Source organism: Lycium barbarum, chromosome 10 (assembly GCF_019175385.1).
Source record: "Lycium barbarum isolate Lr01 chromosome 10, ASM1917538v2, whole genome shotgun sequence".
Taxonomy (NCBI): Eukaryota; Viridiplantae; Streptophyta; class Magnoliopsida; order Solanales; family Solanaceae; genus Lycium; species Lycium barbarum.
Genome location: NC_083346.1, coordinates 83662122 through 83734210, shown reverse-complemented (window position 1 = coordinate 83734210; position 72089 = coordinate 83662122). Strand labels below are relative to the sequence as shown.

The 72089-nt window shown below is 40.8% G+C and overlaps 1 protein-coding gene across 6 annotated transcripts; it reads left to right on the top strand.

Moving 5' to 3' along the window:
• The first annotated feature begins 18123 nt into the window (after positions 1–18123).
• On the top strand, positions 18124–40145 carry LOC132613995 (pentatricopeptide repeat-containing protein At4g22760). Of its 6 annotated transcripts, none has more exons than XM_060328326.1 (3): positions 18124–20744; positions 28511–28621; positions 39893–40145. In XM_060328326.1, the coding sequence occupies exon 1, from the start codon at positions 18830–18832 to the stop codon at positions 20558–20560; it is 1731 nt and encodes a 576-aa protein (XP_060184309.1). In that variant the 5' UTR covers positions 18124–18829; the 3' UTR covers positions 20561–20744; positions 28511–28621; positions 39893–40145. The 6 variants fall into 6 exon arrangements, with proteins under 6 accessions (XP_060184309.1, XP_060184310.1, XP_060184311.1 ...); XM_060328327.1 differs by lacking the exon at positions 39893–40145 and adding an exon at positions 28951–30825; XM_060328328.1 differs by lacking the exons at positions 28511–28621; positions 39893–40145 and adding an exon at positions 27417–27445.
• The last annotated feature ends 31944 nt before the right edge of the window (positions 40146–72089 follow it).

The window sequence follows — 72089 nt, the reverse complement described above, 5'->3', positions numbered from 1 at the left end:
TGAGGAATCATATGCATAAAATCATCATCATAAATCCAAAAGATAAGTAAAATAGTCATATTTGAAATCGGAACAATAATTACAACATTTTCTTCCCAAAGTTACCGAAATTACCTAAAGGGCGTCGCGGGACCCACGGACGAGTATAGGCCCGAACTGAGCCCGCCTATGAAAAACATACTCATTTTATATCATACAAACTCCTACGAAAATTTCAAAGCAATCCGAGCTTTTCTGAGGAAATTATGAGCGTTTGAAGTTTTGGAATCGCTAAAGAATGAACTTTAAAACAAAAATCAGCTTTCATATAATCTTTACAAATTATGGATTCCAAGAACATAAGGATCAATGTTTTGCCATGACAAGGCAAGGATGCCAAAGAACAAATGCGATTCATAAACATGCTCGGATTGTGAGAATAGAGTTTCCTCGAGGCTTATATCATAGCCTATTTTTGGGCATTAAACTCAAGCTAAATCCAACCTATGATTCGGGCTGCCCACGATCTATAAACAAGCCATAAAATGCCAAACATTAGCTAAAGACTTTTTGGGCATTAAATTCCAATTTCGCCCTTAATTCTACAGAAATATGGGCAGCATTTCCCCTGTAAATAGGCTACCCCGAGAATTTAACTCGGCCGTATCAATCAACAACAACAACAGCAACCAACCTAACAACATTAATAATCAATCCGAAAGGTAATACAACAATAATAGCTCTCTTTTCCATCATTCATCAACTTTCATAAATTCAATTCGACGACTTACCTTCAAGCCAAAATCGACGCTTATACGCTCACATACTAACCCGAACCCATACCAAAAACATTTCAAGACATTCTAAGCAATTCATACAACATTTCCAACAACCCAAATTTTTTTCTCCAAGCTGGCCGAACACAGCCCCAACCGAGACAGCCCTTTAATTTATTGTTTTTTTTTTTTCATTTCCAAATCATGGTTTGTATCCTCAATTTACATTCTAACAATGCTATCTCATCAATATACCAATTACAATAAATATACAATAACCTCCAAAAACAGTCCGCACATTAACAACATCATTTTGAGTCAACAAACATTCATTTCCAACATAAGATTCATAGCGACGACGATTAAAACATTAAGCGACGTTCATTCGTTCATCGTCATATAATGTGACCCATTTCAATCAACACTACACATACACATATATGGATGATTTCCAATTGTTCTTCACCTTACAATGATCATAATCAACTAACTAAACATTAATTCATAATTTTAATCACAACACAACAACACCCGTCACACGCCCAACCCTCATACATATGGCATCCACTTCACCATTCTTTATTTCATGATTTTCAACCATAATAAGATACTACAACATGAATAGAACCTTCATAACACAAATACAAGATCAAATCTTACCTTTTTCTCTTCAACTTCCAATAGGCTAGGGTTTCCAAAAGATGAAAAACAATGGGTTGATCGCTCCAACGATGCTTCCACGCTACTTAGGGACCTCAATATAATAGGTTTTCATCATCAAAATAATTTTAGAAGGACAAGAAATGGAGGTGGATTTTTTTTTTTTTTTTGGGTTGTGGCCGTGAGCTCCTTAATGGAGGGAGCTTCACTTCTTTTTTTTTTTTTTTTTTTTAAGTGTAGATGAAGAGAAAAATGAAGTGGTCATCTTTATTTAAGTTAGCAAGACTTGGTCAAGGTCCCTTGGCCCACATAATGAGTTGTTCCACTTAGAAGATGACACAAAGTTGTGTGGGCACCACATGGAATTTGTGGATGACTTTCCACTTCAAATTTTATCACTTTTGGTCCCAAATTTTCCTAATTGTTCCATACCAATAAATTCATGCACAACTTATATCTCAAAATAAATTCGAAGGTCAAGAATCCCGACTTTGTATCCCAAAATAATTTTGTCCTTAGCTTATCATAAATAAATCCGGATTATTCCACTGTACAAAAATACGGGTTCTAACACGTATCAGTATAAACTAATATATGTTGGATATGGATAAGTTATGGATATGTTGATTTGGGCAAGTAGGTGTGTATGGGTGTCCATCTCGGGCACTAGTCACGGCCCACAGGGTTGGGTCGTGACACTTACAAAGTGTTTCCAAACGTTACTCAAACTCACCCTAGTTCTAGAGCTGTGATGCACCTTCTTTCTCTTCACCGGTCTAATCCGCCTCATCCTTCGCAATCCCTTAGAGTTTCCAACCACTCCGCATACTCCAACTTCCCTTAGGCTACTCTAGCTTCTTATCTATCTCTTATGTCTAGATTTATAGGACTTTTAGTACACTTCCCAGGGGGTCACTCATCCTAACATTTCTCTCACCCCAGCACGCTTAACCTTGAAACTTTGATGAAATCCGGTGCGTTAATGCTGGTATAACCGCACACACCTTACTGCATGCCTTTCATCATATAATCTAGAGCAAATTGAAGTCTTGACAGGTTCCAAAATATTCTCGTAACACATCTCCCTCCGAATTAGAAAGGATCTTTTACTCTTCCGCCTACACAGTTTCTATTTTGGCCTTTTCAATCCTCAATCTTCACTTTTTACCTATGTGTATAACTATCTTTCATCTTAGATTTTCAGATTCCCAATGGTGGCGAAAACACCTTGGTCGCCGCTGTTACGTGCTAGTCAACAGCAATTACACATACATAGAAGATTCCAACAAAGGCTCGTATACCTGTAGCCGATCAGTCTCTAGTCTGATCTGGTGAACTATAAGGTGAAGTGTGCTCCTCGTCATCGTCTACCCACAACCTGCTCGTCTGGCCTTCATCATCTCTCTCATCTGAGTCCGAGGGATATAGATAACCGGGCAACTCCTGGTTCACCGACGGCCAGGATAGAGGGCTAGAATAATCCGTAACACTCACGGGGGAAGCTGGTCTGACGTAGTGCTCCACCATAGGAGCAGCTGGTATGACACCGAGGATCTCCTCCTCCGGTGTCCCAGACGAATACTCAGACGGATGTGTATCATAGCTGTCCTCTGGGGGGTCCTCCTCCCTAGGAGTCAAAAACTCTGGAGGAATCATCACTGGGTCCTCCGAGGGATTAGTCTCAATTGAATAACTAAGGCTCCTCCTGCTGGGTCCTGGAGCCTGGGGTCCTGGATCTGATCTGGGGGCCTTCTTAGCACCCCCACTATCCGAGGCTGATCTGATCTCGTCATCTTTCGTCAGTCTGTACTTACCTACAGGAAAAAAGTTCAGAAGCAATCTTTCCTAGACTCTGTGAGTGCCTCTTAGGGCGGATGTCATGCATGCTTAGCTTTCTTTGAAAAACATTTCTTGTTTATATATACAGAAAATATGCCGAGGAACATCCGCCCGATCCATTTAACCACATATGTCCCGCGTCTGGGCATCCCGCGTCCGGGATGATAAGTTACACCAACTGATCAGGTGGCCATGCGTCTATAGCGCCACTCCCTTTTTCCCATATTCCCCATATGCATATACATATATCATATAAGCAGCATGCATGAGAGCCCAAAGAAAACTATGCCTATATCGGAGTGACGTAAGGTCGGTAACCTCCGATTATATTATGGAATAATCATGGTCGCTTTGTCTCACCTTGAAGGAACAATTATTATAAGGTGAGACTATAAATGAAGAATAACATCAAGAGAAACCATAGAATAGGATCATAAATCTCATAAGGCGTCAATTCATATACTTTGGAATCTTTAAAAATAGTCATCATCCATGAATAAAATTGAGAAATCAAGAAATAGCTCAACATTCTCATATCGTCATTGAAATCGTAAACTTGGAACCTTTTAACACGGAATCATCATCATCATAATCGTCATCGGAAAATATTCTCATGTCACGACCCAGCCCCGTGAGCCATGACTAGTGCCCGAGCTGGACACTCGTGTACGTACCTGTTAGATATAGTCAAACTGAATCTAAGAACAATATGGAAACTCGCAAAAGAATTCCAAAGGTTCATAACGTCATCATATATATATATATATATATATATATATATATCCAGATAACCTGTCTCCTGAGGAGTCACAACTAATCAAAACATAATATGGTATGCAAGCCGACAAGGCTGCCACTATGTGTCAATGTGATACACAAGCCGACAAGGTTGCCACTACATATCAATACCATACGCAAGCCGACAAGGCTGCCACAACAGACGAACATATCCATAGCACATCGTACAGACACAGCTGAACAAAACTTATACACAACCCACACATATGTCTACAGACCTCTAAGAGTATCGATAGTGAAATATGACGGGACAGGGCCCCGCCATACCCCTGGGTAAACATATATATACATCAAAAGGATCTGTACCAAAAGTCTAGGCTCCGAAACAATGGAGCTCTCCAAGACAGCTGAGTAGAAGTCCTAAGCTGGAGGATCGCCAAATTGAGTATTTGTACCTGTGCGCATGAAACGCAGCCCCCCGAAGAAAGGAGGTCAGTACGAGATATGTACTGAGCATATAAAGCATGAAATACAATAAAGAGGATCATGACTGAAATGGGGATCACAAGAGACTAGTATGACATTCAAAATACCAATACACTTGCCTTATGAAATGTAAATCATGCATATCAATATCATATATCATACCCGGCCCATTATGGGACTCGGTGAATAAAGTCATCACATGCCATCCTTGGCGCCATAATCACATCATCATATCATCATATCATCACATCATCATATCATATATATATATATATATATATATATATATATATATATATATATATATATACCGTACCTGGCCCTCTAATGAGGGACTCGCTGAACAATGCAGTAAAATTGTGCCCGAAAACATACCCGGCCCGGGACTCAGTGAAAGAAATATTTAGGCATGCACGAGCAGAGTAGTGAGCAACCATATGCAAACTAGATTATATTTGAGACTCAATATAATATTCAAACGAACTATCATTTGGAAATCAAGACAATAGTCATATCAAGTACCCTTCGAATGTCACTATGGAACATATCAAATAGAACTTCAGAAATCATAGATACGTATCAAGACATAATAAAGTAAGCTCTGGAAATCAAGGACATTAGCCATCCTAGTGGTTCTAAGAATAGGAGTTTCTTTGGAGTCATATATACGTCATCCGTTTGTTTCATAAAGATCATGCCAAAAAAAGGAAGGGATAACTTTACATACCTTTGGCTCTTAATCCGTGACTCGATATGTATACGTTGCCCAAAATATCTCAACCTATATTAAGACGTCAAGACTATGGTTAAGCTACGAAAAGGCACAAAATGTACTTCAACGTTAGTAGCTTATTTCAAGACAATTGGGCAGCATTTCCCTTATATCGTTCAACCATACAACAACTAACATAGCAACAACCAAAGCACGTCTAAGTTATCGCATTAAGAACTAGTCGAAACAAGATCCGAGGGTACTCCAAAACAGCCCACATAACATAATAATGCCCGATACACCTCAAACATCTAAAATATGTACCCAATAAGCCACATACGCTTCGCATACGATATTTTATACATTCCTTTCTCATCAAATTAGTGATTCGCATTAGCAACAACACAGCAATGGCCTCAACTCCTATATGCAAGAAAAGTATCTTAACATTAATAAGTCCTAAAGTAGCCTATCAATTATAACAACACAATACGAGCCTTAACTACACTTAGTCTTCCAAGTTCACAAGAACAACAACACATATACCTACTTATAACTATATTTTCATTCCTTTCCACACAACCAAATCATTCTCGAATACAATACAATTATAACCTTAAGCATCAAATTCTTTCACTTTCATCACACGATCAATGACAACCATAACGACAACAACATCAAAATTAATTCATCATTTTTAAGTTAGAACAACCCCCACACACGGCCCAAACAACAACCTAGCATCATCACACACAATTCTTTACATCCAATTCCACATTTACCAATTTATACAAAGTCCAAACTACCTCTAAAACATGTTAGAGAGAATTAAATCTTACCTTAACAAGCTTGGCTCCTTAACGTTGCTAATCACTTGGATGTTTACAACACCTTAGAAATTTAATTTTTCTCCCCTTTAATCCTCAAGCTCGGCTAAGGGCTGCCATGGCCGAACCCTCTCTCTCTCTCTAGCTAATCCTTGCCTCTCTTTCTAAATTAATTTTTGTGGAAGATGAAAAGTAATGGATGACTAAACTTACTCATCAAAATGATATTTATAGGCATCCTAATAACCCTACACGTGTCCACCATAGTGAAACATCATTTTATTATTTTTTTTTTATTAAAGAATTCGGTGGGGCCCACTTTATATGCTAATTAGGCTAATTAATCCTTAATCCCCACTTAATAATCTAATCATGGTTAATTAATCCCTAATCTCCACTAATATTTCTATACTAATTGGAATTTACAAGCAAGTCGTGCCATATTAAAAATCGGGATTAAAAGTCCTTGTCTCACATCCCAAAAATAATCTCGCCCTTAAACTTATGTCGATTGGCTTACTAATAATCCAACGTACAAAAATACGGGATATAACATCCTTCCCTCCTTTAGAACATTCGTCCTCGAATGTTAAATTGGTCCTCCAAAGGCTTATAAAAATTTCAGAGATGTTTCCCTTATCGCCATAACATGTAGTCTCATATACCAATCAATATAGTCAAGTGAGAGACTTAATGTACCTGCAGGCGTAGGGAACAAGTAAGGATACTTATTCTTCATCTCATCTTCGGCTTCCCAGGTCATCTCTTCTCTATTATTATTTTGCCATAACACTTTGACGGAAGCCACATCCTTAGTACGCAATCTTCTAACTTGCCGATCAAGTATAGCTATAGGTTTCTCCCCATAGGACAACTCTTCTGTCACCTGAACATCATCTACGGGGAATACTCTAGAAGGGTCGCCAATACATTTTCGAAGCATCGACACATGAAAGACTGGATGTACTGCTTCCAAATCAGATGGTAGATCTAACTCATAGGCAACCCTACCTATCCTACGGACAATCTGATAAGGCCCAATGTACCTCGGGCTAAGCTTTCCTTTCTTGCCGAATCTCATTACACCCTTCATGGGTGACACCTTCAAGAACACCCAATCACCAACTTGAAACTCTAAGTGTCGACGTCGATTATCTGCATATGACTTCTGTCGACTCTGGGCTGCCAATAACCTCTCCTGAATAATCTTCACCTTATCAACAGCTTGCTGAATCATGTCTGGGCCTATTAATTTAGTCTCACTAACATCAAACCAACCAATAGGTGACCAGCACTTCCTCCCATATAAGGCCTCATACGGTGCCATCTGGATACTAGAATGGTAGCTATTATTATAAGCAAACTTGATAAGTGGCAAATGATCGTCCCAGCTACCTCTGAAATCAATAACACAAGCTCGTAACATATCTCCTAGTGTCTGAATAGTACGCTCGGCCTGCCCGTCAATCTGAGGGTGAAATGCTGTGCTAAGACTCACCTGTGTCCCCAATCCCTCTTGGAATGATCTCCAGAAGTTGGCTGTAAACTGAGCTCCTCTGTCGGAGATAATAGATGTGGGAACCCCGTGAAGTCTCACTATCTCCTTGAGGTATAACCTTGCATAGTCCTCAGCTGAATAAGTAGTCCTGACTGGAAGAAAATGAGCTGATTTTATCAGCCTATCCACAATAACCCATATAGAGTCATATTTTCGAGGAGTGCGAGGTAAACCTGTAATGAGGTAATGGAGGGGGAAGATTAAAATTCTATTTGTTATGTCAATTGTGTTGTAATGGCCTTGTGGAGTAAATGGAAGAATGTTAGCCAAAAATTTGTAAGAAAAGTAGTTGTTAAGTGTTGTAGGAAGATTGGTGGATTTATGGAAAATTTATATAATTATGAAAATGAATTGTTAAGGTGAAAATTATGATTGTTGTTAATGAAATTGGGAGATGAAAATGCGTTACGAATATTTATGTTGAAGATTAGAGGTTTCAGATGAATTATGGTTCTGGGGGGATTTTTGTATATTTTGTAAATATTTTGTATAATGATATGGAATACTTCCGGATTGTGTTGGAATGATTTTGATTAGTAAATGAATATGGAAATGTTGATATTAGCTTGGAATTGTGAAGTTGGAATGGAAGTTGTTGCACTATGTGGAAAAGAAGACTATTTATGTTATAGTGTGTTTTGTGATGATTGTTGATGTTGTTGGTATTGTTGTGTTGTTGTTGTTGATATTCTGGGCCGAGATGATTCTTGGGGATGTTGAATTTATAGGGGAAATGCTGCCGAAATTTCGGTAGACAAATATGGACTTAAGTTTGAAGTCTTAAAAGCTTGTAACTCATATTTGGTAACTATGACCAATTGTAGATTTTGGAGGAGACGGGAGTTGAGTTTGGGAGAGCGTAAGACGCAAGTAAGGTATGTAAAGCTATCCCTTTCCTTCTCTTGCCATGTCCTAGGTATACTAGGTTTGGATTTGAGCCTCGGGGGTTATTCTGTTCATAGAAATCCGAGTCTGATTTTGGGTACTATTCATTCAATGTAATTGAACTATAATCCTTATGTTTGGTTGGAAAACTGTTCAAACATGCATAACTTGCACAAACGTGATCGAATCGCTTTGAAACTTTCATGGATGACTCCATAGAGTCTAACATTTGTAAATTTCGTACGCCACCTCGACTTTACCCGAGGTGGGCACACTAGTCCCGAGACTTCCTTCGTTTGTCTTACTTGATCTATTTTTGTATGATATAAAAGGGGACTTTTGCCTATGAATTTAAGGCTCCGTTTGATTTGCTCCATAAGTTATTTGAGAGCTCCTTAATGTGAATGATACTAAATTCTCAGAAAATGGCTTATGAGGTATTTTTCGAAAGTTTTGTAAATCTAAAGGCTCATATCTTTTGTATACTAATTCCGACAGACTCGATACTTACTTTGAGCTTTCTGATCTCAATATATATATATGCATATGTATTTATTTGTCGAGTCTTGGAATTTAATTGTGTATATGCATATGGTTTCCGCACTACTCTGCTCGTGCCTATTACTATGATATCGTTCGCCGGTTCCCGGGCCGGTTTTGTGATCGTGCGTATTATGACATATTCGGCAGTATGATGTGTTACGGTTCCCGAGACCTCACCATAGGGTCGGGTACCGTTTATGGAGTTATGTTGTGATATGGCTTATGATATGCTTTGATGATATGATATGTTGTGTTCGGGGTTGTACGGAGATTTGAAACCTTCTGGAGTATGCTGTGTTGTGGCACCAGCGTCGGAGTGGTAACCACGTTCCTGAGCCTTATGCATGATTTTCTGTTTGCATTATGTACATGTGTCTTCAGTACAGATTTTGATATATTGATTCGGTATTCTCTCTCTGTACCCTTCACTTCAGTTATGGTTTGGATTTCTGTACTTTGTGCTTTACATACTCAGTACATCTTTCGTACTGACCCCCTTTCTTCGGGGGCTGCGTTTCATGCCCGCAGGTACAGAGGTTCGTGATCTGTCAGTGTAGGCCACACATTCTGCTGTTACAGAGTGCTCTTTTTGATCCGGAGCCCATATATTGGTACATACCTTTTGTGATGTATATGCTTTTGTATATTTGATTATTTTGGGTACGGCGGGGCCCTGTCCCACCATATGATTCCGTTATGGTTTGTAGAGGCATGTAGTCATATATGTGGGTCATGGGTCATGTGTGTGTTCGTTTGTCTATGATATGCGTCTTAATGCGGTCCCGTTTGCTATTATGGCCCAAACGGCCTAATTTTCTGTACACGTGTATGTATCTGGCGATGTATATTCCGCCAATCTATCAGATTTGGATGCGGCCTAAATGGCATGTATGTTTGTATATGTGCATATATTCGGCGATGTGTATTCCGCCGCCTTTGTTGGTTCTGATGAGATACTTTGTACGCGCGACCGCTTAAGATAATAATTGCTTTCAGTCTGTTTAAGATGATGAATATTAAATTTTGTTTAAGCTATAATATGACGATTTGGTATGTAAGTCTGTTTGGGGTGTCCAAATAGGGCACCAATCACGGCCCACGGGGCTGGGTCGTGACACAATGTCCATGAGGTTAATGACCCTAAGTATAGTTCCATTGATTCTTTTCCGTGTGTGCACTCACCTTAAAATGTTAGTCCCTCCAAGGTGAGATGTGACGATTATGATCACTCTATAACGTAGTCGGGGGTTCGCGACCTCCTGTCACCTCGACATAGCCATGGTTACCTTCAAGCTTTAATGTATGATTAATGATGAATGTATGATGATGCTAAGTTATGATAAGGTTATGATATGCCTATGAGATATGTGATAACCAATTGTCGTACGACATAGCCATGCCTAGGTTTCAGAGCAATTGTCGTACGAGAAAGTTTTTACTATCCTATCAGATAACCAAGTTCCAGATTCAGGGATTGAGAACCAGAGGTGTAACCTCAGTAAGAGTATTATGAAGGAAGGTGAGTATAGAGAAAATGACTTGAGGAGTTGAGGAAGACAGGAGATTCCGATATTCGCACTTGTTTTGCCAAGAGGGGACCCAGACTAAAACATTACCGCCTTCAGGTACGTATCACTCTATTTCTGGTGATTACTGGTCGTGTGAGGCCATTTTTGTTATTGATTGTTGTGACCCTGTGTGGCATTGTATGGGTTTGGTTGGTTGTGTGACAGGTTGGTAGTAGTGTAGCTACAGGGGAAGCTTTGCCGAAATTTTAATAGAATTCCTGGGAGTTAACATTCGAGGACGAATGTTTCTAAGGGGGGAAGAATGATACACCTTGTGGTTTTCTACATTAAGATTCATCGTATGTTAGCTGCCTTAATTTTGGACACCGGATGTCACGACCCGATTAGGGGCCGTGACGAGTACCCGATACTTGTACCGAGCACCCCTTATCTATCATTTTGCCTTTACCTCTTAGCAAGCCGTATGAACAGTGCCATATTTATTTATTTTTTGAACATTAACATTAGCAGCGTCATTATGAACATAGACTAGTAAACTTCGTTATCACTTTATACAACAACATTAAAATGCCAACACACCATATATCTAACTGTACTTGACTGACTGGGCATATCTGTCTACGAGCCTCTAGACATAGTACACTTATACATAGAAAGGGCCGGGTACTGCCGTGCCCGAATATACATACACAAAATAGTACCGCGGAAGTGAGGCTCCGGAACAACTGGAGCGCTGTCAAGGGCGGCTGGTAGAGCTTCTAGGGATCAAATCCACCTGTCTGCTGACCTGCGCGGCATGAAACGCAGCGTCCACAAGAAGGGACGTCAGTACGAATAGTGTACCGAGTATGTAAGGCATGGAAGATAATACAAGCAGTAACATAGAGTATGATTAATAATATCATGGAGTCATAGGACATATAATGAGACAAGAAAGTAACCTGTACATAGGAGGCCCCTTTTTGGGCGGCTATCATGCATGGTTTGTCTTTTCCTTAAAAAATGATTCTCTTCCATGAACGTAGAAAATAGAACTTATATTATGTCGTATCTTACCGTATCATTTTCTATCGTGCCCTACCATATCTTATCGTGGTATATCAGGTCGTGTCTTATTATAGCGTATTGTATCATGTAATATCATATCTTATTACAGCATGTCGTATCGTGTTATATCATGTCCATGTCATAGCATAGCGTGTCATAGTGTATCACGTCATAGCATAGATTGTCGTATCATAGCATAGCTTATCATATCATAGCATAGCTTGTCATATCATAGCATAGCTTGTCATATCATAGCATGGCTTGTCATATCATAGCATATCATGTCATAGCATAGCTTGCCATAGCATATCTTATCATAGCATAGCGTATCATATCGTAGCATAGCATGTCATAGCATATCGTATCATAGCATGTCTGGTCATGACATGGTAGGTCATATCATAGCGCCGAGCAATGTCGGCTCACCCACATAGCGCCGATATACACCGGCTCACCCATATATAGAGCGTCCGGGCACCCCGCGTCCGGGATGATAAGCCAGCTGATCAGGTGGCAATGAAACATGTTTCCCTTCCCATTCCCCCATATATCCCTTCCCCCCATCCCAGGGTCATATACATATCTTATATACATATACATATCGTTATATTCATATACATAGCTTGTATACACATACATGTTTTATATACATATTCATATCTTATATACATATACCTGTTTTATATGCATATTCATATAAGCATGCAAGGGAGCCCAAAGAAATATCATGTAGCCATCGGAGTGACGTAAGGTCGGTGACCTCCGATTACACTATGGAATACTCGTGATCGCTTCGTCTCGCCTTGAAGGGACGAGTATTTTAAGGTGAGACTATCAACGGAGAATAATATTAAAGTAAACGTAGAATGAAATCGGGGCATCATAGATGTCAGTTCATAGGCTTTGAAACCCTTAGAAAATAATGTCATAGCTAAGGAATATAAATAAGATTCAAAAATTAGTTTATCACTTTCATATTCACATAGAATACTTAGCTTAGGAATCTTAGTCATAGAATCGTTCCGGTAGTACTTATCATAGGCATATCCCCTCGTCTAGCATCATTGTTATCATTATCATCATGGAAGTCTCCTCGTTAGAGTAGTTATAGTACTTATCATTTGGTAACGAAATCGGGATCAAAGGATTCCCTTGGATTCAACTTCTAGTAAGTCCAACAAGACTATAAGGAAAATTCGAGAGTAACGGGCCCACCTCGGGCCGGATGAGGTAGCGTATACTATTTGCATATGTTACATGTCATGGCGTTACTTGTAAGGGTATTAGGGTAATCGGGTCCCATTTATACAAGTTCTAGGGGTTTAGGAGGTCCTTTCAACATTTGCACACTTTCTAGTTCAATTCTACTGAAGGAAAAAAAGGAAACTTTAGGTGCGGATTCCGGGGGATAGGGTTGCCCTCGAGGCTCGTACCCAACTTATTACAGCTAAGACATGCCATAGAAGGAAGGGTGAAACCTTACATACCTCTTTTCGCTTCTTTTGCTATTCCGAATTCAAGCTGCAAATCCGCCAAAATCTGCGATTTGGTCACATTTACCCAAACTTTCATTAGGGTACTTAGAGTTAGAATCTTAAGGAAACACTTGGCTACCGAAATTTCGGCAGCATTTCCTCTGTAAATACACCATCCTCAACATTTACCTAGCAAGTTTTCAATCAACAACAACCCGGGAATTCAAACCCGGCCAAACTATTAACATAACTCAACCACACTAACAATTTCCATATTCAATCCAAGATACATTATAACAACTTAATCAATTTACTACTTCTTTCAAAACCTTCCAACTCCAATGAAAACAATAACAACCTTATAATATATATTCCAACAACACCATACTAATATCATTATCTTCCATACATGTAAGAACATAATATTCAATTTACATAATCTTCCAAGACAAGCCTCCAACTACTAATACTTCACTAAGCTCATTAGGCTTTTGTTTGCAATATAAAATCCACAACACAACAACCAACATACTAAATAAAACTTGCTCACCATGCATTCATGATTCACCAAATATACACGGCTATACATGTGATATACAACTCACCGCCACAAAACTATATTCTTGCTATTCATGAATTTCACTCACTTTTGCACACTACAACATGCAAAAATATCCATAACATGTAAAGAATAAGTTCTTACCTTCTTCCTTGATCTTTCACTTAGCTAAGTCTTGCAACTTGCTAGAATATGAATTTTTCTTGCTCCAAAGACCACTCCACCTTGCTAGGAATCCTTTAATTGGTAGAAAATAATTTTTGAAGAAATTTTTGTCAATTTTCTTGTCAATTTTTGCACTTGGCCGAAATGGCCTTGGAGATTTCTCCTTCTTTCCTTTTTCTCAAGTGTTCTTGAAGTTTCTAAATGAGATATGACTCATTAATTGATCCTTTATATTAATTATCACATGGATAATTAATAAAATCATGGGCTTGGGCCTTGTTGGCCGGCCATCCCTCACAAATTTGGGCCTTATTATTTTTTTTTTGATTTGTTTTTTGGCCAACCCGGTTGGTCCCGAGTTGGGCCTAGCCCACTGACCTTTCGACCTTAAAACGACCATATCTCCTTGTACCGACGTCACCTGGGGACCCACGACCTATGGTTGGAAAGCTAATTCAATTATCTACAACTTCTATTTCTTGGTATTTTTCCAAATTCCAAACTTATAATACTGTTTTTCCCCTAGAAATCAGATCACCCGAAAACGTTTTCTTAAAAATATTCATTTGGAGGACTTCCACTTTGATTTGGCCCAAGGGTCCTTCTTGAGTTGTGTTTAACTTCACATATGTGATTCATATGACTTTTCAGATGTCCCAAAAAAATCTCGATGTGTGGGCCCCACCTCAGCAAATAATCTGACGTTCAAAAATACGGGATATAACACCGGATTTGTTTCAAGGGTATGTGAGGTTGGACAAGTTTAACTTGTGTTTATGAGTGTTTAAATTTATGTTTGGTGAGTTACGGGAGGATTGGAGAAAAAGTGAATTAAGGAAAGTGAGTTTGTTGGAACTTTGGAGAAAAAATGGGCAAGGTTTGTACGATAATTTTGGTCTAACTTGAGAAAGGAATAGCTCCTAGTATATTAGGAGTTTTGAGGTGGAACAAAAGCCTAAATTGAAGTTCAGGTAATCTAGTTTCCAACGCAACGAACCGCGCATCGATCCGACATCGGAATCAAATGTTATGAGCATTTCACGATGGACTGCCAGAGCAGGAATTAACCCTACGCGAACGCGCCTGGGAGTGGTGCGAACGCGAAGGGAAGCCACTGGGCAACTCTTCGCGAACGTTTCCAAGGTGGCGTGAACGCGAAGGGTAAAATTTAGGTCGGTGCAAAACCGACTCTAAAACAATATAAAAGGGGATTCACCCTCTTATTTTCATCCAACAACCCCTCAAAAACATCCCAAACTCTCTAGAATGTTCTCGCAATTTGCACCTATAAATGTTAGCGCAAATCAAGTGAAATCTCGGGATTCAGGTTCGAATAGCGTATAGTTGTGATTATAGTATCATATTGAGGTGAATCTTGGCTTGAAATCAAGGTGAATATTGGAGATATTGCGATTCTAGTGGGAACAAGGTATGAATCTCTCCTTATTGATATTGATTTAGGTTTACGGAGATAGAGCTATTAAATGGTCGTATAATGAATTTGTTGGTTGAGAAATCAGATAAACATCATGTGGGATGTTTTATGGAATATTTTGGTATTGATGATGTTGTTGTTGATGTTAGTGTTGTTGTTTTTGTTGTTGGTTGTTAGTATTGTGATTTCGGGCTAGGGATATAAACAGGGGAGATGCTGCCCGAATTTCGGCAGATTCTAAAAGGATTTAATTTGAAGGTTTAAGATAAACATATGATGGTAGGCCTAACAATAGTATGAATTCTCTTGAATGTAGATTTACGAGATTGGGAGGATAAGCGTTAAGTAAGGAGATCAAAAAGGTATGTTAAGGCTGTCCTTTTCTTTCTAAAGGCATAATTCTTTTCTTATAAACCCATACTTGTTTTCCATAATGTCCTTATTTCCAAAATGCTAGAAGTTCATGATTCTCAAAGTTCTTATGATGCTAAAGATAGATGCTTTCTATGATGATAATGATATTGATGATGATTCCATTTCTAGAGATTCCAAAACTTATGGGTTTGATGCTATTATGAGATTATTGAGCTTATTTCATGATTTTCTTGATTTTATTCATTGTTGTTGATCTCACTTATGATAGTTGTTCCTCCAAGGTGAGATATAGCGATGGTGATGATTCATAATGATACGTCGGAGGTTACCGACCTTACGTCACTCCGATAAAGTAGAAATGTTTAATTAGGCTCTCATGCATGCTATATGTTTCTTCTAGAAAAAGGTTAAGTAAGCATGATGAATGTCTTAAGAGGTATCATGAGGTATATTTGGTTCTTTTATCTTACGCTGTTCTTCATGCTTTTATCATGTTACTATTCATGCCTTACATACTCAGTATATTGTTCGTACTGACGTCCTTAATTGTGGACGCTGCGTTCATGCCCGCAGGGAAGTAGGTAGACAGATCTGATCCTTAGGAGTTTCATCAGCGGAGTTTAGGGGCGCTCCATTTGCTTCGGAGCTGGAGTTTATTGGTACTACTCTTTTGTATATATATATATATATATATATATTTAGGCATGGCGGAGTCCTGCCCGGTCTTTATGGATTCCTGTATTCTATATAGAGGCTCGTAGGCAGATGTGTGTAGCCAGAAGTCCCATATCGTTATCAGTTCATATTGTTGTGTAATATTTTGGTAGCCATGTCGGCTTATGTTTATTGGCCTATTTGATGATTATATAGAGATGTGCCACTATCTTGTGATATACGTCCTTACAAATTTTGATACCCATGAGCTAGCTTTGTGGCCCACCTAAAAATGACTATGAGATGTATGCTCAGAGGTGCTCGGTAAGTTAGCACCGAGTGCCCGTCATGACCCTCCGGTTGGGTCGTGACAGTACAATTCGGAGAGGAGGCCTGGGAGGCATTGCATTGCATGACATTTCCATATTACTGCATTGCATCCATTGGTATTGCATTCCACATCATTGCAGTGCATACTTTCTCACGAAAATCTTGGTTGATTATTTGACTGGAATTGCTGATGACTTGCTTGATTTGTTGTCTGATTTCAAGGTCCTTTTATTAGAAACTTGACAGATTGAGGGTTTTAGATTTCACCTAGGTCTATGATATGAAAAATAAAGAGATATTGTGTTGTAATTGCTGCGAACTGTTATATGAACATGCTTAGTGACTGTACTTGATTGCTTATCTCCTCTACTTGCTAATTTTCTTCATGTTATATGTGATATCTAATCGTTGTCGGCCTATGATACCTACAAGCCTAGTGTTATGCTCATACTACTCTTGCTACACTCCTTATGGAGTGTAGAGTTGTTTCCAGGTTGTGTTCGGAGTCTCGTGACTATTTCGAGGCATACATTAGAGACGTTAGGGGTGAGCCATTAGAGGATCCTACAGCCCGGAGTCTCTCTCTTATATTTCTGTGTATTTCTTACCTTAAACAGAAGTTGTATCCAGTTCTGAGTCTGTAATTTTATGTCAAATTTGTATATCTCTTAGAAGATCTTGTACAATTCTAGACCAGGTTTTGAGAATTTTAATAATAATGGTATTTTCTTCCGCATTGGTTTTATTACTTAAACTGTCAGATTGTGTTTGCTTACTGTTTTTCGCATCTAATGACTAAAAAGGAAGTTAGATTTTGGGAATGGTTCGCCTACCAGGGGATAGTGTAGGTTCCATCATGGCCCGTGATTTGGGTCGTGACATATTGCTTTCCATATTACTCCCTCCGTTCACTTTTACTTGTTCGTTATGGACATTACACACCCCGTAAGAAATAATAAATGAAGTTCATATTTTATCATGTTACCCATATTAATTGGTGTATAATTGTATTGGATCTGGAAAATGATTTGGAACGAGTAACTAATGTTAAGGGCAAAACAGGAAAAGCAATTTTTTTTTCTCTTGATATGAGAAAGTGGACAAGTAAAAGTGAAAATCTATTTTTGAAATAGTGGACAACTAAAAGCGAATGGGGGGAGTATAAAAATAAATGAATAGCAAAAAAAGTGAGAAAATAATAACTTAAAATAATTAATATTTGAACAAGGCTGTTACAAGGGAGTAATTTTACGAAGAGTGCATTGTTAATTTGTTATAAAAATTATTATTGTTGTTATAGGTAAAAAATCTAGTATAAAGAGGTAAAATATAACATAAAAAGTCAATTTTGAAAAAAAAAATACTTGGCTTTTATAATAAAGTATTGCTATGTAATATTGTTATAGAAAGAGGCAAATTTATGTATTAAATTTGGAACATATGAATTTATGATCTCTCCGTAAAATTAAATATTTTTATGTGTATATTATTAAAAATTAGTATAATATAATCTCATGCTAAAAGAAGGCTAAACGAATCACTTTTTTGGTGGTACAATCATGTCTAGAAATACTAGATTAAGCTCTGGTTATTGAGATTACCTACATTTTTCACTTCACGTGATTAAAGTGTTTTCCTGACTTGTGTAATGTTTGTGGGGACGAGTGAGACCAGCGGAGAGGCTTCAGTATACTTCACCTAAAAGCCACAAAAGTAGTACTAATTGGTGGGGAAGGACGAAAATCTATAATGACCTTCCATCTTGACCCCAATTTTCTCAAACTGAGTACTGAACCACCCTGCTATGCTACTACTATTCTGACGAGTCTCCAGTCCACGGCGATACCTTCAAACTCCACATTCCAATAGGTTGTTTCAAAATTTTCTTTTTTCTTGGTAATTTTACTGGAAGATTTTCCGTGTCCTAAATAATCTGGATGTTACTCCAAACCGGTTGATGGACACAAAAAGAATTATTAGATCCCTCCAGGGTTTTTTTTTTTGATGTGAACCAATTGCTTATGGACCCTTTATCTCATGTAACAACCACACCCTTGTTTCATAAGTGGAGAATTTTCTTTTTACAAAATCTGTTCTTGTTTGAACTCATCCTGATATGCTATTGTGTAAGATGTTTTCTTTCTGGGTATGCTGTTTTTTGTAGGCAGCTTAGAGTGTGTTACCATTGGCATTTGGTTATGAAACTAGTCTGATTAGTATGAACTTTATGTTTTGGTCTTAGTGCCTTGTTTCTCTGATGTTGCCCTCTAAAGTTACTATGTTGTTGGCTAAGCCTATGTCCATCAACCAAACAAAGCAAATCCATGCTGCAATACTTGTTAACGGTCTTTATGATCTTGAGTCCTCACTAGTTGGCCAGATAATCAATTCTACAAGCTCTCACTCTTATAAGACCTCACGCTATATTAAACTAATCCTCAATCATGTCCAAAATTTACATGTCTTCTCAGTGGCTTCCACCATTCGCTTCTTTTCTAGGCATTCTCAGTTCAGGGAGGCTATCGATTTATATGGACAACTGCAGAGATGTGGACTTAGTCCCACCACTTTTGCTATATCATCTACTTTAAAGGCTTGTGCAAGGATTTTGTACAGGTCTGGTGGGATATCCATTCATGCACAAGTTTACAAGTATGGTTTCTGTAATGTTGTCTATGTGCAGACTGCTCTAGTAGATTTTTATTCAAAAGTAGGTAATATGGGTTTCGCCCAAAACATCTTTAATGAGATGGTTGGGAAAAATATAGTATCCTGGAATTCAATACTAGGTGGATATGTAAAATCTGGTGACTTAACAATGGCACAAAGTGTTTTTGATGAGATGCCAGAGAAAGATGTTATTTCGTGGAACTCCATAGTTTCTGGGTATGCGAGGGTGGGGAATATGGAACGGGCATATGAATTGTTTAGGCAGATGCCAGAGAGAAGTCCTGCCTCCTGGAATGCGATGATCAGCGGATATATAAACTGTGGGAAGATAGAGTTAGCATGCAGTTTCTATGAGGCAATGGACCAAAAGAATAATGTTTCATATATCATATTGGTTTCTGGATACTCAAAGTGTGGAGATGTTGAATCTGCTGAGGAACTCTTTGGACAATTACATAAGAAAGATCAACTCGTATATAATGCGATGATAGCTTGTTACGCTCAAAACAGCCGGGGTAAAGAGGCTCTGCAGCTATTCAATGAAATGCTTCAATTAGATCTGCAACCTGATGAGATGACCTTGGCAAGTGCTATTTCTGCTTGTTCTCAGCTGGGAGATCTAAAGTTTGGTTCTTGGATTGAGTCATTCATTCATGAAACTGGAATTCAAATGGATGACTACTTGGCTACCGGTTTGATAGACCTTTATGCAAAATGTGGAAGTATTGATAAAGCTTACAAGCTGTTCTACGGCTTGAAAAAGAAAGATTTGGTAGCATATACTGCCATGATACTGGGATGTGGAATAAATGGTAGGGCTAATGATGCCATCAAGTTGTTTGATGAGATGATGAATGCTGAAATTAACCCAAACGTAGTCACAATCACAGGGATATTGACTGCCTACAGTCATATTGGAATGGTAGAAGAAGCATACCGTTGCTTTATTTCCTTACACAAGTATGGTCTTTCTCCCTCAGTTGACCATTACGCTATTGTAGTTGGCCTTTTAAGTAGGGCAGGGCGGTTAGAAGAAGCACATGGGTTGATTAAAAGCATGTCAATACAGCCTCATGCTGGTGTATGGGGAGCATTGCTTCTTGGTTGCAGTTTGCATAACAATTTAGAGCTTGGAGATATTGCAGCCAGGCATTGTATTGAGTTGGAACCGGACAGTTCTGGCTATCTTTCCCTTCTTGCAAATATTTATGCTTCTTCAGGAAGGTGGGATGATGCTGAGAGGTTGAGAAAAGGTGTTGAAGAAAAGGGATACAATAAATTGCCTGGTGGCAGTTGGATGGAAGAAGTAAATGCTTAGGGGATCTTCTTTGCAATGATGTGATTCCAACTGTATTACTTTATTGTTCCGAGCTCTGTCAATGTCATCCCAGCCTCAGAACTTTGGCCTTTCCTGATTGGCTGTTGATGACTGGTTACAATGACTTCCCTTCGGTATTTGCTTCAATGGGAAATTACTTGCTGGAGATGACCGTTAATTGGAGGTATGTTTCTGTTTATATAGATCTTCAAACTTTTCATTTTAAAGTACTAAATAAATAGAATCACAACTCAAAGTTGCTGAGTTCAAAATAACGAGTGTCTACTGAGCTTTGCACTTCATAGGTCTGTTTTGCTTTTGATAGAACTCCCTGGTTTAACCTGCACGTAGCTTTGTTAGGTGGCTGAAATTCCAGTTCTTATTGGGAAGTTTGTATTATATAGTAGCTGGAATAGCTTTCAGTGCTATGCCTCATACCCCTGAAAAGAGCAGAAGGTAGGAGTCTTGACTTCAAGATTTGGAGACACCTAACTCTTTTTAACTGGTGAATCATTGTTGAGAGAAAATGGCCTCACTGAAATCTTCAAGGAGAAGTGTCTCTGTAGGTTCCATACTTATTAAGTTATTATGAAAGAAGTGCCTCATGGACAAAAACGAACCAAATTGGTTAAGAAGACCAGGCTAAAGATGCATTAAGAAAATTCATCCCTTTCTAGAGAAGGAAGTGTGTCAAAACTGGCTGTGTAACCTGAATGTACATGATATTAGCCAACAGATTTACTGAGATCCTGGATCAGAAAAGGAAATAGGAAGAGGAGTTAATGTGGTGGAATCTATACCTGCTTGTATATGGTGGACTGACAGGACCAAGTGAAACAGGAGATGCTTCGAAGATACCGCTAACTCTATTTACATGATAAATGCTAATTGTATTTTTTCTTTTGAAGATTTGACTAAATTAGCAGGCCGAAATGGTCCATTTAAAATCATAGCCCCATTCCTTTTCTTATTACTATATTTGCACATTTTAAAAGAATATGGCTACTAACCCTCTAACCCTATACCCATGCTTCGCCTCTCCCTATTTCCTATCTCTCCGCATCTCTCTCCCTCTCTCCCTGCCACAACACTACCATTAAACCCCAATAACACCACCAATGAGACACTGTCTGCTTCCTCCTTCGGCAAACAACATTGGGAAGTCCTTGGGTATGCCATTGACGTATTCTTTTTCATTTTTTACAGAATTGTTCTTTTTTTTTTTTTTGGGGATCTGGTTTCTTCCTCCTTTTCTTCAGAAATGTATCCCAAAGTATGGCTTTGGATGAAGATGGACTCAAATATAATAAGTGTAACTGATTATACACACATATATAGTGATTTTACATCAGTTACACACTACATACACAATGTATAGTCTGTCTATCCTTAGTGTATCCTGTCTACACTCTCAGTACACATTGATTATACCCTGTAGAAGGATGAATGAAGGTATCTTATTTATGTCCAAAAATCAATGGTTTTGGGGTTATTGAAGGTGGCAGTGGGGTGGCTGTTTGGTCAAGTCTGGCCTAGAAGTATTGGAAAAAAGATGGAGATGAAAGGCCCACTGATTTTTGGATCTGAAAAATGGTGATCTTATGAATTTTTCAGAGAAGTGGACACATGGTTGAAGAATGAGGGAGAGGAAGAAGATGCATGATGGGGTTATGCTTGGAGAGATGGTGGAGTTTTGCTAGAGAAGAAGGTGCCGTGGAGTTGTGCTATATGACCTGATCTGGTGGAGTTATAAAATTTACTACTGTTTAGAGTGAACAAGGTCTAGAGCTAGGCAGGTGGAATCTATAGTAATAGGCTGGCTATTTGTGTATTTTTCTCTTTTTGTTTTGCTGTTGGCGAAGAATGGAACATGTAAATGAGGCTGAATCGACTTTTTTTTTCTTTTGATGACAAGGGAACCCGCAGCCGCTACTCTTCGGGTGCGCACAGGGGTTTACCCCGCTCCTGTGCAATAGCCCGCAAACCACATAGGAGAGATAAGAGGCTGAATCGATTTTACAGATGTTAGAATCATTACAAGATTAGTTGCAAATACTTTAGGTTTTGGTTCTGCGATCTTTGTACAGTTTAAATAGCACGAGCTTTGTACTGGTTTATATAGAAAGTTTTCGTACCTTCTCCAAAAATAAAAAAAATACATGATGTCCATTACATATGCCCAAAATCATGATTAGAACTGTTCACCAAAAAATCATGATTAGGACTGTTAGTTTTGATAATTATAATACACTGTTCTATAATCTGTCATAGATTGCGAAGTTCTGGACATGAAGTGGTGCTATGATGAGTTCAGCCTTCTATGGCGTTAACAGGGCAGCGTAAACAGTATACTTAAGAGACACATAACTGTTTGGCATTTGATGGAAAACAGTGCTAGGGCTGATTCCTGATGAATGCTGAGTTACAAAATTTTGTGAATTTGAATGCGTGGCATTGATGGAGTTCCTGAATTTATGACCTCGTTATACTTGGAGCGACCAAGCTAGAGCAATAATACTCCGTGAAGTTAAAATTCGATAGTGCATGGTGGGTGGCTGTCATGCCGTAGAGTGGTTCTTGAAGAGCCTGTACTTGAATAACATATTAAAAGAGTCATAGATGAGCTATAAAACATTGTCTTTGTCCTACCAAGCTTCACATTAGCCGAAGAAGACCCTTTGTGTTTTGTCCATCACGATAAATCTTGTGTCCCACTACAGGGCAAAGAGGTACTTTTTTCGTGGGTGCTTACCAGATATATCTCGGGTCATGACATGGAAATCGTAAATACTGCACTTCTTTCTTTAAGACTTTCTTTTCCTTTTGGTAGTTTCAACTCAGAGAGCAATAATTTTGAGGATCTTGCAACCGCAACTAATAACTAGTGAAACTTTTCTTTGGAATCTGTTGTTGGAGATTGTCCTTGTTGTATGTTTAGCATCAAAATCTGTTAATCAAGATCGTGTAAAATGGATGGATGAATACAATTCATTAAATTTTGCTTTTTTCATTCGGCTTACCAAACGAGAATTCATCTTCAAATAGGGCTGTCTAATGGGGTGGGACAGCCCACTACCACCACCGTCCGTCCCACTACCGGGACCAGTCAAGCCCGGTACTGGCTATGTTGGGTAGAATGGTAAAAATTTCACAGCGTGCCCAGTTTAGGCAATACGATGCAATACCATTTAACTTATACTCACTTTTTAAAAAGTTATTTATAGTATTATTAAACTTCAGATAAAAGGCTGCTTTGCTTCCACTTCTTCTTTCTTCTTCCTATTCTTCTCGTTTTCCTTCTCATGTCTGGGAGTCGAGATTACTAGATATTTTCTATCCATTGATCCCGGGTTTGAATTGGTTTACAAGCTGGCATAATGTAAAATCATATTGGTTTTGTTGGAAAAGTTTGAAAATATGTGAAAAAATGGCAAACCATCATTCTTTGCAAAATGGGTTTGTTAGGTTGTTGTTTTGGCAAGTTGATGATTGAGGTTTGTTTTTTAAGATATATAAAACTTATGTTTCAAAATTGAGCTTATTCGAGGTAGATTTAGATGTTGAATCGTGTTTAATTTATTGAATTTCAAAGTACAAATTGCTGATTCTGGACATAAGAAAAATTAAAGTGCAGATTTTAAAACAGTTGAATCTATTTCTTATGTAAAGATTATGTCAATTCTCAGGCTCGTCATAATCTTAGAATGAGTTAAATAAGCTAAATTGGCAAAATATAGAATTTCTCCCGTAATTAATGTAGAGATGTTGGAGTCAGAAGAACTTAATCTAAAATAACCCTGAGCTGAACTTTGGGGCCGAAACGTTGGAAGTTCAGTCCAATATATGTCCTGATCTTATGTTAAAACGTCAGAAGTTTTCCTTGTCAAGGCCAAACTTTAGTTAAAAATGTCTGAAGTTAGGTCTTCCCAACACCATAACTCCAGTAAAAGATGTCTGAAGTTGGCTTTGTAAGCCATTGTATATCTGAAGCCTTGACAATGCCAAAACTTCAATAAAAAAGTATTTGATGATAGGCCTTGGCAAAGCCACAACTTCATTAAAAAAAATTCGAACTTTGTCCTTGGCAAGTCCATAGCTTCTGTAAAAAATGTCCAAAGTTTGGCCCCGTCAAACCATACTAAACTTCAGGCAAAAATCTCTGATGTTTGACCTTTACAAGGCCACACTTTAGATGAAAATGTCGAAAGCTTGCCAAACTTCAAACATGAATTCTGCAACTGGAATGTCTAAATTGTGCCCCAAGTGAGTAAACATGCAAATATTTCATAATATCGAGTATACATTAGATGGCAATCTCAAAAGTGGGTATTTGTGCACTTCGCAAAGTGAAATGGGATTTGGGTTTAGGAGGATTGGAATGAATGGGCCTGATGTCGTCTAGCCGCCTTCTCCGCCTTCTCCGCCCCAGCAAAACACCTCCTACACACCCCCGCTCTCCCTCCTCCACCCCCGCTCCCCAACTTTTATTTTAACTCTCAAATTTATTAAAGGGAAAAGATGCAAATATACTCCTCAACTTTGTGATTTAGAGTAGATATACCTCTCGTTAAAACAGTGGTGCATATACCTCCGCCGTTACACAAATGGTGCAAATATACATTTTTTGCTACAGATTTAAAAAAAAAAATCATTTAGCTTGTTTTTAATTAAAAAATACCACGTGGCTATAAAAAAAAGTCTACTTATATTTTTTAGTAGATTTACTTTTTTAAAGCCACGTGATAATTTTTTTCTGGTGTATGGATTCTGACTCATTTACAAAAATGGTCAGACTTATTTTTTTTTAAAGTCAAGCAGATATTTTTTTAAAATGAACAAGACAACCCACTAGAAAAATAATTGCCTCGTGGCTTTAAAAAATCAAGTCTCAAAAAAAATAAAAATGGATAGACTTATTTTTTTTAAAGTCACGTGACATTTTCTTAATTATACGATAAGCCAAATGATTTTTAAAAGAAATTCTGACAGCGAAAAGGACATATTTGCACAATTTGTAAAATGATAGGGTATATTTGCATCATTTGTGTAATGACAAGAGTATATATGCACTACTTTTTTAATGAGAAATATATCTGCTCTAAATCGCAAAGTTGAGGGTATATTTGCACCTTTGCCCTTTGTTAAATTACACTTTGCCAATTTTAAACTATAAATACTCTCAATCCTTCTTAATTTTTTCCCACCAATTTTAATATCTCTGTAATTCTCTTCCCCTCTCCCTCTAAAATTGCTACCAAGTTCTACTAAATTTTCTGTGTGACGTTGGGTACTTATTTTTTTTGTGTGAAGTTGGCTACAAACTAGAGTAAGTGTCAACATTATTTATAGTTTACAGTATATTTCTCTCCTTTTACACAGACGCTTGGTACATGTGTTTCATCTCTTACTTGTTTTAGTTCTTGTATTTAATTTTATTATATTAAAATTAAATATCATATTTAATTTTTATTATATTTATTAATTAATGTCTCCTAAAATGACTAAAAATATAAGCTTAGGATTGGGAGGTAAGGTTAAGGAAAAAGGTTCTAATTCTAGTAATCTTAATTCTAGATTCAAATTTAGACATATATGTTATATTCCGTGTTTTGTGTGCATTGGGACATTTTAAGCCAACCGCGATAAGTTAAGGACAAGGCTATTTTCCGGTTTTGCCTTAATGCACAAATTGCTTATAAGTATTATTGGTATGGAATATTAAGGGCAAAGTTGGAATTAGGAATTAATTATTTCATGAAATGAAAAAAAAAAAGGAAAAGAAGCCACCATGGCCGTGTGGCTCAAGTGGGTCCCACCCATGGCTTGGCCAATAGCCTTGAGCCATGAGGTGGGGCATGTGTTCACTTGATATAGGTCATGAAATTATATATATATATATATATATATATATATATATATATATATATATATATATATATGTGGGATGACTAAGCAAGATTCATAATTCATCTTTTTCCAACTCTAGAAACTTGAAGAAAGTTGGAGAAAAAAAGGGGGGCATTCGGCCAAGGCCTAGCCGAACAAGAACCTTGAAAAAAAAATTGATCAATAAAATAAAATAAAATATTTTCTTCTAGCGAATTAACCAATTGGAAGGTCCTTACTAACGTGGAGTAGTTGTTGGAGCAATCAAACCATTCATTTGTGCAATTCACAACCCTAGCCAAGCAAGAAGATAAGTGGAAAAAGGTAAGGTTTAATCTCCTTTCCTATGTGTTAGGAATGATTTATGAGTGTTGTAGTATGTAGAAATGGATGAAATTCATGAGATATGTGTGTGTTGGTTGTGGCCGAATAGGGGTTGTGATGGTAAGATGTGATGCATTGATTTTATTTAGTATTTTGATTGTTGTTGTTGTGGATTCCATGATAAAAATGAAGGTTTGATGGCTTGAAATGAAGTTGTAATCGTTGTGGGATTGTTGGAGAAGTTAATGTGACATTAGCATGGTTTCTTATATTTGTATGAATGATGTTGTTAATGTGTGATTGTTGGTATGATTCATGAACTTGGAAGCAAGGAATGTGTTGTTGTTGCTTTTATTGAGTTTGGAAGATTGTAAGTTGGGTTGTTGTGGTTAATTAGAATGTAAATGGAATGCCGTCGAATTATGTAGAAAGGATTGTTAACGTTAGAATGTATTTGGAATTAATCGTTGAAGTTGTTAATGTGGTTGTTGGTATTGTTGTTGATGATTTGGCCGAGTTAAATTCTCGGGGTTGGTTGAATTTATAGGGGAAATGCTGCCCAAATTTCTGTAGGTGGATTACTAGCTTAGAACCGGATTCCTAAATACCTATAGCTAATGTTTGATATCTTTTGACGTTGTTGTAGATCTTGCGAAAGCCGAGACTTAAGTTCGAATTAGCTTAGGAAGCGGGCAAGGTATGTAAGGCTTATCTCTTTCTTTCTTTTGGCATGTCCTAGAGCTAAGTAAGGTATGACACGCATCTTGGGGTAACTCTATTCTGTGATTCCGAGCTTGTTTACGATTCTTGCTCACTTCTTGACACGAGCATACTTAATATAGTCGAGCTTATTGTATGATTGAATAACGAGCAAAGCATAAAGGGTCCCTGTTCCAAAAAGGGTTCGATAAGGATCAATGTCCCTAACTTTCATAGACGGTCTCAGATTGTTTTGAAACGTTCACAGAGGTTTCTATAATGAATAACTTCCATATCTTTCATATGCTAACTCGGATTGCTCTAAAACGTTCATAGATGTTTCTATAATGAATAACGTCCATCACTTTCTTATGCTAACTCAGATTGACTCGAAACATGTTTATGATCCTTCAAGTGTCGATTAGTGTACTTACCTATTGAGTCTCAAAAATTGATTTATATGCATATGGCTTCTCACTACTCTGCTCGTGCATACTGTTGTTACATCTTTCACCGAGTCCCGGGCCGGGTATGTTATCGTGCACAGTCACTGCATCATTCACCGAGTCCCTCACTAGAGGGCCGGGTACGGTATGTATACATATATGATGACATGATGTTATGATGATACGGGGATGGTGGCCAGGAGGGCATATGATGACTTTATTCACCGAGTCCCTCACTAGAGGGTCGGGTACGGTATATATATATATATACATGATGATATGATAGTATGCTGACATGATGACGTGACTTTATTCACCGAGTCCCTCACTAGAGGGCCGGGTACGATATATATATACATGATGATATGATAGTATGCTGACATGATGACGTAATTTTATCCACCGAGTCCCATAATGGGCCGGGTACGATATATGATAATGATATGCATGATTTTGTTTCGTAACGCACAGGTACAGCGGTTTCTTGATTATCATACTTGTCTCCTGGAATCTCTATTTCAGTTATGATCTACCTAATTGCATCTCATGCCTTACATGCTCAGTACATATTCCGCACTGACCCCCTTTTCTTCAGGGGCTGCGTTTCATGCCCGCAGGTACAGACGCTCGTGGTGGTGACCCGCCAGCTTAGGACATCCATTCGGCTATCTTGAAGTGCTCCCTTGTTCCGGACCCTAAACTTTTGGTACAGATCCTTCTGTTGTGAATATCTATATGTATATATGTCTAATTAGGGTACGGTTGGGCCCTGTCCCGCCATATGACACTGTTGTTACTCTTAGAGGCCTGTAGACATGTATGTGGGTCATGGGTGGTCATTGTGTAGTTATGTTAGTGTGGATTACCTTTTGGCAATTCCCTACATTACGATAGCCTGACCGGTTTGTGTGCGACATCATATGTGACAGGAAGCTACGGGACATTTAGGATGTTATCTTTCCTTCTTAACATAGATCGTGCGATAGAGCTGTATTATCAGGATGGTTCCTCTCTAATAAATTGCTATGTTTATAGCGATGCCTCCGAAGAAAGTGACCGCGGCCCAGAAGGGCAAATCAGTAGCAGGGGACACTAGCCTGACTAGGAGAGTTACTAGGGCCCGTGCCCAGATCATGCCCGAGGTTGTGCTCCAGTCCGCGAGTTCTGCGACAACGCCACTTCCAGAGGAACCTAGGGCAGCGATAGCTCCAGGTCAGGGGGCGGCTCTACTGCCAGTTCCTGAGGTCCCAGCACCTGAGCCTCCAACTCCTCAGCTAGGGGCGGAGGATAGAGCTATGAGAGGCGCTGTACAGTTGCTGACTAGACTAGTAGCAGGGCAGGCTCGCAGGCCTGGGCCAGGAGGTGATTATGCGGATAGACATAACAGTTTAAGGGTTCGTGACTTTTTGACTTGTAATCCTCCGGAGTTCTACGGGTCAAAGCCCGAGGAGGATCCCCAGGAGTTTATTCAGCAGATGCAGCGTACGCTAAGGATAATCAGAGCTTCCGAGGCTGAGTCTGTCGAGATGGCTTCATACCGGTTGCGTGATGTGGCTGTTAATTGGTATGAGTCCTGGGAGTTGTCTAGGGGCGAGGGTGCTCCCCCTGTGGTGTGGGCTGAGTTTACAGAGGCCTTTCTTGGCCACTTTCTGCCTCCCGAGGTGCGGCGAGCTAGGGTTGACAGATTCTTACAGTTAGACAGAGGGGCAGAAGCGTTCGGGAGTACAGTCTAGAGTTTGACTCTTTGGCCAGATATGCACCCACTATTGTAGCTGACATGACTGATAGGATGCATCGATATGTGATAGGGTTGGACCGTTACCTGGTTGATAGCTGCATGGCAGTGGCTTCCCAGCCAGGCATGAGCATCGCTCGGGTACAGGCGTATGCGCAGGGGATGGAGGATCGACACAGAGGGCGCCAGCCCGATAGAGATCGTGATAGGGGCCAGCCCAAGAGGGCTAGATCAGCTAGTTATTCCGGGGAGTTTCGAGGCGGGCAGCCTCAACAGCATACTAGGCATCCTTCTCAGTCAGCACGGAGTTCACCCCCACAGTCTACGGGTAGGAGATTTGATAACACAGAGTATTCAGGAGCCGGTCAAAGCTCCAGGGCTTCAGGTTCACAGATGCACGGGAGTTCGACTCGGTTGAGGCCACCTTTGCCTCGGCGTTCTCATTGTGGTAGGCCCCATTTCGGGGAATGTCGTGTTGCTACAGGTGCTTGCTTTACTTGCGGCCGTCAAGGCCATGTTATGAGTGAGTGTCCATTCGGGGGTGGTCCAGGTGGTCCAGCCCAGCCCACTGGGTCAGTTACTGGTTTATCTTCCTCTTCTGTAGCTATGCGCCCTACGGAGCAGGGTATGTCGACACCAGTAGGCCGCGGTAGAGGTCGTGCCGGAGCTCCCGGTTCTAGCGGTCCTTCGAACCGCATATATGCCTTGGCCAGCCGACAGGACCAGGAGGCGTCACCAAATGTGGTTACAGGTATATTATTGATCTTCTCCCGAGATGTATATGTATTGATAGATCCAGGCTCTACTTTATCATATATCTCCCCCCTGGTTGCTAGTAGAATTGGAATAGACCCCGAACCGATAGAACCGTTCGAGGTAGCTATATCGGTAGGAGATTCCGTTATAGCAAGGCGAGTATACAGAGATTGTTCAGTAGATATATGTGGCTGCTGCACCAAAGCGGATCTGATAGAGCCAGGCTCTACTTTATCATATATGTCTAATTAGGGTACGGTGGGGCCCTGTCCCGCCATATGACACTGTTGTTACTCTTAGAGGCCTGTAGACATGTATGTGGGTCATGGGTGGTCATTGTGCAGTTATGTTAGTGTGGATTACCTTTTGGAAATTCCCTACATTACGATAGCCTGAACGGTTTGTGTGCGACATCATATGTGACAGTTTTATACAACATTTTGTCTTGCATTTATAAAAGCTCTTAATATGCTAAACGCAAGTATGTTAAGTGTCCATCTGGTTGAGTCGTGACAGTACAGGTTGAACGATAGATAGTATGATAAGGGGTGCTCGGTAGCCAATACTAGGTACCTGTCATGGCCCTCTGGTTGGGTTGTGACAATATAGATGATTTCACTCATGTTGATGAAATTTCGATGACTATTATCGCCACTTTTGATCGTAATTCTAATTAGCTACTAGATCGCGAAGTATCCTAGATGCACAATTTGAAGGATATGGTAAAATGAATGAGAACAAGATGATGATTTAGATAAAACACCCATTAGTCCAAGTACAACAGCTCCAACTCAGACTCAATAGCAACTTCAATTCAGACTCAATTTCAAGTTGAAGCTCCTCCCATACCTCCTAGTAGGGTCCCCGTAAACGTAAAAAAAATAAAAAAATCAATGTATGATAGTTTTCTGAACAATGAAAAGTAAATAGATATGGTTATATTTAACCTTATAAAAATGGTTGATTCATAAATCTGGCGGAAGCGAAGGCGGGACAACTAATTTAACGAGGCACATGTCAATTATGCACCCTCACGATTTGACTAAAGTGGTGGGAAAGTGTGCCAACCTGAATCCTTCTAATCCTACTGTATCTAGGGGTTCTAATGCTACCTAATCACAAATAAATCCTATGACAGGAGGTTTATTGATATATAATAAGAAAAACTATAAAAATATAGCAAAAAATGATCATTATTTGTGGTTTACCTTTTTTTCCCTTTACTCCGATTTGTGCGTTATATACAAGATATATATAGCCCTGCTTATAAAGGTTTTCCGAAAACTACAATTTGTCACGACCCATCTAGAGGGCCGCGACGAGCGCCCGGTGCTAGCCCACCCGGGCGCCCCTTGGCTTACACTTATACTTACATCTAGGTGAGCCACATAATTTAACATACTTCTATTCATTCATCATGCTAGTCCCATTGGACAACAATGCCTTTATATCATAATTGGCATCTATGCCACATTAATGTACATGAGCCGACAAGGCTATCAAAATGATATACAAAATATAGGCCGACAAGGCCAGACATATCTAACCATATACACGTGGCTACGAGCCTCTAAGAAGAGTATAACATATCACATGAGCGGGACAGGACCCCGCTATGCCCATAATTATGTACACACAAGAATAAGTACCCAAAAGCTATGGCTCCGAATGAAATGGAGCTCTGCTATGTAATCTCTGAGAAAGCAGCTATGGATCAAACCTGTCTCCCTGTGCACCTGCGGGCATGACGCAGCGTCCACAAACAAAAGGACGTCAGTACGAAGAATGTACTGAGTATGTAAAACATGATCAATATCAATATAGAGGCATAAATAGCAACATAAGAAATAGCATAGGATGGGAGATGGCAATATCATCGTTATATGCACTTACTTGCCTTTCATAGGAACTTTCCATTTGATAATGCGTATTTGTGTACATACATCATTATCCGTATTCATAATAGTACTCGTACCATATTTGTGCTCATATTCGTATACATGCCCTTATTCACATTCGTATACATAGTCATATCATATTCGTATTCACATCATATACATAATCATAGCATTTACATAGCATACCTGACCACGTAGGATCGGTGTTTCATACGTACTTGGCCACCCAAGGCTCAAGGTTACTCATACCTGGCCCTACCAAGGCTTCAGGGTTACATCTACCTGTCCTTACCAAGGCATCAGGGTCATATCTACTTGGCCCTACCAAGGCGTCAGGGTTATCCGTACCATCTGCAGAGGTGTGCGCGCGTTACGTAATCATATACATACTTATTTACATATCTTACCCGGCCTCATCAGCTCGGGGTTCCATAATAGTCATACATAGAGACATATACATAATAGCTCATAAGCATCTTTACTATTTACATCATTATCATAATCGTCATCAACATCATTATTACTATTATCGTCGTTCATCACATTTATCTTCATAGGCTTACTCGTCATACGAGGAACCTAGTACAATCGTAATACGTATCGAGGATCATGAGCTCAATAGCTCGAAAGATAGAATCATTTGAAGGATATCATAATCTTATAGGAGGTTTAGATGATTGGCCAAAGAACCATGCCTTATGAAAGAAGGGTTAGCCTTACATACCTTTTCCGATCAACTATTCTACACTTGCGCGTTCTCCTCTAATGCTAGCGTTTATACCTTCATTAAAGTCATACTATCATTAGAATCGATAGCTAGCATATATGACTAAAGCTAGAGAAAATCGGACAACATCTCCTTTATTTATACGACATTCCTCCATAACGTGTATCAACTCCCAAACGTCAACGATACATTCTCAATACCATAACAATAGTCATTATTCATCCACATTATCCACATTTCTCAATTTGCTTTTGATCACTCACATCTATGGCTATAACACACGACTATGTCCATTCACGTACATTACTCATCTCATGTTCTCCACATCATGTATAACACATTTGCATCACACCCAACAAGAATCATGGTTCAATTCAAACTATCTCTCAAAATGTCACTATTCATCATTCATGACCCATTTTTTCTATACTCATCTAATGTCCAAGCATTTTAACTCTCAAATACCTTAAACAACATATAAATATCATAAAACTTACCTTAGATGTTGTAGGAACGAGCCTTGGTCGAAATACTTCACTTGAGCAAAAACCCTAGTTTTCCTTCAATAAGATTTTCTTGACTTGAATAATCTTAATGGGTTTCCTTACACTTGATTCACTTGATTTGTGTTTTTGATGACTAATAATCCTTGAAATCTTTTGGAATAAATGTAGAGAGATGTTTTAGAGAGAGGGGATGAAATGTGGAAATGAAATAATAAACTTGGGTCCTTTATTTAATGACTTAAAATCTGGTCTGGAGTGAGCAGTACAGTGGTCGTAAACTTGGTTTACGGTCCGTATTCCAATTTACGGACCGTCCTTCGTGGTCGTATTTAATCATAACAGAACCAGAAACTCAGGCTGAGACATGGTGATTTACGGACACAGTTTACGGGCCATAAACCACTTTACGGTCCGTATTTCAGGTCGTATTTAACCATTTGATCATTTGGCAGAAAGTTGAAGTTTTGGAAGACAAAATACGACATGGCAGTTTATAGACCGTATACCACTTTACGGTCCGTATTTCATTTTACGACCAACTGGCCAGAATGCAAACCTGTAACTTTCACATTTCCAAAACCTATAATTAGTCATTGTGGAGCATACCTTACCTTTCATTGCAATTGCCTTTGAAATCTTACTTAGGGTCGTCAAACGTCGTTCCCTTCTCATTAAAACATCATATACTCGTATTCTTCGTTAGTCTATTCACTGTACGTTCACGGGGGAATTCTCGAGGTGTAACATTCTCCCCCCTTAAGAACATTTGTCCTCGAATGTTAAAGTCTTCGGGGATTCTATAGAAATTTCGCTAGAGTTTCCCCTATAATATGGCACTACCAACCTGCCACAACCCAAAATATCATCGCCTCACAGGGCTACGTCACAACATCAACACATCTATGGCCACACACGACCAAAAGCATGAAAAGGAAATCATACATACCTCATACCGCTGATGTTTCATCCTGAATCTCTCCCAAGGGCTGAAATAAATGAGGGTATCTGGATCGCATACTTTCTTCCGCTTCCCATGTCATTTCTTCTCGTTTACTGCTTCTCCATAAAACCTTAATTGAGGCCACTTCTTTGTTTCTAAGCCTCCGTACTTGCCTATCTAGTATGGTAATGGGCACTTCTTTATAAGTCAACTTTTTTGTCACTTGCACATCGCTTATTGGCACGATCCTAGTATCTCCAACACATTTTCGAAGCATCGAGACATGGAAAACTGGGTGAACTGACTCCAAATCCGGAGGTAGATCTAATTCGTAGGCCACTTTGCCCACTTTGCGCACAATCTCATAAGGTCCAATGTACCGGGGACTAAGCTTCCCCTTTTTGCCAAATCTCATTACACCTTTCATCGGTGACACTTTCAAGAATACCCAATCTTTCACTTGGAACTCTAAGTCTCTTCGGCGATTATCCGCATAGGACTTTTGACGACTTTGGGCTGCTAATAACCGATCTTGTATGAGCTTGACTTTCTCTATGGCTTGTTGGACCAAGTCTGGCCCTATCAGTCTGGCCTCTCCTGTTTCGAACCACCCAATTGGGGATCTACACTTTCGCCCATATAAAGCTTCATGTGGTGCCATTTGAATGCTAGAATGATAACTATTATTGTAAGCAAATTCAATGAGTGGCAAATGATCATCCCAATTTCCTCCAAAATCTAGCATACATGCTCGCAACATATCTTCAAGAGTCTAAATGGTGCGCTCAGCTTACCCATCGGTCTGTGGGTGAAATGTCGTGCTAAGGTTCACTTAGGTCCTTAGACCCTCTTGGAAAGACTTCCAAAAATTGGCTGTGAATTGAGTCCCTCTATCAGAAATAATGGACGCTGGAACACCATGGAGTCTCACTATCTCTTTAAGGTAAAGCTTTGCATAGTCTTCTGCCACATAGGTCGTTCTGACCGGTAAGAAATGAGCTGACTTTGTGAGTCTATCCACAATCACCCATGTGGAATCATACTTACGTCGAGAACGGGGTAAGCCTGAAATGAAGTCCATGTTAAGATCATGATACATTTTCACCAATACATTGACTTAAGATCATGATACATTTTTGTCGCTCCGGGTTGAACAGAATAACGGGAACAACGAGCCTCTCTCAATATCTGGTGGCGTAAACCTGCCACATCGGGAACACATAATCTGCCTCTACATCGAAGAACTCCATCTCCTGAGATATCAAATGGCGACTCCTCTTTCTGAGAGAGTGTATCTCTGTACTGCATTAGCATGGAATCCTCATATTGTCGCTCTTTCACTTCTGCTACTAGCGACGAGACTGCTGAATTCTGAATAGTAGCTCCTCTGCTACCTGAGTCCACTACTCGGACTCCTAGGCTAGCTAACTGCTGGAGTTCACGGGCAATTTCTCTTTTCTCTGGTCGTACATCTCATAAACTTCCCATAGATCTGCGGCTAAGAGCATCCGCTACAACATTTGCCTTTCCGGGGTGATACAAGATATCAACATCATAATCTTTAAACAACTCTAACCATCGTCGTTACCGCAAATTTAACTCTTTCTGCTTGAAGATATACTAAAGACTCTTATGATCTATATAAATATCCACATGGACACCATATAAATAATGTCTCCATATCTTTAACGCATGAACCACTGCGGCCAATTCTAAATCATGGGTTGGATAATTCTGCTCATGTTTCCGCAATTGCCTTGAAGCATACGCAATCACTTTGCCATGTTGGATCAATACACAGCCTAGCCCAACACCAGAAGCATCGCAATAGACAACATATCCTTCCAATCCCTCTGGAAGTGTCAAGACCGGGGCGGAAGTCAATCTACTTTTTAACTTTTGGAAGCTGCGTTCACAAGCATCTGTCCATTGAAACCTTGCCGATTTCTAGGTCAACTTTGTGAGTGGTGCAGAAATAGAAGAAAAACCTTCAACAAACCTCCTGTAACAACCTGCTAAGCCCAGAAAGCTACGAACCTCCGTAGGAGTTGTGGGCCTTGTCCAAGTCTTTACGGCCTCAATCTTTTGACTATCCACTCGAATACCATCGGCTGCAACAATATGCCCCAGAAATGCCACTGAGTTCAACCAAAACTCACATTTGGAAAATTTTGCAAACAACTCTCGAGTCCGAAGAACTCTAAGGACAGTATGCAAATGATCCGCATGTTCTGCCTCGGATCTAGAATACACCAAGATATCGTCGATAAATACGATCACAAATAAATCCAGGAAAGGCCTGAACACATTATTCATCAGATCCATAAACACTGCCGACGCATTAGTTAGCCCAAATGACATTACCCAGAATTCAAAATGACCATATCTTGTTCTGAAGGCTGTCTTAGGGATATCTTTCTCCCTAACTCTCACTTCATGATACCCGGACCTTAAATCAATCTTTGAAAACCATTTTGCGCCTTGTAATTGATCAAATAAATCATCAATCCTCGGAAGAGGATATTTATTCTTAATCGTCACCTTATTCATGTCACGACCCGGCTAGGGGGCCGTGACGGGTACCCGGGGCTAACCGCTCGTACTAGTACTCCTTAGGCTTATTTAACAATCATTTATCAGATTCATGCTCGATTTATAAGAAAACCCGTTTTCCTTTAGAAACATAATGTTTTTATACACATGAGCCCTTAGGCTAGCAAAATAATATATATGTATATATTTACACAATGACCACGCCGTGAAACCACATGACTCACATTGAGTATCTACGAGCCTCTATGAGATGACATCTACAATTGTGCACAAAAGAATCATCATAGGCACCTCCAGGACAATGGGGTGCTTTCAGTCAGCTAACAGTCTCTAAGAATCTGGAGCAAGATCTCCATCCTTTCTACCTGTGGGCATGAACACAACGTCCAAAGAAAACGGACGTCAGTACGAATATTGTACTGAGTATGTAAGGCAGGAATGAAATAAACAAACATAATAGAGGGATCAGGAATCATGAGAGAAGGATATAACCTGAATGTATATCATAGACAACATACTCTCTACATATATCGCATTTTACATAATCATAGTATACATGCTATCACATCCCATACATCATCACATACATCATCATATACGTCATATACGTCATCACATACATCCTCACATCGTAATCCGCGTCGTTACCCGCGTCCGGGTAACCCTCATATTCCGCCCACTAGTGGTGATCATGCCCGGCCCTCTAAGATCGATGTAAACATAGCAGCCCGTATTAGCGGTGATATGCCCGGCCATATAGGCGCGGTGGAATCATACGCAGCTGTTACACCTCGGAAAAATCCTCCATTGTTGTCCAAGTGAATGGACCCGCGAGGAGTACGAGTATCCGATGTTTTCATGAGTAAGAGATAACATTTGATGACCCTAAGTAAGATTCCGAAGGCAATTGCAATAAGAGATAGGTTATGCTCCATAATGAATAATTATAGGTTTTGGAAATGTGAAAAGTTGCAGGTTTGCATTCTGGCCAGTTGGTCGTAAAGTGAAATACGGACCGTAAAGTGGTATACGGTCCGTAAACTGCCATGTCGTATTTTGGCTTGCAAAACTTCAACTTTCTGCCAAATGAGCAAATGGTTAAATACGACCCAAAATACGGACCGTAAAGTGGTTTACGGCCCGTAAACTGTGTCCGTAAATCACCACATCTCAGTTTGAGATTCTGGTTATGATATGATTAAATACGACCACGAAGGACAGTCCGTAAACTGGTATACGGACCGTAAACCAAGTTTACGACCACTGTGCACTTCAAATAAGATTTTTAAGTCATTAAATAAGGGGACCAAGGCTTATTTCATTTCACTTAACATCACACCCCTTCTCTCTAGAACATCTCTCTACATATATTCCACAAGAGCTCAAGGATATTTGGTGATCAACAACATAAATCAAGGGAATCAAGTGTAAGAAAAGCATCAAGATCATCCAAGGTCAAGAAATCCAAATGGAGATAAACTAGGGTTTTGCTCAAAGTGGAGTATTATCAACCACGACTCGTTCCTACAACATCTAAGGTAAGATTTATGGTATTTATATGTTGTTTAAGGTATTTGAGAGTCAAATGCTTGGACATTAGATGAGTATAGGAAAATGGGTCATGAATGATGAATAGTGACATTTGGAGAAATAGTTTGAATTGAGTTATGAGTCTTGATGTATTGTGATGTAAATGTGTTATAAATGATGTTAAGAGCATGAGATGAGCAATGTACGTGAATGGACATAGTTGTGTGTTATAGCCATGGTTATGGATGAATTGAATGTAAGCCTAGAAATATGGATAATGTGAATGAGTAGTGGCTATTGTTATGGCATCGTGAATTTATTATTGACGTTTGGGAGTTGAGATACGTTATGGAGGAGATGCTGTCCGATTTTCTCTAGCTTTAGCCATGTGTGCTAGTTGTCGATTCTAACGATAGTATGACTTTAATGAAGGTAGAAACGCTAGCATTGGAGGAGAAAGCGCAATTGGTAAATAGTTGAACGGAAAGGTATGTAAGGCTAACCCTTCTTTCATAAGGCATGGTTCTTTGGCCAATCATCTAAATCTTTTACGAGCTTATGATGTTCTCCAAATGCTTCTATCTTCAAAGCTACTAAGCTTATGATCCTCGATATGCTACGATTGTACTAAATTTCTCGTATGACGAGTAGCCCCATTAAGGCAAATGTGACGAATGACGATAATGATGACGATGATGATAATGATGTTAATAGAAATGATGCTTATGAGCTAGTATATGTATGTACCTATGTATGAATATTATGGAACCCCGAGCTTATGAGGCCCGGTATGATATGTAAATAAGTATGTATACGATTACGAAACATGCGCACACCTCTGCAGATGGTACGGACAACCCTGACGCCGTGGTAGGGCCAGGTAGATGTAACCCTGAAGCCTTGGTAGGGCCAGGTATGAGTAACCTTGAGCCTTGGTTGGCCAAGTATGTATGAAACACCGATCCTACGTGGTCGGTTATGCTATGTAAATGTTATGTATATAATATGATTATGTATATGACGTGAATATGAATATGATACGACCATGTATATGAATGTGAATAAGGGCATGTATACGAATACGAGCACAAATATGGTACGGGTACTATTATGGAATACGGATAATGTTGTATGTACACAAATACGTATTAGCAATGGAAAGTTCCTATGAAAGACAAGTGCATATGACGATGTTATTGCCATCTCCCATTCTATGCTATTTCTTATGTTGCTACTTATGCTTCTATATTGATATTGATCATGCTTTACATACTCAATACATTTTTCGTACTGACGTCCCTTTTGTTTGTGGACGCTGCGTCATGCCCGCAGGTGCACGGGGAGACAGGCTTGATCCATAGCTGCTTCCTCAGAGATTACATAGTAGAGCTCCATTTCATTTGGAGCCACAGCTTTTGGGTACTTATTCTTTTGTGTACATAATTATGGGCATAGCGGGGTCCTGTCCCGCTCATGTGATATGTTATACTCTTCTTAGTGGCTCGTAGTCACGTGGATATGGTTAGATATGTCTGGCCTTGTCGGCCTATATTTTTTGTATATCATTTTGATAGCCTTGACGACTCATGTACGTTGTTGTGGCCTAGATGCCAATCATTATATAAAGGCATTGTCGTCCAATGGGACTAGTATGATGAACGAATAGATTCATATGTTTAATTGTATGGCTCACCTAGATGTAAGCATAAGTGTAAGTTAAGGGGCGCCCGGGTGGGCTAGCACCGGGTGCTCGTCGCGGCCCTCTAGACGGGTTGTGACAAAAGTGGTATCAGAGCAGTTCAGTCCTAGGGTGTGTCTACGAGCCGTGTCTAGTAGAGTCTTGATTATGGGTGTGTTGCGCGCCACACTTATAAACAAGAAGCTGCAGACATTATAGGAATGAATGACCTTCTTTCTTCGTAAGAATCGTGCGATAGAGCTATGATGTAAGAAATTCTTGTTCCTTAATCGTGTGTTGTGTATGTAAGAAATGCCTATAAAGAGAAAGGCTACAGCAGCCCAAAAGGGCAAGACGGTGGCAGAAAAGCGGGCTGAAAGAGCACCGCCACCGGTAGTAGAGGAAAGTGAGTCCCAGAGTACGGCTCAATCCCAGTCCCCCCGTTCAGTGCGTATATTAGAGGAGCGTGAAGGAGCCTCAGCCCCAGCTCCAGCACCTCCAGCTCCTCCACCGGATGCTTCGGGCCAAGATGTGAAAGAGGCCATTAATTTACTGACTCAATTGGTTGCGGCCCAGACTCAGAGGCAAAGTTCAGGGCAAGGTGATAGGGCTGTTAGTGCAAGAGCCCGTGATTTCATTACCTTGAACCTCCGGAATTCTTTGGATCAAAGCCAGAGGAGGACCCTCAGGATTTCATTGATGGTATGTTGAGGACGCTCCGATTGATACATGCTTTGGACACCGAATAGGTGGAGCTAGCGTCATATAGATTGAGAGAGGTCTCGATCCCATGGTATACGGTTTGGGTGGCTTCACGGGGAGCCAATGCACCTCCCCCGGTATTGCAAGAGTTTGTTGATGCTTTTCTCCGACATTACATGCCTCCAGAAGTTCGGCGAGCTAGAGTCGATAAGTTTTTAAATTTGAGGCAAGGTAGCATGAGTGCTTTAGAGTATAGTCTCCGCTTCAATTCCTTGGCTAGGTATGCTTCGGCCATGGTAACGGATATGGGTGACCGGGTACACCGATTTGTGAAAGGCCTAGGGCCACATTTGATGGATAGGTGCTTGACTGCGTCCCTTCAGGACAATATGGATATTGCACGCATTCAGGCCCTTGCTCAGAACTTAGAAGAAAGCTTGCAACAACAAAGAAGTGAACGCGAGCAAGATAGGGGATATGGTAAGAGGGCTAGATCTTTGGGTCTGACGAGTGAGTTTAGAGGTGAGCACAGGCAGCAGTTTCGCAGGCATTCAGGCTATTCTATGACCAGTGCACCTCCACGGTTTTCAGGCCAGAGATTCGACAGATCTACTCATTCCGGGTCCAGTCAGAGTTATTCGGGGTCTCAGTTAAGAGATAATTCGGGTCAGGCAAGGCCACCCGCACCACGATGTTCCCAGTGTGGGAAGTTGCATTGGGGTCGATGCTGATTGGGTTCGGATGTTTGCTATTCATGTGGTCGACCAGGCCATATCATGCGTGATTGCCCCTCAGTTCATGGTAAAGGTAGGACCCAGCCTTCAGGGTCGGTAGCCGGGTCTTCAGCATCTGTACGCCCTATGGGGCCAGGTTCACATGCGCCCGTCGGCCATGGTAGAGGTAGAGGGAGAGCTCCCAGTTCCAGTGGTCCTCAGCACCGTGTTTATGCTTTGGCTGGACGCCAAGACCTTAAGTCTTCCCCTGACGTGGTTACAGGTATAATATCTGTATTCTCTCATGATGTATATGCTTTGATTGATCCGGGCTCCAACTTGTCATATGTTACTCCGTATGTTGCGGGTCGATTTAGAGTCGAACCGGAGTTGATTAAACCTTTTGAGGTGTCTACACCCGTGGGTGAATCGGTAATAGCTAGCTGAGTATATATAAATTGTGTAATTATGATTTGTGATCGTCGTACCATGATTGATTTGCATGAGCTAGAAATGGTGGATTTTGATGTTGTCATGGGCATGGATTGATTGGCTTCTTGATATGGCAATGTTGATTGTAGAATGAAAATTATTCGTTTCCAATTTCCGGGAGAACCAGTTTTAGAATGGAAGGGGAACACGGCGTCACCAAAAGGTAGGTTTATTTTCTATCTAAAGGCAAGGAAAATGATCACGAAAGGTTGCATCTATCATCTAGTTCGGGTTCGAGATGTAGAAGCTGAATCGCCGACTCTTCAGTCAGTTCCCATAGTAAATGAATTTCCGGATGTGTTCTCGGAAGAGCTTCCAGGCCTTTCTCCCGAGCGAGAGATTGATTTTGCTATTGATGTGTTGCTAGGAACTAAGCCTATATCTATTCCTCCCTATAGAATGGCTCCCGCAGAATTGAAAGAGTTGAAGGAGCAATTGAAAGACTTGCTTGAAAAATGCTTTATTAGGCCTAGTTCATCCCCGTGGGGAGCACCCGTATTGTTCGTTCGAAAGAAAGATGGCTCCTTGAGAATGTGCATTGATTATCGGCAATTGAACAAGGTGACGATTAAGAATAAATATCCTCTTCCGAGGATTGATGATTTATTTGATCAATTACAAGGTGCCAAATGGTTTTCAAAGATAGATTTGAGGTCCGGGTATCACCAAGTGAGAGTTAGGGAGAAAGATATCCCTAAGACAGCCTTCAAAACAAGATATGGTCATTTTGAGTTCCGGGTAATGTAGTTTGGGCTAACTAATGCACCGACAGTATTTATGGATCTGATGAATAATTTTTTCAGGCCTTTCCTGGATTTATTTGTGATCGTATTTATTGACGATATCTTGGTGTATTCTAGATCCGAGGCAGAACTTGCGGATCATTTGCGTATTGTCCTCGGAGTTCTTCGAACTCGAGAATTATTTGCCAAATTTTCTATGTGTGAGTTTTAGTTGAACTCAGTGACCGTTCTAGGGCATATCATTTCAGTCGATGGTGTTCGGGTAGATACCAGAAGATTAAGGCCGTGAAGACTTGGCCAAGGCCTACAACTCTTATGGAGGTTCGTAGTTTTCTGCTTAGCAGGTTATTACAGGGGGTTCGTAGAAGGCTTTTCCTCTATTTCTGCACCACTCACGAAGTTAACCCAGAAATCAGCCAAATTTCAATGGACAGATGCTTGTGAGCGTGATTTCCAAGAGCTAAAGGATAGATTAACTTTTTCCCCAGTCCTGACACTTCTAGAAGGATCGGAAGGTTATGTTGTGTACTGTGACGCTTCAAGTGTTGGGCTAGGCTGTGTGTTGATGCAACATGGTAAGGTGATTGCGTATGCTTCAAGACAGTTACTGAAACATAAGAAGAATTATCCAACCCATGATCTTGAATTGGCTACAATATTTCACGCATTAAAGATGTGGAGACATTATTTGTATGGTGTCCATGTGGATATTTATACAGATCATAAGAGCCTTCAGTATATCTTCAAGCAGAAAGAATTGAATTTGTGACAGCGGCGGTGGTTGGAATTATTGAAAGACTATGATGTTGACATCCTGTATCATCTCGGGAAAGCAAATGTTGTGGCTGATGCTCTTAGCCGTAGATCCATGGGAAGTTTATGCGATGTGCAGCCAGAGAAGAGGGAAATGGCCCATGAGCTCCAGCAGTTAGCTAGCCAAGGAGTTCGAGTGGTGGACTCAGGTAGCCGGGGAGCTACTATTCAGAATTCAGCAGTCTCGTCGCTAGTAGCAGAAGTGAAAGAGCGACAATACGAAGATTCCATGCTAATGCAGTACAGAGATACACTCCCCCAGAAAGAGGAGTCATCATTTGACATTTCAGGAGACGGAGTTCTCCGCTGTCGAGGCAGGTTATGTGTTCCCGATGTGGCAGAGTTACGCCACCAAATAATGAGGGAAGCCCATTGTTCCCGCTACTCTATCCACCTCGGAGCGATGAAGATGTATCATGACCTTAAGTCTATATATTGGTGGAATGGAATGAAGAAAGATATAGCGGAATTCGTAGCTCAATGTCCTAATTGCCAGCAAGTGAAAATCGAGCACCAAAAGCCGGGTGGATTGTTGCAAGCTATAGAAATCCCAACTTGGAAATGGGAAGTGATTAACATGGACTTCATTTCAGGCTTACCCCGTTCTCGACGTAAGTATGATTCCATATGGGTGATTGTGGATCGACTCACAAAGTCAGCTCATTTCTTACCGGTCAGAACGATGTATGTGGCAGAAGATTATGCAAAGCTTTATCTTAAAGAGATAGTAAGACTCCATGGTGTCCCAGTATCTATTATCTCGGACAGAGGAAATCAGTTCATGGCTAATTTTTGAAAGTCTTTCCAAGAGGGGTTGGGAACCCAAGTGCACCTCAGCACGGTATTTCACCCGCAGACTGATGGACAAGCCGAGCGTACCATTCAGACTCTTGAAGATATGTTGCGGGCATGTATGATAGATTTTGGAGGAAATTGGGATGACCATTTGCCACTCATTGAATTTGCTTACAATAACAGTTATCATTCTAGCATTCAAATGGCACCGTATAAAACTTTATATGGGCGAAAGTGTAGATCCCCAATTGGGTGGTTTGAAACAGGAGAGGCTAGATTGATAGGGCCAGACTTGGTCCAGCAAGCCATAGGGAAAGTCAAGCTCATACAAGATCAGTTATTAGCCGCCCAAAGTCATCAAAAGTCCTATGCGGATAATCGCCGAAGAGACTTAGAGTTCCAAGTGAAAGATTGGGTATTCTTGAAAGTGTTACCGATGAAAGGTGTAATGAGATTTGGCAGAAGGGGAAGCTTAGTTCCCGGTACATTGGACCTTATGAGATTGTGCGCAAGGTGGGCAAAGTGGCCTATGAATTAGATCTACCTCCGGATTGGAGTCAGTCCATCCAGTTTTCCATGTCTCGATGCTTCGGAAATGTGTAGGAGATCCTACTAAGATTGTGCCAATAAATGATGTACAAGTGACGGAAAAGTTGACTTATGAAGAAGTGCCCATTGCCATACTAGATAGGCAAGTACGGAGGCTTAGAAACAAAGAAGTGGCTTCAGTTAAGGTTTTATGGAGAAGCAGTAAACGAGAAGAAATGACATGGGAAGCGGAAGAAAGTATGCGATCCAGATACCCTCATTTATTTCGGCCCTTGGGAGAGATTCAAGATGAAACATCAGCGGTATGAGGTATGTATGATTTCCTTTTTCCTGCTTTTGGTCGTGTGTGGCCATAGATATGTTGATATTGTGACGTAGCCCTGTGAGGCGATGATAATTTGGGTTGTTGTGACAGGATGGTAGTGTCATATAATAGGGGAGACTCTGGCGAAATTTTTATAGAATCCCCGAAGACTTTAAACATTCGAGGACGAATGTTCTTAAGGGGGGGAGAATGTTACACCTCGGAAAAATCCTTCATTGTTGTCCAAGTGAATGGACTCGTGAGGAGTACGAGTATCCGATGTTTTCATGAGTAAGAGATAACATTTGATGACCCTAAGTAAGATTCCGAAGGCAATTGCAATAAGAGATAGGTTATTCTCATAATGAATAATTATAGGTTTTGGAAATGTGAAAAGTTGCAGGTTTGCATTCTGGCCAGTTGGTCATAAAGTGAAATACGGACCGTAAAGTGGTATACGGCCCGTAAACTGCCAGGGAGACAGGCTTGATGTATATGACGTGAATATGAATATGATACGACCATGTATATGAATGTGAATAAGGGCATGTATACGAATACGAGCACAAATATGGTACGGGTACTATTATGGAATACGGATAATGATGTATGTACACAAATACGTATTAGCAATGGAAAGTTCCTATGAAAGACAAGTAAGTGCATATGACGATGTTATTGCCATCTCCCATTTTATGCTATTTCTTGTGTTGCTACTTATGCTTCTATATTGATATTGATCATGCTTTACATACTCAGTACATTTTTCGTACTGACGTCCCTTTTGTTTGTGGATGCTGCGTCATGCCCGCAGGTGCACGGGGAGACAGGCTTGATCCATAGCTGCTTCCTCAGAGATTACATAGTAGAGCTCCATTTCATTCGGAGCCACAACTTTTGGGTACTTATTCTTTTGTGTACATAATTATGGGCATAGCGGGGTCCTGTCCCGCTCATGTGATATGTTATACTCTTCTTAGTGACTTGTAGTCACGTGGATATGGTTAGATATGTCTGGCCAAGTATGTATGAAACACCGAACCTTCATGGTCGGGTATGCTATTTATATCAGTATATATGTGTATATGCTATGCAAATGACATCATTAAGAGTACGACTATATTATGTATATGAGATGTAAATGATTATGAGGGTAATTAAGTACGGATATGGATGTATGTATGCGGATACGCAATAGGAACGGAATGTCTCTATGGAAAGTAAGTAAGTGCCATGATGATGATATTATTGTCTCCTCTCCTATGCTACTTCACATGTTGTTCATTATGCTTCTATATCAATGTTGATCATGCTTTACATACTCAGTACATTCTTCGTACTAACGTCCTTTTTTGTGTGGACGCTGCGTCATGCCCGCAGGTGCACAGGGAGACAGGCTTGATCCATAGCTGCTTCCTCAGAGATTACATAGCAGAGCTCCATTTCATTCGGAGCCATAGCTTTTGGGTACTTATTCTTTTGTGTACATAATTATGGGCATAACGGGGTCCTGTCCCCGCTCATGTGATATGTTATACTCTTCTTAGAGGCTCGTAGTCACGTGGATATGGTTAGATATGTCTGGCCTTGTCGGCCTATATTTTGTATATCATTTTGATAGCCTTGATGGCTCATGTACGTTGATGTGGCCTTGATGCCAATCATTATATAAAGGCATTGTTGTCCAATGGGACTTGTATGATGAACGAATAGATTCATATGTTTAATTGTATGGCTCACCTAGATGTAAGCATAAGTGTAAGTTAAGGGGCGCCCGGGTGGGCTAGCACCGGGTGCTCGTCGCGGCCCTCTATACTGGTCGTGACAGCAGCCCGCATTAGCGGTGACATGCCCGGCCATATAGGCGTGGTGGAATCATATCATCATAAAATCAATCATAGCACATCACTATTACACCGGTCATAGGCACCTCCAGGACAATGGGGTGCTTTCAGTTAGCTAACAGCCTTTAAGAATCTGGAGCAACATCTCCTTCCTGTCTACCTGTGGGTATGAACACAACGTTCAAAGAAAACGGACGTCAGTACGAATATTGTACTGAGTATGTAAGGCAGGAATGAAATAAACAAATATAATAGAGGGATCAGGAATCATGAGAGAAGCATATAACCTGAATGTATATCATGGACAACATACTCTCCACATATATCGCATTTTACATAATCATAGTATACATGCTATCACATCCCATACATCATCACATACATCATCATATACGTCATCGCATATATCCTCACATCGTAATCCGCGTTGTTACCCGTGTCCGGGTAACCCTCATATGCCGCCCACTAGTGGTGATCATGCCCGGCCCTCTAGGCTCGGCGTAAACATAGCAGCCCGCATTAGCGGTGACATGCCCGGCCATATAGGCGCGGTGGAATCATACGCAGCCCGTATTAGCGGTGACATGCCCGGCCATATAGGCGCGGTGGAATCATATCATCACAAAATCAATCATAACACATCACTATTACACATCTCATGCCATAGCATCATGTTATCATTTCTTGGTATTCCATGCATCCCATAGTCGTATTACAAGTTAGCATTATTCATCATCTTATTGTCATAGCATACATTAGCATTAAGAGCATACATTAGGCTTTAAGGAAACCACAATATGTCGGGGTGACGTAAGGTCGTGAACCCCCGATTGTATTATGGACATTTTATGAGTATCATGCCTCGCCTTGAAGGAAATAAAGCATAAGGCGAGTGTTAACAATAATAACATCATTAGCATTGTAGGAACATCGTGCCACAATTTCCTGAATCTCTATACTCTAGCTCATTGTCATTATTATCATGCTTATAGGTGATTTGATATATAGAAGGACTCATAAGCTTCATCTTATAGAAGGATTATGGAAAACTCGAAGGATTCATGCCTTTTGAAAGAAGAGTTAAGCCTCACATACCTTTCTCGTTTAAGTAATCTAGCGTTCGCTTATTCTCCTTCAATGTCACGTCTCTACCTTCGAAAGAGGATTCATACTAACGTTAGTTAATAAACTATAAGAACGCACTACTATTTCTAGAGACAATTGGGCAGCACTTCCTTTGTTTATACTACTTGTCACGACCCGACTAGGGCCGCGACGAGCACCCGGCGCTACCCCACCTGGGCACCCCTTTAACATACTTTCACATAACGTCTAGGTGAGCCATAAATCAAATCATGCATCCTAGTCATCAATCATACTAGACCCATTTGGGCGATAACATTTCCTATATAACATCATAGGAATCTATGCCACATCAAATGTACGTGGGCCGACGTGGCCAACAAAATAATATACAAAACACGAGCCAATAAGGCCAGACATATCTAACCATATACATGTGACTACGAGCCTCTAAGAAGAGTATAGCATATCACATGAGCGGGACAGGACCCCGCTATGCCCATAATTATATACACAAAAGAATAAGTACCCAAAAGCTCCGGCTCCGAATGAATTGGAGCTTTGCTATGAAATCTCTGAGAAAGAAGCTATGGATCAAGTCTGTGTCCCTGTGCACCTGCGGGCATGACGCAGCGTCCACAAAAAAAAGGACGTTAGTACGAAGAATGTACTGAGTATGTAAAGCATGATCAACATTGATATAGAAGCATAATGAACAACATGTGAAGTAACATAGGAGGGGAGACAATAATATCATCATCATGGCACTTACTTACTTTCCATAGAGACATTCCGTTCCTATTGCGTATCCGTATACATATATCCATATCCGTACTTAATTACCCTCATAATCATTTACATCTCATATACATAATATAGTCGTACTCTTAATGATGTCATTTGCATAGCATATACACATATATACTGATATAAATAGCATACCCGACCATGAAGGTTCGGTGTTTCATACATACTTGGCCAACCAAGGCTCAAGGTTATATCTACCTGGCCCTACCAAGGCATCAGGGTTATCCGTACCATCTGCAGATGTGCGCGCGCGTTACATAATCATATACATACATATACATATATTCTACCCGGCGTTATAAGCTCGGGGTTTCATTATAGGCCTTCATAGGCACACATAAGTATAATAGCCCATAGGCACCTTTAGCATCATTATTATTATCATTATTATCGTTACGTCTGCATTATAGGCTTACTCGTCGTGTGAGGAACGTAGTACGCATCAAGGATCGCAGGCTCAGTAGCTTTTGAGAATAGAATCATATGGAGCACTTCATGAGCTCATAGAAGGGTAAATGATTGGCCAAAGAACCATGCCTTATGAAAGAAGGGTTAGCCTTACATACCTTTTCGTTGAAGTATTATACACTTGCACGTACTCCTCTGATGCTCACGTTTCTACCTTCATTAAGGTCATGCTATCATTAGAATCGATAACTAGCACACATGACTAAAGCTAGAGAAAATCGGACAACATCTCCTTTATTCATACAACGTTTGTCCATATCGTGATTCAACTCCCAAATGTCTACAATACATTCACAATATCATAATAATGGCCATTAGTCATTCACATTAGCCACATTTCTCAATTTACTTTCATTTGCCCATATCTATGGCTATAACACATGATTTCGTCCATTCACATACAATATCTATTTCATGGTCTTTCAACGTCATTTATAACCCATTCATGTCACAATATAACAACAATCATGATTTGATTCCGACTAATTCTCTAAATGGTACTATTCAACATTCATGACCCATTTTACCATATTTTACGGTCCGTATTTCACTTTACGACCAACTGGCCAGTTTGCAAACCTGCAATTTTTCACATCTCTCGACTCTTCGTTCTAATCATCCTCATCCATTCACATCCATTGCTCACATCATACATCGCCTTATCTTAGTCAACTTTCTCGCCTTACATCGGATGCCTTCGAACTCTCGCTTATGGTCACCAAACGTCATCCCTTACTCATGGAACATCGTACCCTCGCACTCATCACTAGTTCCTTTGCTTGCGTACCAACGGAAGATTTTCCAAGGTGTAACATTCTTCCCCCCTTAAGAACATTCGTCCTCGAATGTTTTAGTCTTCGGGGATTCTATAAAAATTTTGCCAGAGTTTTCCCTATAATATGGCACTACCATCCTGCTACAACAACTCATAATATCGATGCCTCACAGGGCCACAACACAATGGCATAAAAAATTTGGCCACACACGACCCCAAAACACAAAAGGAAAAACATACATACCTTATGATCTTGACATCTCGTCTTAGAATTCTTCCAATGGCTGAAATAAATGTGGGTATCTGGATCGCATACTTTCTTCTGCTTCCCACGTCATCTCTTTGTTTCTAAGCCTCCGTACTTGCCTATCTAATATGGCAATGGGTACCTCTTCGTAAGATAGCTTTTCTGTCACTTGAACATCATTTACCGGGACGATCCTAGTGGGATCTCCAATACATTTCCGGAGCATCGAGACATGAAAAACTGGATGGACTGACTCCAATTCGGGAGGTAGATCTAACTCATAGGCCACCTTGCCTATCTTGCGCACAATCTCATAAGGCCCAATATACCGGACTAAGCTTCCCCTTTTTGCCAAATCTCATGACACCCTTAATCGGTGACACTCTAAAAAATACCCAATCTTTCACTTCAAACTCCAAGTCTCTTCGACGATTATCCGCATAGGACTTCTGACGACTTTGAGCCGCTAACAGTCGCTCTTGTATGAGCTTGAATTTCTCTATAGCTTGTTGAACCAAGTCTGGCCCTATCAACTGAGCCTCTCCTGCTTCAAACCACCTAATTGGGGATCTACATTTTCGCCCATATAAAGCCTCATACGGTGCCATCTGGATGCTAGAATGATAACTGTTATTGTAAGCAAATTCAATGAGTGGCAAATGATCATCCCAACTACCTCTAAAATCTATCATACATGCCCGTAACATATCTTCGAGAGTCTGAATAATACATTCAGCTTGCCCATCGGTCTGCGGATGAAAGGCCGTGCTAAGACGCACCTGGGTCCCTAGACCTTCTTGGAAGGACTTCCAAAAGTTAGTCGTAAACTGAGGCCCTCTATCGGAGATAATAGATACCGGAACGCCATGGAGTCTCACTATCTCTTTAAGGTAAAGCCTTGCATAATCTTCTGCCACATAGGTCGTTCTGACCGGTAAGAAATGAGCTGACTTTGTGAGTCTATCCACAATCACTCATATGGAATCATACTTACGTCGAGAATGGGGTAAGCCTTAAATGAAGTCCACGTTAATCACATCCCACTTCCAAGTCGGGATTTCTATAGCTAGCAACAATCCACCCGACTTTTGGTGCTCGATTTTCACTTGTTGACAATTTGGACATTGAGCTACGAATTCCGCTATATCCTTCTTCATTCCATTCCACCAGTATATGGACTTAAGATCATGATACTTTTTCGTCGCTCCGGGGTGAACAAAATAACGAGAGCAATGAGCTTGTCTCAAAATCTGGTGGCGTAAACTTGCCACATCAGGGATACATAATCTGCCTCGGCATCGGAGAACCCCGTCTCCTCAAAAATCAAATGATGACTCCTCTTTCTGAGGGAGCGTATCTCTGTAATGCATTAGCATAGGATCCTCATATTGTCGCTCCTTCACCTCTGCTACTAGCGACGAGACTGCAGAATTCTGAATAGTAGCTTCGCTGCGACCTGAATCCACTACTCGGACTCCTAGGTTAGCTAACTGCTGGAGCTCACGGGCTATTTCCCTCTTCTCTAGTCGTACGTCACTTAGACTTCCCATCGACCTACGGCTAAGAGCATCAGCCACAACATTTGCCCTTCCGGGGTGGTGCAAAATATCCACATCATAGTCTTTTAGCAACTCTAGCCATCGGCGTTGCCGCAAATTCAACTCGCTCTGCTTGAAGATGTATTGAAGACTCTTATGATCTGTGTAAATATCCACGTGGACACCATATAAATAATGTCTCCATATCTTTAATGGATGAACCACCGCGGCCAATTCTAGATCATGGGTAGGATACTTCTGTTCATGTTTCAGCAATTGCCTTGAAGCATACGCAATCACTTTACCATGCTGCATCAATACACAGCCTAGCCCAACACCTGAAGCATCACAATAAACAACGTATCCTTCCAATCCCTCTGGAAGTGTCAAGACTGGGGCAGAAGTCAATCTACCCTTTAACTCTTGGAAACTACGTTCGCAAGCATCTGTCCATTTAAACCTTGCCGATTTCTGGTTCAACTTTTTGAGTGGTGCAGAAATAGAAGAAAAACCTTCAACGAACCTCCTGTAATAACCTGCTAAGCCCAGAAAGCTACGAACCTCCGTTGGAGTTATGGGCCTTGGCCAAGTCTTCACGGCCTCAATCTTTTGACTATCCACTCGAATACCATCGGCTGCAACAATATGCCCCACAAAAGCAACTGAGTTCAACCAAAACTCGCATTTGGAAAACTTTGCAAATAACTCTCGAGTTCAAAGAATTCCGAGGACAGTACGCAAATGATCCGCGTGTTCTGCCTCAGATCTAGAATACACCAAGATATCGTCAATGAATACAATCAGAAATAAATCCAGGAAGGGTCTGAACACATTATTCATCAAATCCATAAATACCGCTGGCGCATTAGTTAGCCTAAATGACATTACCCGGAATTCAAAATGACCATATCTTGTTCTAAAAGCTGTCTTAGGGATATCTTTTTCCCTAACTCTCACTTGATGATACCCGGACCTCAAATCAATCTTTGAAAACCATTTGGCACCTTGCAATTGATCAAATAAGTCATCAATCCTCGGGAGAGGATATTTATTCTTAATCGTCACCTTATTCAATTTCCGATAGTCAATGCACATTCTCAAGGAACCATCTTTCTTCCGGACGAATAACACGGGTGCTCCCCACAGGGATGAACTAGGCCTTCTGAAGCCCTTATCAAGCAAGTCTTTCAATTGCTCCTTCAACTCTTTCAATTCTGCGGGGGGCATTCTATAAGGAGGAATAGATATAGGCTTCGTGCTCGGCAACACATCAATAGAAAAATCAATCTCCCGCTCGGGAGGATGGCCTGGGAGCTATTCCGGGAATACATCTGGGAATTCATTCACTACCGGAACTGACTGAAGAGCTGGCGATTCAACTTCTACATCTTGAACCCGAACTAGATGATAAATACAACCTTTTGTGATCATTTTCCTTGCCTTTAGGTAGGAAATAAACCTACCTTTTGGTGATGCCGTATTCTCTTTCCATTCTAGAACTGGTTCTCCCGGAAATTGGAAACGAACCATTTTCATTCGGCAATCAACATTGGCATAACAAGAAGTCAACCAATCCATGCCCATAATAACATCAAAATCTACCATTTTTAACTCATGCAAGTCAATCATTGTGCGACGATCACAAATCACAATTATACAATCTCTATACACTCGACTAACTATCACCGATTCACCCACGGGTGTAGACACCTCAAAAGGTTTGATCGACTTCGGCTCGACTTTACATCGACCCGCGATATATGGAGTAACATAAGACAATGTGGAGCCCGGATCAATCAAAGCATATACATCATGAGAGAATACTGATAATATACCTGTGACCACGTCAGGAGAAGACTCGAGATCTTGGCGTCCAGACAAAGCATGAATACGGTGCTGAGGACCGCTAGAACTGGGAGCTCTCCCTCTGCCTCTACCATGGCCAACTGGCGCATGTGAACCTGGCCCCGTAGGGCGTACAGATGCTGAAGATCCGGCTACCGACCCTGATGGCTGGGTCCCACCTCTACCATGAACTGAGGGGCAATCACACATAATATGGCCTGGCCGACCACATGAATAGCAAACGTCTGAACCTGATCGGCATTGACCCCAATGCAACTTCTCACACTGGGAACATCGTGGTACGGGTGGCCTTGCCTGACCCGAATCACCCCTAAACTAAGACCCTGAAAAACTCTGACTCGGCTCCGAACGAGTAGATTTATCAAATCTCTGGCCTGAAAATCGTGGAGGTGCACTGGTCATAGAATAGCCTGAATGTCTAGGGAAATTCTGCCTGTGCCCACCTCTAAACTCGCTCGTCGAACCCGACGATCTGGTCCTCTTCCTATGGCCCCTATCCTGCTCACGTTCACTTCTCTACTGCTGCAGGCTTTCTTCTAAGTTCTGAGCATGGGCCTGAATGCGTGCAATATCCATATCGTCCTGAAGGGACGCAGTCAAGCATCTATCCATCAAGTGTGACCCTAGGCCTTTCACAAATCGGTGTACCCGGTCACCCATATCCGCTACCATGGCTGAAGCATACCTGGCTAAGGAATTGAAGCGGAGGCTATACTCTAAGGCACTCATACTACCTTGCCTCAAGTTCAAGAATTTATCGGCCCTAGCTCGCCGAACTTTAGGAGGCATATAATGACGGAGAAAAGCATCAATAAACTCTTGCCATACCGGGAGAGGTGCATTGGCCCCCCGTGAAGCCATCCATACCGTATACCACTGGATCGAGACATCTCTCAATCTATATGACGCTAACTCCACCGACTTGGTGTCCGAAGCATGTATCAACCGAAGAGTCCTTAGCATACCATCCATGAAATCCTGGGGATCCTCCTCCGGCTTTGACCCGAAAAATTCCGGAGGGTTTAAAGTAATGAAATCACGGGCCGTTGCACTAACAGCCCTATCACCATGCCCTGAACTTTGCCTCTGAGTCTGGGCCGCAACCAATTGAGTCAACAAATTAATGGCCTCTTTTACATCTTGGCCAGAAGCATCCGGTGGAGGAGTTGGAGGTGCTGGAGCTAGGGCTGAGGCTCCCTCACGCTCGTCAGAAATAGGTACTGTTTGGGAGGACTGAGATTGAGCCGCACTCTGAGACTCACTTGCCTCTACTACCGGTGGCGGTGCTCTTTCAGCCCGCTTTTCTGCCACCGTCTTGCCCTTTTGTGATGCTGTGGCCTTTCTCTTTTTAGGCATCTCTGAAATACACAACACACGATTAATGAACAAGAATTTCTTATATCATAGCTCTATCGCACGATTCTTATGAAGAAAGAAGGTCAATCATTCCTAAAATGTCCGCAGCTTCTTGTTTATAAGTGTGGCGCGCAACACACCTATAAGCAAGACTCTACTAGGCACGGCTCGTAGACACACCCTAGGACTGAACTGCTCTGATACCACTTTTGTCACGACCCGACTAGGGCCGCGACGAGCACCCGGGGCTACCCCACCTGGGCACCCCTTTAACATACTTTCACATAACGTCTAGGTGAGCCATAAATCAAATCATGCATTCTAGTCATCAATCATACTAGTCCCATTTGGGCGACAACATTTCCTATATAACATCATAGGCATTTATGCCACATCAAATGTACGTGGGCCGACGTGGCCGACAAAATAATATACAAAACACGGGCCAACAAGGCCAGACATATCTAACCATATACACGTGACTACGAGCCTCTAAGAAGAGTATAGCATATCACATGAGCGGGACAGGACCCCGCTATGCCCATAATTATATACACAAAAGAATAAGTACTCAAAAACTATGGCTCCGAATGAATTGGAGCTTTGCTATGAAATCTCTAAGAAAGCAGCTATGGATCAAGTCCGTCTCCCTGTGCACCTGCGGGCATGACGCAGCATCCACAAATAAAAGGACGTCAGTACGAAGAATGTACTGAGTATGTAAAGCATGATCAACATTGATATAGAAGCATAATGAACAACATGTGAAGTAGCATAGGAGGGGAGACAATAATATCATCATCATGACACTTACTTACTTTCCATAGAGACATTCCGTTCCTATTGCGTATCCGCATACATACATCCATATCCGTACTTAATTACCCTCATAATCATTTACATCTCATATACATAATATAGTCGTACTCTTAATGATGTCATTTGCATAGCATATACACATATATAATGATATACATAGCATACCCGACCATGAAGGTTCGGTGTTTCATACATACTTGGCCAACCAAGGCTCAAGGTTATATCTACCTGGCCCTACCAAGGCATCAGGGTTATCCGTACCATCTGCAGATGTGCGCGCGCGTTACGTAATCATATACATACATATACATATATTCTACCCGGCGTTATAAGCTCGGGGCTTCGTTATAGGCCTTCATAGGCACACATAAGTATAATAGCCCATAGGCACCTTTAGCATCATTATTATTATCATTATTATCGTTACGTCTGCATTATAGGCTTACTCGTCGTGTGAGGAACGTAGTACGCATCAAGGATCGCAGGCTCAGTATCTTTTGAGAATAGAATCATATGGAGCACATCATGAGCTCATAGAAGGGTAAATGATTGGCCAAAGAACCATGCCTTATGAAAGAAGGGTTAGCCTTACATACTTTTTCGTTGAAGTATTATACACTTGCACGTACTCCTCTGATGCTCACGTTTCTACCTTCATTAAGGTCATGCTATCATTAGAATCGATAACTAGCACACATGGCTAAAGCTAGAGAAAATCGGACAATATCTCCTTTATTCATACAACGTTTGTCCATATCGTGATTCAACTCTCAAATGTCAACAATACATTCACAATATCATAACAATGACCATTAGTCATTCACATTAGCCACATTTCTCAATTTACTTTCATTTGCCCATATCTATGGCTATAACACATGATTTCGTCCATTCACATACAATATCTATTTCATGGTCTTTCAACGTCATTTATAACCCATTCATGTCACAATATAACAACAATCATGATTTGATTCTGACTAATTCTCTAAATGGTACTATTCAACATTCATGACCCATTTTACCATATTTTTCTACAATCCATGTATTTCAACTCTCCAATATCTTAAACAACGTACAAATATCATGAATCTTACCTTAGATGTTGTAGGAACGAGCCTTAGTTGATAATACTCCACTTTGAGCAAAACCCTAGTTTATCTCCATTTGGATTTCTTGACCTTGGATGATCTTTGATGATTTCCTTACTCTTGATTTACTTGTTTTATGTTGTTGATGACTAATAATCCTTGGAAACTTGTATAATAAATGTAGAGAGATGTTTTAGAGAGAAGGGGTGTGATGCATAAGTGAAATAAAATAAGCCTTGGTCCCCTTATTTAATGACTTGAAAATCTGATTTTGAAGTGCACAGTGGTCGTAAATATGGTTTACGGTCCGTATTCCAGTTTACGGACCGTCCTTCGTGGTCGTATTTAACCATAATAGAACCAGAAACTCAGGCTGCAACATGGTCATTTACGACCATGGTTTACGGGCCGTAAATCACTTTACGATCCGTATTCCAGGTCGTATTTTACCATTTGATCAATTGGCAGAAAGTTGAAGTTTTGAATGCCAAAATACGACTGGCCAGTTTACGGACCGTATACCATTTTACGGTCCGTATTTCACTTTACGACCAACTGGCCAGTTTGCAAACTTGCAATTTTTCACATCTCTCGACTCTTCGTTCTAATCATGCTCATCCATTCACATGCATTGCTCACATCATACATCGCCTTATCTTAGCCAACTTTCTCGCCTTGCATCAGATGCCTTCGAACTCTCGCTTAGGGTCACCAAACGTTATCCCTTACTCATGGAACATCGTACCCTCGCACTAATCACTAGTTCCTTCGCTTGCGTACCAACGGAAGATTTTCCGAGGTGTAACACTACTTTTCCCATATTCCATATCAACTCCCAACACTCACAACAACAATTACAATATAGCAATCAACAATCATCATTCATATACAATAACCATGATCCACCATTTCTCTTCATTTTTCCCACATTTATGGTTTTGGGTTCGCTATCGTATTTTCTCATGTATCACACTTATCTCATGGTTTACATGTCATTTATAACGTATTCATACTCACAACACACTAACATTCATGATTCAATTCAACTACCATTCGCTCATGGCACTATTCACTCATTTATGACCTATTTGCTATGCTTCTCTACAATTCGGGTATCTTAACCTTCCAATACCTTAAACAACATGAAATCATCATAAAACCTACCTTTGATGATGGTTGAACAAGTCTTGAGTGGAGTTTCTCCTCTAGCACTAAAACCCTATCTCCTCTCTTTTGGTTTTCTTTAAGGAAGATGAACTTTACTTGGGTTTCATACACTTTGATTCATGGATTATGTGTTGTTGATCTTAGTTCCCCTTTGATTTCTCTTGTAGTTGAAGAGTAGGGAGGGTTCTAGATGTTTCTTGAAGTGTAGAGTGAGAGTGGAATGAAAAATGAAATGAAAAAGGGGTCCTTATACTTAAACTTAAATCTACCCGACCATTTATACGGACCAAACATACGGTCCGTACTATTTATACGAACCGTATGTGTGGCCGTATGTTTGGTCCAGTAGCTGGTGGCCTTCTTGGCCAATTATACGGTCCAACATACGGCTGGTATAATTTATACAGTCCGTAGGTTGGGCCGTATAATGCCCAGTGATTTCGTTTTCATTCTCGTTGTCTCGTTTGATCTCTGATCCTTATGGTACCTTCTTGGCACTTGTTTAACACTTCAATACCAATCTAAAGGACGTTATTGCTTATCCCTAAGATCTCATTATGCTGTCACCAACTCGTTGCACGTCATTCTTATTCGATACACAACATATGGTTTGCTTTTCTTAGCAACTTTCTTTCCTTGGCTCATATGCTTTCGAATTCCCGTTTAGGGTCATCACATACCATTTCTTTCTCGTCAAAGTTTCGTATTCGTCATACCCTTCTTTGGCCTAATCGATATACGCTAACGGGGAAATTTCCAAGGTGTAACATTCTTCCCCCCTTTTGGAACATTCGTCCTCGAATGTTAAACTCTCGAGATTCTACAAAAATTGCGCCAGCGTTTCCCCTGTAACTTTGCACTACCAACCTGTCACAACAACCCATAATATCATCGCCTCACAGGGCTACATCACAATATCAACATATCCGTGGCCCCACACGACCAAAAGCATAAAGATAAAGCATACATACCTTATATTGTCGGCGTTTCATCTTGGATCTCTCCTGGGGGTTGGAATAAGTGCGGGTACTTAGATTTCATACTCTCTTCCGCTTCCCAGGTCATTTCTTCCCCATTGTTGTTTCGCCACAATACTTTGACTGACGCTACTTCTTTATTTCGAAGCTTTCGCACTTGCCTATCTAGGATGGCACTAGGCACCTCTTCATGGGTTAGCCTTTCCGTTACTTGCACATCGTTTATCGGGACAATCTTTGTGGGATCTCCAACACACTTGCGGAGCATCGAAACATGAAACACTGGATGGACTGATTTAAGCTCCGAAGGCAAATCCAATTCATAGGCTACCTGACCCACCTTACGGATGATTTTGTAGGGTCCAATGTATCTGGGACTTAGCTTCCCTTTCTTACCAAATCTCATCATCCCTTTCATGGGTGACACTTTCAAAAATACCCAATCATTAATTTGAAACTCCAAGTCTCGTCCGCGGTTGTCTGCATAGGACTTTTGGCGACTTTGGGCTGTCAACAACCGATCTTGGATCACCTTGACTTTTTCTATCGCTTGTTGGATCAATTCAAGGCCTATTAGTTGCGCTTCTCCTATTTCAAACCATCCAATTGGAGACCTACATTTCCTCCCATATAAAGCTTCATATGGAGCCATTTGTATACTAGAATGATAGCTGCTGTTATATGCAAACTCAATTAGTGGCAAATGATCATCCCAACTACCACCGAAATCTAGGACACACGCTCGTAGCATATCTTCCAAGGTCTGAATAGTGCGCTCGGTTTGCCCATCGGTCTGTGGATTAAATGCCGTGCTAAAATTTACTTGCGTGCCTAGAACTTCTTGAAAAGACTTCCAGAACTTAGCTGTAAACTGTGCTCCTCTATCGGGGATAATAGACAATGGAATTCCATGGAGTCGCCCAATTTCTTTGAGAAACAACCTCGCATAGTCTTCTGCTGAGTATATAGTTCTAACTGGAATAAAATGGGCTGCTTTAGCCAAAACTCACACTTTGAAAATTTTACATACAATTCTCGGGCTTGAAGAATACCAAGAACAATTCTCAGATGATCTGTATGTTCCGATTCCGTGCGAGAATACACCAGAATATCATCAATAAATACTATCACAAATACATCCAAGAGATGCCTGAATACGTTGTTCATCAAATTCATAAATACAGCTGGAGCATTAGTCAACCCGAACGACATTACTCGGAATTCATAATGGCCATATCTCGTTCTGAAGGCCGTTTTGGGAATATCCGCTTCTCTGACTCTCACTTGATGATAGCCTGACCTCAAATCTATTTTTGAAAATCACTTGGCACCTTGCAATTGATCAAACAAATCATCAATCCTTGGAAGAGGATATCTGTTCTTTATCGTCACCTTGTTCAATTGCCTGTAGTCGATACACATTCGTAGAGATTCGTCTTTCTTTTTCACAAACAAGACCGGTGCTCCCCACGGTGATGAACTGGGTCTAATGAATCCTTTCTCGAGCAAGTCTTTCAGCTGCGCCTTTAGCTCTTTTAATTCTGCCGGAGCCATTCGATAAGGAGGAATAGAAATAGGCTTGGTGTCCGGCAATACATCAATAGCGAAATCAATTTCCTTTTCTGGTGGAAGACCTGGAAGTTCATCTGGGAATACGTCTGGAAATTCATTCACTACTAGAACTGACTGGAAAGTTAGCGGCTTTGCTTCGGTGTCATGAACCCGAACTAGGTGATAGATATAACCCTTGGCTATCATCTTCCTTGCCTTGAGGTAGGAAATAAACCTACCCTTTGGCGATGCTGCATTACCTTTCCATTCAAGCAAAGGCTTTCCCGGAAATTGAAATCGAACCATTTTCACTCGGCAATCAACATTTGCATAACCCGAAGCCAACCAATCCATACCCATGATTACATCGAAAGCTACCATTTCCAGCTCAATCAAATCAGCCTTGGTCTGTCGATCACATATCACAATGACACAATTTTGTACACTTGTCTTGCTATCACGGGATCACCAACCAGAGTGAGTACCTCAAAGGGTCTAATTGACTCGAGTTTCACCCCAATACAACCAACAACATATGGAGTAATATAAGAGAATGTAGAACCCGGATCTATCAACGCATACACATCACGGGAGAATATAGGCAATATACCTGTAACCACATCCAGAGAGGACTCGAGATCCTACCTTCCGGCTAAAGCATATACACGGGGCTGAGTGGCACCTGAAGTAGATGCTGCCCCTCGGCTTCCCCCTCGGCTTCCTGTCATCTGGGGAGTCTGCCCCGCTGGGCGTGCTGATGAGGAACCCACTGCTGAGCCGGTGGGTTGAACCCCACCTCTGCCATACCGTGAGGGACAATCTCGCATCAAATGCCCGGTCTGCCCACAAACATAACAAGCATCAGTGTCCTGACGACATGGCCCTGAGTGTAATTTGCGGCACCGACTACATCGTGGAACTGGGGGTCTCCCCTGACTATAATCACCCTCAAACTGGGAACCTGAAGCCCTCGAACTCTGACCCTGTCCCGAGCAAATGGAGCGGTCAAATCTTCTATCTGGAAATCTGGGAGGTGCGCTAGTCGCTGACTGGCCTGAATGTCGGGAATAAGTCTGCCTCGATCTTCTTCTATAATCACTGCATGTGCCCATAGATTTAGCCCTTTTGCTTTGTCTTCTATCACTATCGCTATCACCCCTTTGTTGTTGTTGTCGCCCCTCCAAATTCTAAGCATGGGCTTGTATCCGGGAAATTTCCATCCCGTCTTGCAGGGAAGCCGTCAGACAATCTCTAAATAAATATGGCCCCAAACCACTCACAAATCTATGTACCCGATCTCCCATGTCGGCCACCATAGTCGGAGCATATCTAGCCAAAGAATTGAATCGCATGCTATACTCCCGGGCACTCATATTTTCTTGCCTCAAATTTAAGAATCTGTCCTCTCTAGCTCGGCGGACCTCGGGTGGCAAATAGTGACGAATAAAAGCATCTACGAACTCTTACCAAACCGGAGGAGGCGCATTCTCTCCTGTTGATAGTACCCAGTTGTTGTACCATAACACCGCCACATCCCGGAGTCTATAGGATGCTAACTCCACCGATTCAGTTTCGGAGGCATGGACGATCTTCAATGTCCTCAACATTTCATCAATGAAACCTTGTGGGTCTTCCTACGACTTTGACTCGAAGAACTCCGGAGGATTTAGGCTCATAAAATCACGGGCCTTGATACTTGCTGCCCTGTCACCTGAACCCACATTCTGTCGTTGTGCCTGTGCGGCAACCAATTGTGTCAATAATTGGATGGCATCGGTCATTTGTTGACCCCGAGCAACCGACGGAGGAATTGGAGTTGGGGCTCCTCCTTGTTCTCCCACATTGGGCGGGGTAGGGGAAGTATTAGATGGGGCCTCGTTATGCGATTCACCTTCATATATATTCATTGAAGGCTCTCTTTCTACCCGCCTCTTTGCCGTAGTCTTGCCCTTCTGGGCGGCTGTAGCTCTTCCTTTTGGCGGCATTCTGAAATCATAACACACTATTAGGGAGGATAAAATCTTACACATGGATCTATCGCACGATCTCATAGAAGAAGGATGGTCATTTTTCCTAAATGCCCTGTAGCCTCTTGTTTATTGATGTGGCGCGCTACACACCATAAACAAGACTCTACTAGACACGGCTCGTAGATATTTCCTAGGACCGAACTGCTTTGATACCACTTTTGTCACGACCCGGCTAGGGGCCGTGACAAGTACCCGGGGCTAACCGCCGAGCACCACTCGTACTAGTTCTCCTTAGGCTTATTTAACAATCATTTATCAGATTCATGCTCGATTTATAAGAAAACCCGTTTTCCTTTAGAAACATAATGTTTTTATACACATGAGCCCTTAGACTAGCAAAATAATATATATGTATATATTTACATAATGACCACGCCGTGAAACCACATGACCCACATTGAGTATGTACGAGCCTCTATGAGATGACATCTATAATTGTACACAAAAGAATCATCATAGGTACCTCCAGGACAATGGGGTGCTTTCAGTCAGCTAACAACCTCTAAGAATCTGGAGCAAGATCTCCTCCCTGTCTACCTGTGGGCATGAACACAACGTCCAAATAAAACGGACGTCAGTACGAATATTGTACTGAGTATGTAAGGCAGTAACGAAATAAACAAACATAATAGAGGGATCAGGAATCATGAGAGAAGGATATAACCTGAATGTATATCATGGACAACATACTCTTTACATATATCGCATTTTACATAATCATAGTATACATGCTATCACATCCCATACATCATCACATACATCATCATATACGTCAACACATACATCCTCACATCGTAATCCGCATCGTTACCCGCGACCGGGTAACCCTCATATGCCGCCCACTAGTGGTGATCATGCTCGGCCCTCTAGGCTTGGTGTAAACATAGCAGCCCGCGTTAGCGGTGACATGCCCGACCATATAGGCGCGGTGGAATCATACGCAGCCCGCATTAGCGGTGACATGCCCGGCCATATAGGTGCGGTGGAATCATATCATCACAAAATCAATCATAACACATCACTATTACACATCTCATGCCATAGCATCATGTTATCATTTCTTGGTATTCCGTGCATCCCATAGTCGTATTACAAGTTAGCATTATTCATCATCTTATTGTCATAGCATACATTAGCATTAAGAGCATACATTAGGCTTTAAGGCAACCACACTATGTCGGGGTGACGTAAGGTCGTGAACCCCCGATTGTATTATGGACATTTTATGAGTATCATGCCTTTCCTTGAAGGAAATAAAGCATAAGGCGAGTGTTAACAATAATAACATCATTAGCATTGCAGGAACATCGTGCCACAATTTCCTGAATCTCTATACTCTAGCTCATTGTCATTATTATCATGCTTATAGGTGATTCGATATATAGAAGGACTCATAAGCTTCATCTTATAGAAGGATTATGGAAAACTTGAAGGATTCATGCCTTTTGAAAGAAGAGTTAAGCCTCACATACCTTTCTCGTTTAAGCAATCTAGCATTCGCTTATTCTCCTTCAGTGTCACGTCTCTACCTTCAAAAGAGGATTCGTACTAACGTTAGTTAATCAACTATAAGAACGCATTACTATTTCTACAGACAATTGGGCAGCACTTCGTTTGTTTATACTACTTTTCCCATATTCCATATCAACTCGCAACACTCACAACAACAATTACAATATAGCAATTAACAATCATCATTCATATACAATGACCATGATCCACCATTTCCCTTCATTTTTCCCACATTTATGGTTTTGGGTTCGCTATCGTATTTTCTCATGTATCACACTTATCTCATGGTCTACATGTCATTTATAACATATTCATACTCACAACACAGTAACATTCATGATTCAATTCAACTACCATTCACTCATGGCACTATTCACTCATTTATGACCCATTTGCTATGCTTCTCTACAATTCGGGTATCTTAACCTTGCAATGATTTAAACAACATGAAATGGTCATGAAACTTACCTTGGATGATGGTTGAACAAGTCTTGAGTGAAGTTTCTCCTCTAGCACTAAAACCCTATCTCCTCTCTTTTGGTTTTCTTTGAGGAAAATGAACTTTACTTGGGTTTCATACACTTTGATTCATGGATTATGTGTTGTTGATCTTACTTCCCCTTTGATTTCTCTTGTAGTTAAAGAGTAGGGAGGGTTCTAGATGTTTCTTGAAGTGTAGAGTGAGAGTGGAATGAAAAATGAAATGAAAAAGGGGTCCTTATACTTAAACTTAAATATGCCCGACCATATTATATGGACCAAACATACGGTCCATACTATTTATACGAACCGTATGTGTGGCCGTATGTTTGGTCCAGTAGCTGGTGGCCTTCTTGGCCAATTATACGGTCCAACATACGGCTGGTACAATTTATACGGTCCGTAGGTTGGGCCGTATAATGCCCAGTGATTTCGTTTTCATTCTCGTTGTCTCGTTTGATCTCCGATCCTTGTGGAACCTTCTTGGCACTTGTTTAACACTTCAATACCAATCTAAAGGATGTTATTGCTTATCCCTAAGATCTCATTATGCCATCACCAACTCGTTGCTCGTTATTCTTATCCGATACACAACATATGGTTTGCTTTTCGTAGCAACTTTCTTTCCTTGCCTCATATGCTTTCGAATTCCCGTTTAGGGTCATCAAATACCATTTCTTTCTCATCAAAGTTTCGTATTCTTCATACCCTTCTTTGGCCTAATCGCTATATGCTAATGGGGAAATTTCCAAGGTGTAACAATTCAATTGCCGATAATCGATGCACATTATCAAGGAGCCATCTTTCTTTCGGACAAACAATACAGGTGCTCCCCACGGAGACGAACTAGGCCTAATAAAGCCTTTATCAAGCAAGTCTTTCAATTGCTCCTTCAACTCTATCAATTCTGCGGGAGCCATTCTATAAGGAGGAATAGATATAGGCTTAGTGCCTGACAACACATCAATAGCAAAATCAATCTCCCGCTCGGGAGGAAGGCCTGGAAGCTCTTCCGGGAACACATCCGGGAATTCATTTATTACGGGAACTGACTGAAGAGTCGGCGATTAAGCTTCTAAATCTTGAACCCGGACTAGATGATAGATACATCCCTTTGTGATAAACTTCCTTGCTTTTAGATAGGAAATAAACCTACCTTTTGGTGACGCCGTATCCCCTTTCCATTCTAGAACTGGTTCTCCCGGAAATTGGAAACGAACCATTTTCATTCGGCAATCAACGTTGGCATAACAAGAAGCCAACCAATCCATGCCCATAATAACATCAAAATCCACCATTTCTAGCTCATGCAAATCAATCATGGTACGACGATCACAAATCACAATTACACAATTTCTATATACTCGGTTAGCTATTACCGATTCACCCACGGGTGTAGACCCCTCAAAAGGTTTGATCGACTTCGGTTCGACTCTAAATCGACCCGCAACATACGGGGTAACATATGACAATGTGGAGCCCGGATCAATCACAGCATATACATCATGAAAGAATACCGATAATATACCTGTAACCACGTCAGGAGAAGACTCAAGATCTTGGCGTCTAGCCAAAGCATAAACACGGTGCTGAGGACCGCTAGAACTGGGAGCTCTCCCTCTGCCTCTACCATGGCCGACTGGCGCATGTGAAACTGGCCCCATAGGGCGTATAGATGCTGAAGATTCGGCTACCGATCCTGAAGGCTGGGTCCTACCTCTACCATGAACTGAGGGGCAATCACGCATGATATGGCCTGATCGACCACATGAATAGCAAACATCTGAACCCAATCGGCGTCGACCCCAATGTAACTTCCCACACTGGGAACATTATGGTGCGGGTGGCCTTGCCTGACCCGAATCATCTCTTAACTGAGACCCCAGATAACTCTGACTCGGCCCGGAACGAGTAGATCTATCGAATATCTGGCCTGAAAATCGTGGAGGCGCACTAGTCATAGAATAGCCTGAGTACCTGGACATCTGCTGTCTGTGCCCGCCTCTGAACTCACTTACTGGACCCGAAAATCTGGCCCTCTTACTGTTATAGCCCGTACTTCGTACGTTCGGAAAATTCAAGATAATGGAGAGAAGTTAAGAACAAGACTATGTTTCAAAAATTATTTTAATATACGAGTTGTTGAAAATATTATTTATGGTTATTACTAATATGGGAATATTGAGAGAGGTTAATGGCAAAAAGAGAAATGCGCAAAATGACCAATGGAAATAATGTGGAAGCTTAGGGGCAAAATGGTAATTTCATGAGGAGTTCAAGAAAATTCTTGAAATTTTATGTTGACCGTGTGACATGTCCTTAAATGTCCACATTTTATTTAATGGAGGGCTAATTATAAATATGTGTGGACAAAACTTGCAAGAGAAGGAAAATAAGTCATCTTTTATGACTTAAGGAAAACTCTAGAAAATTTAAGAAGATTGGAGAAAAATAAAGGGGCATGTGACCGGCCATGTGCCCCTCTACATATATATATATGTGTGATGGTCAAGTGAAGACCATAATTCATCATTTAACTCTAGAAAATTCAAGAGAAGGATGGAGAGAAAAAGGAGAGGGAGACCGGCCAAGAGGGAGCTGGCCGAACCAGCCCCTAGATGTGATCATGGAAAAATTGTTTCCTTCATGCTTTCATACTAATTGGAAGGTCCTCTACGACATGGAGTAGTTGTTGGGAGAAGAAAATCATTCGTTGCGGCCAAACATAAGCTAGCCGAGTGGAGAACAAGTGGAAGAGGTAAGACCTAATCTTGATTTTCGTGAGTTATGTGTGGCTTGTGGATGTTGTGGAATGTGCAAATGAATGAAGTTTTTGAAAATATGATGTTATGTGTGTTGGCCGTGTATGTGTGTGATTAACAATGTGTATGTAGAGTTGTGTTGGGGTGATAAATTAGTTTGTATTCAACACGCTTGTGTGCCTTGTAGTGTGTAGAATTGAATGGAAGTCATGAAAAATATGTGGGTTAGGTGTGGCCGTATTGGCTGATTTGGTATGACAAGGAAAGAGTTGATTTTACTTAGTGTTCTAGTTGTTGTTGTTGTTGTTATGAATTATGTGACGATTGAAATGGATGAAACTTATGAAGTTGCGTGTGTGTGCTTGGTGTAGTGGCCGAATAGTGGCCATTTGTGTAGAAGAGATGAACAAACTTTATTTAGTACTTTGCTTGTGGTTGTGTAAAATTTATGGTAAAGAATGAAGGTTTAATGACGTATGTTGAAGTTGTAATGGTTGCGGGCTGTTTTGAAAATTTATATGACTTTAACATAGACTCTTATGAAAATGATGTTGTTAATGTGTGAAAGGTATGGTTATTGTTGAAATGTAAAGGGATGGATGAAAATGCGCGAAAATATGTAAGAAATGGTTATGGTCAAATAATAGACGTTTTGGTAAGTTAATGTAAATTGATGTCATTTGACATTCTAGTAGTCGTCGTTACGGATTATGCGATGAAGAATGAAGGTTGTTGTCGAAGTTAGCATACATGAATGATGATGATATGCATGGTTGTTGTTGAATTGAAAGGTTTGGGGTAAAGTAATATGTTGATTAAGTGGTTGAAAGATCATGTGAACTGAATTGAATTGAATTAAATGTTGGAATGTTGCTAGAATGAATTGCTAATATTGTTGTTGGTTTGGCCGAGCTCCATTCTCGGATTGTTGTTGCAAAATTTGGCCGAGTTAGAATCTCGGGGGTGGTGTATTTACAGGGGAGATGCTGCCGAAATTTCGGCAGAATATAAATGAATGTGCTTGAAAGGTCAAGGCAAGTATATGACAAAGGATCTAATGAATGTGTGAACTCCTTTGACTGTAGATTAACAAGTTGGACGAATAAGCGTAGCTAGTAAGGCACGACGCAGGTATGTTAAGGCTAAGCCCTTTCTTTCTATGGCATGAATCCTATGATGTAGTCTTATAAATGTTCCCCATAACGTCCTGGTTTTCAAAAGCTAGAAGTTATGAATTCAAAACATGATTTCCTTTCCAAAAGTTATAAATGTTTTCCAAAATATACATTTTTCTCCAAAAATCCAAGTTTTATGATTTTGAAAGTTTTTATAACTAAAACAACAACTACGAAGTTATGATGACAATAATGAAGCCAGACATGAGAAAGTGTCTATGACGAATATGCCAAGGATATGTTCTTACCATGAATACGACGATATGAAACGTTATGCTACTTTTGGATAATGACTACTTTGAAGGTTTTAAAGTATATGAAGTAATATGTTATGATCCTGTTTTATGTTTTCCCGAGATAATGTTCTTCATTGATAGTCTCGCCTTATAATTGTTCCTTCAAGGCGTGACATGACGACCATGATGATTCCATAATACAAGCGGAGGTTACCGACCTTACGTCACTCCGATAGACACATGACTTTCCTTGGGCTCTCATGCATGCTATATATGTATATGGGAGGGGGGAAGGGATACATGTATATGGGGACATGGGGAAGGGACACATGTTTCATTGCCACCTGGTCAGCTGGCATTATCATCCCGGACGTGGGATGCCCGGACGCGGGATATATGAGCGAGCCGACATATTTCGGCGCAATGTGGGCGAGCCGACTTGTTCGGTGCTATGATACGATATGACCCGATAAGCATGCATGGTTTCCGCCCTAAGTGGCATTCATATGTACAGGTATCTCAATCAGCCTATGATATGCTATATGACTTCATATGATATGATACGACATGATATGCTACGATATGACATGATATGATATGACACGATATGATATGACATGATATGTTCCATACGAGATGCCATATGATCCCTTTGTGATTATCTCCACTGGTACCTCTCCTTATATTGTCGTTCATGCCTTACATACTCAGTACATTGTTCGTACTGACCCCTCTTCTTCGGGGGCTGCGTTTCATGCCGCGCAGGTACACCCAGATGAGCCGAAGACATTATAGAAGATGCTCCAGCGAAGTTGGCGAGCTCCACTTGGCCCCGGAGTGTAGCCGAATCAGCGTGCTATACCATGATGTCTTGTTCTATGTTAGAGACTTGCAGACAGAGTCGTGGGTAGAGAGTGTCAACTTTGTAGACGGCTTCGCCCGTCGATATGTTATTATGTTTCACGTCACGGGTCCTATAGGATGATAGACTTTACTTATAAAAAGGAAAAAAAAATATTGAGAGCTTACTATGTATTTTATTCTGAATTGATTCCAGAGTTTATATATGTAATAAGAGTCAGCGGGTTCGCTCGGCTCCAAGTATGGGGTCGGGTGCCCATCACACCCTAGTAATGTCTGGGTGTGACAAAGTGGTATCAGTGCAGGTCGGTCTAAGGGGTTGTCTGCAAAGTCGTGTCCGGTAGAGTCCTGTTTATGAGTGTGAAGCCGGCCACATTTATAAACAGGAGGCTGCGGGGCATCTAGGGATTGTTGACCTTCTTTCTGTCTTAGATCGTGCGATAGAGCCAAGTTATAAGGAACAAGATTTCCCTATATGAGCTATACGTACGACGAAAGGAAACGAGCGAGGCTGTGGAAGCTTATAAATGTAAGTCCTGACGTAATTGTTCTGTTACCTGAACTGGAAGTACTGGATGGCGGGGTTGTGCCATATAGTCGTACGTTCTGTACATTGGCCGTATACAGGTTTTGAATAATAGGAACGGTAAAAGAGGTTCTGCCAGAACGGGTACGTCCCACAGGAAGAAGTATGGGAAAGAAATACTGTGAATAGGTAATAATTGAAATGCGTTAGTTCAGAAAGGTTATGGATTTGGGCGTGGCGTCGAAGGTGAGATCGCTATCATCGGGAATCTGGAGGTCCAGGACTGGAGGTAGCCATACACACAGGCGGAAGATGAACATCGGGAACCAAAAGGGTAAAACCGTAATTGTAAAAGAAAGGACGTGATACGAAAGTGTCTCAGAGCCTGTGAAACCTCGACTCGCTCCAGAACATGTAATAAAGGTCATGTGAGGAAGCGGACGCGAAAATATCGGCATTAAGGCACCGAATTTCAGTGAAGCTTTTGGGTTAACCGTGCTCAGGTGGGAGCAATTCCATGATGGGTGACCCTCTGGGAAGGTTATAGGGAATTCTACATATTCTGACATAAAAGACAAATGGAAAACTAGAATAGCCTAGGTGAAACTACGGCATATAAGATGGCTGGAGACCACAAGAAGACACGTAGAACAAGGCAGACTAGCTCGGTGAAGGGACAGAAAGTGCACCACAGTCCCGGGATTAGATAGGCTTTAACAGCGCTTGGAAGTATTTTGTGAACTAGTTGATAGTAAATATGTATGTATATATGAATGTGTAAGATATCCCACATATGATTGTATCGGAGGCGTGTGAGCCCCAACAACCGAAACTACGGGAAGAAAGGTATTGATCACGCAAAGGTCCAGAAGTACGAGTGACAACAAGAATAAATGGCACAACCGTCATAAGGTAAATTGTTATTAATTTTACCGTAGTTGGAATTGAAAGTTTTAGCGCAGCGATTCTTAGAAAGGAAAGAGAGTAAATAGATGAAAGGTAGAAAGCTTAAATGTGGGGAAAAGGTGAAAGTTAAGAAAACCTTAGTGAGTGAAACCCCCGTAAGAAATTGATGGTAAGAGTACGAGACCACTAGAATGAAAATTCAAGTAGGCATGTGAGACGAGATAGAGTGAGGTAAAAGGAAACAAGGAGAAATGTGGGGAGGTTGAGAGTTTATTTCAACAAGTAGGTCTAAGAGAATGGCGACCAGGGTAGAGAAATCTGAAGTAAGAGAAAGAATGCTCAGGATGGTGATGGTGTTGAGGTGACAGATCTGTAAAAAGGACAAGTATGTAGCTATAGTAATATGCTTAGAGGTTTAAGAAAGTAACGGAACGCTTAAGAAATATGGACGCACAGCTACAATACGAACACGTAGTTAAGAAAGAATTACGAGCAAGAGAGCTGAGCAAGTGAAAGGACGAATAAAGGATAGAAAGGCATGGAAATGTTGACAAATGAGGACCTAGACAGGAAGTAAAAGAAAAGCTTAAGATCAGAAGTTTTCGATATGTTAGGCACAAAGTTGGAAAAGAAGGTGAGGGATAAAGGTATAAGCGAAGACTT

Excerpts from the sequence above, each read along its gene's own strand:
- LOC132613995 (XM_060328326.1), top strand. The coding sequence starts at position 18,830 with ATGTTGCCCTCTAAAGTTACTATGTTGTTGGCTAAGCCTATGTCCATC.